At 33.8% G+C, this 60,948-nt stretch overlaps 1 protein-coding gene across 2 annotated transcripts; it reads left to right on the forward strand.

The window, feature by feature from the left end:
* The first annotated feature begins 4,526 nt into the window (after nucleotides 1–4,526).
* Nucleotides 4,527–60,364, forward strand: Rrp15 (ribosomal RNA processing 15 homolog). 2 transcript variants are annotated; one of them, XM_078022835.1, is made up of 6 exons: nucleotides 4,527–5,058; nucleotides 18,802–19,064; nucleotides 21,420–21,517; nucleotides 24,136–24,337; nucleotides 43,435–43,503; nucleotides 51,702–51,896. In XM_078022835.1, exons 1-5 carry the CDS (start codon nucleotides 4,914–4,916, stop codon nucleotides 43,477–43,479), a joined length of 753 nt encoding a protein of 250 aa, XP_077878961.1. In that variant the 5' UTR covers nucleotides 4,527–4,913; the 3' UTR covers nucleotides 43,480–43,503; nucleotides 51,702–51,896. The 2 variants fall into 2 exon arrangements, with proteins under 2 accessions (XP_077878961.1, XP_005335015.2); XM_005334958.5 differs by lacking the exon at nucleotides 43,435–43,503 and having other exon boundaries at nucleotides 4,545–5,058; nucleotides 51,702–60,364.
* Nucleotides 60,365–60,948: the final 584 nt, after the last annotated feature.

Here is a 60,948-nt window from a genome sequence, read left to right on the forward strand (position 1 = left end):
TCCAGAGTTCTTTCTTCCCTCTGGTCCTCTGTACTGCCAACTCTAATTGTCTTATTCTCTCCTGACTCTCAGCTATTCCTTTCAACTTGGAAATTCTTCCAGGCTTAGGTTAGGTTACCTTTCCTTGTGCTGTGGTCTGGAAATTCTCTCAAAGCTATATGGTAGGGTAATTATGGACTCAACTGGCTTGTTTTGCTATCTCTCAGTGATCTTTACCTTCCATAATCTAAAGTCCAGTGTTTTAAAACCTGTTTTTGTATATATATTTTGTCTATTTTTGGTTGTTTTGGGTGGAAAGGTAAATTTAGTACTGTTACTCCATCTCTCTCTCTCTCTCTCTCTCTCTCTCTCTCTCTCTCTCTCTCTCTCTCTCTCTGTGTGTGTGTGTGTGTGTGTGTTTGTTGGTACTAGGGATTGAACCTGAGACACTCTGCCACCAAGCCTCATCCCTGCTTTTTTTTTTTTTTTTTTTTTAAATCTTGAGACAGGTTCTCACTAAGCTGCAGATGCTGGCCTCAAGCTTGTGATTCTCCTGAGCCATCTTCCTGGGTAGCTGGGATCATAGGTGTGTTCCAGCATGCCCAGTGTGTTACTTCATCTCAACCAGATGTGGAAGTCCCACAAACTTTTTATGAAATCATTTTAATTCCAACATTTCTCTTATATTCTTTCACATTCTACTTACCTTTTAATTTGAGTTATGTTCTCAGGTATGTAGTTCTTAGTTTTCAAGTAATTAAATCTACCAATTAATATTTTAAAAATCACCACCACTGATTTTAGAGATGTAAAATTGTTTCTATGATCCAGATAATGTAGATATTCACTTATTTTTCTTACAGTTTGTCTCATATTTAGTTCTAAAATTCCTTTTAAGCTACAATGTGAGATTTTAATTTCTTTCTCTCCCCAAGTCGTCACTTTTACTAAAATAATATTTGCATAACATATCCATTTACATGTAATGCCTCTTTATGTATTTTAAGAGTTCACATATTCTAGGATTCAGTCAATTTCCATTTTTTATCTATCCATGTTAACTATTATAATTTTAGAATACATTCAAATAGCTGAATAGGCAAACTTTGCCTCCATATTATTTATTAAAATATTATTCTTTACTTATCTTGAACCTTGGAACTTTTTTGTCAAGACTTGCTCTCTGCTCCTTCCTTCCCAAAATTAACTCCAGTAGAATTTTGGTTGGAATACACAAACATCTTTAGATTATTTGATTTGTCCTTCAGGAATATGGTACATCAATTAATTTTTAAAATGCTTTCATTTCATTTTCATCTCGTTATGGTGCCAAATCTACTACATTGTTTAGAATTCCCTTTCTTCTAAGGCCACAGTGGAGTTTAACATTAGCAACAATCTTATCTTTGGGGAAATTTACCTCACTGGTGTTTGGGAACTTAGCATTTGTTCTATGCATAACTCTACTCTAGTCCCTCTTTCTTGTTCCTTCTCAAATAGGAGCTCTGGCATTTCCTGCGGTCTCGAGATCTCTGCTTTTTCTTTTCTCTCCTTCCTCTCTATGGACAGAACTCCAAGAACAATCATGTCACCAGAATCTGTTTTCAGAGCCCCTGTCTAACCAGCCTTGAATTCAGACTTTCCCAGAAGAGCATCCCCCACTCTGGAAACATTGTGCAGTTCTCTCTCCCTGATGCTTTCCATTTCCATTTGCTTAGACCTTCTAATGCATTCACACATTCAAACTGCAACAAATAGCGCGTTCAGAAAAAAATATATTTTATCAGTTATTTTTGGGATTTTTACAGAGAACTCTCATCTTAATCTCCATCACCCTTCAAAAAATGAGTCACTCTATGTGGAATTTTCTAACAGTGCTGTAAGCAGGGTGGGAAGTTGTGGTAATATTTTCTTCACAACACCCATGCTAGTTTTGCATTAATCAAGACCGACAAGGAGACAAAACCTGCTTAGTAGTTTGAATAGGCAGGTTAATATAAAATATTATTAGCTTTAATGTAGTAACAATGTGTTGGCTGCTAAGAAGGAAACTAAACTATAAATAGAGTAATAGCAAACATAAGAAACAGCAAATTAACCCCCTCCCCGTATAGAAATTAATGCTAAAGGAAGTGGCCCATCCTTGTACCCACAGTTGAGATTCAGATCTTGTGGTTCACTGGAGGAGTGGCTGTTGTGCGGCCCTGTCAAAACTTGTTGAAAATCCTCCTTCTGGGCTGGGGATGTGGCTCAAGCGGTAGCGCACTCGCCTGGCATGCATGCGGCCCAGGTTCGATCCTCAGCACCACATACCAACAAAGATGTTGTGTCTGCCGAGAACTAAAAAATAAATATTAAAAATTCTCTCTCTCTCTCTCTCTCTCTCTCCTCTCTCACTCTCTCTTTAAAAAAAAAAAAAAAAAAAAGAAAATCCTCCTTCTAGAACTTTCTGGAAATCAGTGCTCTTTAAGGTACTGGGGAAAGCTGTGGATGTGCAGCCTCATTTTGCAATGGAACTGTATAAGGAGGGTTGCTGGGGGAAGCTACTGGCTCCTGAGTGCTGCTGACCACTGGGCATTGCAGGAGACAGATGCTGGAGAAGTCATCTGAGCTGCTGGAGTCTCCTGCTAGAGAGGAGCCAGCAGAGAGAAGCACACTGGAACCTTCTTTTTACAATATCACTCTAGTGCCCTCTACTGACAAAGCTTAACATTTGGCTGGTGGGTAGAGAAAAAGTATTTAAAGAGCCCAGCTATATTTTCGCCAAGCAGCCAAAAAGGGTGAATTTGGAGCTGAGAGGTAATAAGCTGATAACTAGCATAGGTTTTCATCATAAGATTCTCATAAAAGCATCTAAGCATCTTCAGTAATTTCCATCACAGAGTATGCACTCTATTTGAATCTTGTCACTTATTTTGGATCATTGTAAGGGCCAGGATGTGTTTTCTAATTAATAAATACAAGTGCTTAATAGAAATTTTTATTGCCTATTTTTTTATTATGCATTTTCTAGGACATTCTAAGTAGGCAGGTTAGCTTAATGGTTGAACCGACTTCAAAGCAGAGGGCTGAGATTTAAATATGATTCTGCTGCTTACTGGCTGTGTGTCCTTGAACAGTTATGTATTCTTACCTGAGGCTCAGTTTCTTCATCTATAAAATGGGAACAATAATAGCTCACTGACTTATTGTGAAGATTAAATTAATACAGGTATCTTCCACTTAACAGTAGTAATCCATTTCTGAAAAATCAGATTTCTGGGTTAAAAACCTGGAGCATATTTTATATTATTTTAAAAAGGAGAACTTTGAATATGTAATAAATCAACCTCACTCACCATAATCTCCTAAGCAGCAACTAAACTCAGCAAAATTACTTACAAATTACTCTATTGAGATGTAAAATCACTTCCTGATGGCAAATATTAGCATATTAATTCAGGAACTCTATGTTTCATATTCAGTAACATCTTTTTCATTGTACTATATATATATATATATTGTCTTTCACTCTCTACAATTTTATTCAGTGCTTTCTCAACTGTGTTTGGAACTTGTATAACACTAGGCAAAGCAACAGCTAAATATGAAAGACTGCAGGAAGTAGGTTCGGCATCAGGCAGAGCAAAGGAAAGCATCACACTAAGCAGGATGGCAGAGCTTCTCAGTATGAGCAATATCCTCTAAGATACACCCTTCTGTTGACAGTAATTGCAGTTCTCAGATTTATTCTATAATCTGATCTCTTACCATCTATATTTGAAATGGCATTTTTCCTGCACTTTTTTTTTTTCAAAAATTTTAGAAGTAACTATTTGGAATGCCATTTCCTCCAGATTGTATTTTTTTAATATTGAGTTTTTAGGATGTAAATACATATTTCCTATATAAAAATCCATCAAAATATGTCAAAATGAAGAGTCATACTTCCTTTGTCTCTTTCCTCCCTTCCTTCCCTCACAGAAATTTTGTATATTAAAAATCAAAAATTTATTTGAAAAACATTTAGGGAAAAACATTAGAACATATTTGGCCTGTAAAACAAATGTAAACGTTTGCTTTATTGTCTGATTTCATTAACCCTGTATTTTTGACATTCATTCATCCCCGCCCCCCCCCCAATTATATATATTTTGAGCTACTACTACAGGGCAAGTCCCCATTGCTAGCCTTGGGATTACAACATTGAATGGGATGGTTCCTATCTTCAAGGGAAAAATAGGTGCAGTTGTGAGGTGCTGCATAGAAGGCAGGTGGGGCTGAGAGCGCGGGAGGCAGAAGGCGAGAAAACTAGCCTGAGAGGATGGCGGGGGGGGGGGTGCTGAGATGCGCGCGCAGCAAGCCCTTCAGGTTGGTGGGAGACGGGTGCAGCTGAGTCCCCTAACACCTGGTAGCCCGCGGAAATGAGGTTCTATTCAGTTTGCAGTTGGAAGCCACTTGAAAGGTTAACCTGAAGACTATCTGATAAAGTTTCTCGCTTGTCGTGCTGAGAATCTGGTGGCTGGGGTGGGGGTGGGGAATATTACATCTGATTACCGACCCGCGAAAGGGACGTTCAGTGGACACACGGGGACCGCTGTGCAGCACCCCAAATTTACATTAAACGAGGCAGCAGATGAAGGAAGCGGCCAGGGGAATGGAAATGAAAGGGGACGGGGTGGAGCTGCCGCCGGGCCGGGCAGGGCAGTGGACCAGTCCAGGGCAAACTGCCAGAGAGTCAGCCGAGACCGTACATCCATTGATTTTTGTTTAGGAACCGACTTCATTTTAAGTTCTGGAAATTCAGACGTCTCTCTACCTATATTATGAGACCCAACCCTGGAATTTTGTGCAGAACCACCGCTTCCGGAACCTTGTGTTACCGGAACTAGGCGCGTAAGTTCCCTTCATTGCCACCCGACGCAACTCTTAAGTCACGCTTCCGGTGAGGGAAAATGGCCGCGGCCGTGCAAAACTCACGTGTGAGTGCGGGGAAAAAGCTGAAAAATTCCTTAAAGAAAAAAAAGAAGATGAAAATGGTAGCCAGGGCTGTGACAGCGAAGCTGGAAGATGAGGGCAAAGACGCTTCCGACAGTGAAGGTAATGTATTAAGGCGGAGCTTCGGCGTCTGACAGGAAACACTAGGCTCAGTTCCCGGGAAGCCCGATGTCAGTGTGCTTGCTGGAAGCCGCCAGGGTTTCATCACGGCGTGACATGGGTTGGAAGAGTTTGGCGCAGTGAGAAGGCTTGCTCTAATCTGTAATTTTGAGTATTGTTTACTAATTTTTTTTTAGTATCACTTATATTAAAGGTGGTGAAACTGCTGCAGTTACTGAGAAATTTAACAAAGGGTGAAAGAAGGGAGATATTTGAAATTACCTGAGTGGAATAAATTTCAGAGAGCGAGAAGCAAGAAGCCAGAAAGAAGAGGAAGAAGGATGTATTCTTGACTATTGTGCATTAGGTGAATGCTGCTGTTTCGGAGTTAAGGACTCAAATAGAGAATGAAAGAAGAGTTTGTGGTACACGTGGGTTAAATAAAAGTAGCATTTGATAGCAATGTCTCAGAGACGCTTGATCATGAAAAGAAGGTAGGATTTATTTTGACCTTCAACCATGATGTGTCCTTGTAGGTTACAGGGAATTGCACACTGTCCTGACTTATGCTGAACAGTTAATGCTTGTTTGTACTAGAGGATACAAACAAAACTAACAGCTATTTTAAATAATGTATGTCTAATAATGTCATTTATTTGCTTAAGATGACCTAGTTGCCTCCCATCTCAGAGTAACATCCAGAATCTTTTTACTGTATCATCTGGCTGAGGTTCTTTCTGTCACTCTGCTACTCACTAACTATTTACCTAGACAAACTGGTATTCTTGGTTTGTTTATCACATCAGATGTGCTCCCGCATCAGGCTTTCTGCACTTGGTGGTTTTACTGCCTAAATACTCTACAGATACTTGTGTGTCTCTCAACTCATTTGTTTAATCTCTGATTCATTGCTTTATAAAAGACTCTTGACCCTAACCTTGTTTCTAATGCATCATCTCCATTCTTTTGTTTCCTTACCTTTGCTTTTTTATTTACTACCCTATCCCCCCCTTCTTTTCCCCTCAGCAATTTTAAAACCATCAGACATATTTGTGGTGTATCTCTCCAAACTGGAATGTGAATTCCATAAAATTATAGACTGATCTGTTCCCATCGCCTAGAACAGTGCCTTTTGCATAGTGTGTCTATCATAAGTATTTAAGAAAATGAATGAATCTGGACATCAGGACCAAGAAGAAACTGTCATGCTATTGCAGTCACTAGGTAATTAAGAGTCTTTATACCCTGTCAAGGGAGTTAAGGAGAACAATTTGATACTATTTGAACTCAAAGACTGGTTCAAATATTGTCCAGGAAACAAATACTATTACGTTTGGAACAAAACGTTAAGTACTGTTTTTTAAATTTGGGTGGAAATTGGACTATTGTATACAAGTAATAGATAATTCCAAGTGGGAACTGTTATTCTCAGTACATTATTATAATACTAATTCGGTTCTAAGGTTCTCTTGCTGTTATTTTGTACATCATGAGTTAAAGAAGGTGTCCTGCTAGTATGGAAACCTAATTATCCAGTTCAGTTCAATGAGCAATTGTGGTCTGTTATGTACTCCTCTAGGTGTTGAGGATACAAAGGTTGAATAAATTGTGTCTTAGAATTGCAATTTCAGGGAAGACAGCTATTAAACACATTGTAATACAATGTGTTATTAATTTGTTACGATATAGTATTATTTAATTTAATAATAAGAATTATTAGAATGAAGTTATCCAAACCATGATCCAATTAAAAAATGTTAAGGATGGAAACAGAGAAGTCCATATTCTGTAGAACCCAATCTAGGCATCAAGTTTTTTTATTATACCTTTTATTCATAGTATGTTTATTATCTTTTAACATGTATCTGTCCTTGTAGATGCACATTTTCCAAATGATGATGTATGTTTTGTTTATCTTTATTTTCAAGGGGTCTTTCTTAAATATTTTGGTTATTAGTAAATTTTTGTGTTGAATAAAATGCAAAAGTGACATTTCATCTAGGTTTTCTGAAGATAAATTATTTTCTAGGCTTGGACAATTATAAAAGAAAAATTTTCTCAGACATTAGGAGAAGCCCATGCATTGTCATTGTCATTCATCCTTGTTTGTTTTTGTTTTTTTCCTTTCTGGTACTGGAGATCAAAACTAGGGCGCTTTACCACTAAACTACATCTCCAGCCCTTTTCATTTTTTATTTTGAGTCTTGATAAATTGCCCAGGCTGGCTTCAAATTTGTAATCTTTCTGCCTCAGTCTCCTGAGTTGGTGGGATCACAGGCATATGCCATCATAGCTGGCTGGTGTGCAGTCTCTTAAAATTTATTGTCTTGTGTTGAACAAAGTGAATTATTTATTTGTTGTGGCTTCAGCTGTTTGGAAAAGTAACTAGAGGTGAAACTGGAACAGAGATTAAAGTAAGATTGTAAAGGACCTTGTGTGATATATGGAGATTATATTTTTAAGTGACAGGGAGCTTTTGAGAACTTTTAAGTTAAGAGAGTGACAGACATTTATAAATATTACTGCTGTCTGTATGGTGACTGCTGTAGAGTGTAGAGTGTCTGTATGGTGACTGCTGTAGAGTGCCTGAACAATCAGGCAATTACATAACTCCCTGTTGGGGCCTTTACTGGGACAGGATAGTGAAGATAGAAAAGGCCCTACTTGAAATGTTTCTTTCATTTTTTCAATTTTCATTTTTTTCAATTTTCATTTTTTTCAATTTTTCATTTTTTTCAATTTTCCAACTACCAACTTAAACATAAACTCAAAGCACCGTTAATTTTGAGTATACTGTACTATTAGAGAATTAGATAATAATATTTTTTTTTGAGTTTTCCTTTGTTAGATACTGTTCTGACTTATATGTCACTTCAGTTAATACCAACAATAACCCTATAAGGTAGATAACTAATGTCCTCATTTTGTAATATAAGAAACCAATGCACAGAGAGGGTTGTATTTTGCTCATTGAATATATAAATTGACAAGCAAGTTGATAAATGGCAAAACTGTTATTGAAGTTGGTCTCTAGATTCTGCACTCTGGGCCACTACGCTGGTGTGGTTGAAGAATCAGGAATATAAAAATGATCAAAAAAAGCTATTTGGAAAGTGAAAGGGATAGGGTCATAATGTCTGAAGAAAGAAATGACTGGGAGCAAGGAGTCCTTGATACTGGGACAAGCTTTTTCCCCCACTCAAGGATGTTCCATCACTAAGGGTATTTTTTGAGGTCAGATTTCTATAGCATTCTTTGTAAAGTTTATAGCCATTGTTTCCCTCAGTCCACTCTTCTATTATCTATCATTCTCTTCCTCCCCTGAAACCCATATATTGTTTCTAGAAACAAATTCCCAAGTTTGCTAAGTTGTATAAGAGGCACCTGTGTTTGTACTAATTCCTATTGTAGGTTAAGCATCCCTATTTGGAGACTCTGAAATGTGAAATGTGAAATGCTCCAAAATCTGAAATTTTTTGATTGTTGATGTGATACCACAAGTGGACAATTCCACAGCCGATCTCCTGTGACTAAAAATAGTATATACAGTTATACTCAGGTTATGTATTTAAGGTGTATATGGAACATAAATGAATTTCTTGTTTAGATTTGGGTCCCATTCCCAAGATATGTTATTATACGTATGTAAATATTCCAAAATTCAAAAGTTTGAAGCACTTCTGATCCCCACCGTTTTGGATAATGAATACTCAACCTGTATCTGCTTCAGTTTTTTAAAATCTGTAAATGAGGGGGATTATGATGTCTGTCTTAAGGATTGTTGTGAAGTAAATTGAGTTCATCTATGTAATAATTCAATATTGGGCCCATGGTACTTAATCATAAATAGTAGTATTAATGAATTTCCTTTCTGATTCAACAAGACTGTTTAGTTTCATCTCTTTATTGCCAGATATGCTTTCCAGCCTGTAATAACAGTGGTGTTTATAAACTGGAAGTTTCTCCAGAATAGTGGTTTGAATTTTCTTTAGTAACCCTAAGAGGCAGTGAATGCATTTCTGTTTTATAGAAGATATTTATGGCTGCAAGATGTTATCTGTCATTTCTCTCTTGCTCCATAATTTAATCATTTGATCTTACTTTGGGGTAATATTCCAGATTAATGATGATTATTTTGACAACTATTAATTGCCTCTGCTTAGTTGTTCCATACATATTTGCAGAACTGAATTCATGATTTCCCTTCCCAAGGCTGATTATATTTTTGAGAATGACATCACTATCTACTCCCTGCCCAAGGTAGAAACAAGTATCATCCTTTACTCTTTCCTTTGTTTCCACATTTGTTTGATTTAATTCAAATATTTCTTGTCACCAACTTAATTCTTGCCTATATCTCTTTTGTTTAGGTTAGTACTAACAGTTAATATCTGAGTGCCCTGTTGATAGCTGCACTTTCTGCAGTCGTGTCCTCTGGTCGTTGTTTCTTAAATTACCAATGATGAAGGACCATTTTTATTTTATTATTTTTTAAAAATTTCCAGTCTGACATGGATAGATATCTTTAAAAATAAATAAAATGACCAAGAAAAATGAGCACATATTTGGATATTGTGGAAATGTCAAATTGCCCAGTGTTCCTAAATACTTACTCTCAGTTTGTGAATTCATAGTCACTTTTCACTATTTGATAATGGTCTATCAACTCATAGCACACACTAAATTAGTGAATACTGAAGATTGCTTTTAGGAGAAATAAAAAGTAATAAAAGATAAGTTCTGCCTGAATAAAACTTATTTAGCATGTGTATTTTTTTTCTGTAAGGTATACCATAGTCTTCTTGGGCTTATGAAAGCCAGAAAGCATAATTGGGGGCATTTAAAGTAGTGAGGTCACTAAGAAAAATGCACAGAAATGTGAAAAACATAACACCAAATAGTCTGGAAAGGACATCTTTTCACTGTATGAAAGCTGAAATAAGAAGATAGAATGTTGCCTTGGCTGAGTGTGTGAATATAGGCAGACTGAAAATTCTTACCACTCTGAGCATGTTTGTGGATGACTGTGAAAGTTCCATGAGTGTTGATTTTGAGTTTACAAATAAATTTTATCAAGTGGGTGAATTTGCAAATAGAAAGTGCATGTATGACAATTGGCTGTGTCTCCTTATGAACTGCCAGTAGTTTGCATAACCAGCCTATGTGGTGTGATCAATGCTTGCTTCTCAGAGCTTCCATCTTACCATTTCCTAGTTTTACTGCATTCTGAGCTCCTAGTTTCTTGCCCAGCATGACCTTTTCCCTTCCTAGTACGCTGTGCGGCTAGCATACTTTTTAAAACTTCACTTTCTCTTAGTCTTTTCTGAATTCTTTACGTTTCAATATATTTCTTTCCATCTAGTTTCCCTTTCAGAATTTAGACTTTCTTTTTGATAGAGATAAATAATAATAAAGAGCCCTTTAATAAATTTAGGGATGTAGGACTATTGGTTAATTGTGTACATTCTTCTTTGGTTTAACTCAGTTTGCTGTGTAATGTAAGAAATTCCTTTTTGTAAAATCATGTCTCTGGAAAGGTGCACCTTGGAAATGATTTGTCTAGTTCAGACAGTTGTATACTTTGGTAGAACTAAGTTATCAAAAGTTTTCAGATGGTGGTACTGAAAAACTATAAAGTCTCAGACCTCAGATTCACAAGGAATCAGTATACAAATTATAGGCATATTATTAGGAATAGTTTTATTAGGAAACTGAATCAGTTTGAATTTTAACTGGTGCATAAAATCATAGGGATGTGCATTATATTTATATTTGAAGTAACTTCTGTAGCAATGTGCTGCCTATATTTAACAGGATACATTATTATTTTTTTATTTTTTGTTTTAATTTCTTTTCACATGTTACATAAGAAAGGTAGAAAAATGTGCTTACGTGAGTGTAAAACTTTTAAAAATATTATGTGTTGTAGAAAATTCCGAAACTCTGTGAGGACAGGAACCTTGTCAATTTTGTTGGAAGTTTTATCTCAGTTTGACAGAAAGCCTCATGCATGGTATAGTACTTTGAGTACTATACATTTAATCATGTGCAAAATCAAAAGCTTATCAATGCCATTTTTTTTACACTCCTCTTAAAAACCATTTTATCACTGAGGTTAAAATTAACTGAAGTTGTATATAATATAAATTTGAGATAGCAAAATGATATAGGTTGAAATTTGGTATAATACTTTGCCTTGAGATTTGAATGGTAAAATTGCAGGCAGTCATGAAGCAGACATGTGTGCAACTATAGTCAGCATCTTAAGTAAAATGTGTCAGGCAGCATAGAGGGGAGGATGATACCCCTATTTGAGTTATCCCTGAACTGTGTAAATAACAATGATGACATGAAGTATTACAAAGGGGAGGAAGGTAGTCTCTACTTCTTGAGTTATCCTTGAATATTTATTGAATTGATAGATTGTAGGTTTTGATTCAGTCCTAACTAGATTTCTTAAGCTTCTGATAATGCTGGGAAAGCTTCTGTATTCAGTAAATCAACCAAGATAAAGAGAGTGTTGGTTGCTATCCAGTGCCAGGATCTGATTGACCTGGCCTGACAGTAGAAAAGTGGGGCAGATGGTAATTTTAGGTTTTCTGGCCAAAAAACCTGAATTGTTATAGTCACACATGTGAAGAGTGGCTATTTACTTCTAACACAGGACTTGATAACAGTCTAGTTTAGAATGTTGTAAGAGATATGCCTTCATTTTTTATGAACTACAAACTATATATAAGATATAATAACCTAGCAGATAAATGTGCTTTTCATCAAACCGTAGCTTATAACCTCCTTCATCTTTTAAGTTACCTAAAATAGCAAAGAAACATGCCTAAGAAATGAAGTATATCATACATAACCCTACTTGAGTGGTTTAGCAATTTATAGGACACACTCAGGAAACAGACAATTTCCAGGCTCTATCTGCTTTGGCTTCTCCAAATAGTTCATGTAATTTCATCTGACAGTGCTATTCCATGGTAGCACTTTATTTTTGGTTATTTTTATGGAAACTTGGGTTGCCTTTTTTTCCCAAAGGTAATTGTTTTTTAAAAATTTTTAATACATCAGTTTTTAATATTCTAAGTTGAATAATAATTGGCAGGAAAGACCCTGTGGCATGGGCAGAAGGAATGATTTACAATAGAATAGGGAGTAGTAGTTTTACACAGCTTTTAATAACTAGGGGTATGTTTATATTTATGTAAAATATCAGAATAGGGAATGGAATGGACTCTTATGATTAACTGAGGCTGTTAGAAATTTCTTTCTAATTCAAGCTTTATTAAATGATGTTTAAAAAATGCTATTTGCTGCATTTGTTCAGTACATTTTATTCTGAATTGACTCTTTCATTCTAAGCCTTTTAGTGTTTCAGAAATCTAATACCCTAATACTCTACCCTGTTAGCTTTGTGACTTAGGGCATGTTTTTTAAACTATTCATCTACATAAATAGAATAATAAAATCAACTTATATAGAAGTGTTGTGAAATGCATAAAAATGTTTTAGATAGTAGTTAGCCCTAAACGTGTTAGCTAGTTTGTATTTGTATCAGTATTTTACAGTACTTTAAAAAGTTGTGTGACAGAGATGTTGGCCACTTGTGAAACAAAGTAAAAGGTAGCTAGCATGTGGGATTACCTGGCACATAGAGACTATAACCAAAACCTTAAGCAGAATAATGCCATTCTAATTAATTTTCAGCGTTCTTTTTTAAGCCTTTTCTATTCCTTCATTGTTCTCTCCCCTGGGTTATCATTATCTTGTCCTCTGGTAATTTATTGTCATTTATTTAGCAGGCATAAATTTAGTTACCATTTATTTAGTTACCAGGTCTGGGCTAAGCACTTTGTACATGTATCTCATTTATCATTGCAACAACCAGTAAGGTGGATGTGATTTTTATTTCCATTTTAGTAATAAAGAAACGAAGGCACCAGGATTTACTTAATGTTTTCAAGGTTATTCTGTCAGAAAATAATGGCATCAGGACATAATGCTACACCTGTCTAATTCAGTGATAGGAGTTTAACCCTTAACGCCATAACTGTTTAGTCATGGAAAGCTTCTTATTCAGTAATTTACATATATTGTAAAGATCTCAGACATTAGAGGTATTCTTTCATTTTTCCTACATAGCCTTATAAAAAATTTCAATGTGTATTTATGTGTGTTTGTGTATGATGTGTAATCCATACATAAATGTTGTTTACAGAGAACTAGACTTTTTTTTAAGAACTTCATATTTATTAGCTCATTTAATTATCAGACACACACACATACTCAAAATAGTAAAGTAGGTCCTGTTTTATTCTTTCTTTTCTTTTTTTTAACAGATGTAATACTAAGGCAGAGAACTTAATGTGAAAAAAGTCACGTTTGTGTCTGGAGTTGAGACTGAACCCATCAGCCTGACTTCTGTGTCCTTAACTACGAAAGGGCTCATCTCAGTCAAATTTTTATGAGGAACTTAGTTGATTTAGGGTAAATTCCAAAGACATGAAGTAAGTTAAATTTATTCAGTAGGCTTAATACTCCCAGGTGGTATTTGCATTTTAAAGAATAACTTTCTTGGTCTGGGGTTATAACTCAGTGGTAGAGCACTTGCCTCCAACATGTGAGGCTCTGGGTTTGATCCTCAACACCACATAAAAATAAATAAAATAAATAAACATAATTGTGTCCATCTTAAAATAAATCTTTTAAAAAAAGAATAATTTTATAACCTAAAGGAGAAACTTTAAAAGTAAGGACCAAAGGAAGTGTTGGGGAAAAAAGCCACTAGCAGTTTGGCCTTTTATTGGAAGCACATATCTGAAGCATGAAGCTTTTATACTACTAGGTTTTAATTTTGGGATTAATATGTATTATATTTCTGGAAAATACAAAGTCTGATATATTTATCATTTTATTTCATCTTCCATAATATTCCTATGCTTTCGGACATGCTGATCTCTCCTGCCTGGAATGCCAAAAGTAATATGATTTCTATGATAATTTTTATTTTCATATAAAGCATTGGTTCTAAGCTCAGTGACCTTGCCTCCTCCCTTGATTAGTCAACCTGGATTATAGAACCTTAATTCTTTCACTCCTCCCTTCTGTTGTCATCCAAATTTCTTGTTTTGCCTTTTAAGAAACAACTTGATCATCTTTGTCAGACTCCCTAAGCCATCTTTCCAAACCTCTCACCCTTTCTTCATCCTTTTTTTTTTCCTCTGTCTTCTTAAAAACAAACAAACAAAAACAAAAAACACACAGATTTCCCAGGGAGAGAAACCTAGATTCAGATTTTTTAAAAAATTGTTTTAAATCTTTATTTTATTTTATTTTTAAATTTTTATTTATATATGCTACTGAGGATTGGATGCAGTGCCTCACACAGGTGTGGTAAGCACTCTGCCACTGAGCTATAACCCCTTCTCCTAGATTTAGATTTATCATTTACTTTTCCTTCCTTGCCCATCTTTCATGGCTGCTCAATAAATGTTGAGGAGACTATGAATCCTCTTAAAACTTTTCCCCTTTTTAAAGGCTAAGGAAAATGGCTGACTTTTCTGCTAGCAGCTAACCATATCTGGGAATTAGGGACAGATGGCAAGTTTGAAAGGGACTGGAGGTTTGAGAGGAAAGGCAACAGGAGACGAAAAATACCTTATGTCTAACTCAGTACCTCAGAGATATAACCCTGCTCTCTATCCAGTATGTTAGCCACTAGCCAGCCATATGTGGCTACTTAAATGTAAATTAATTCAAATTACTCAAAATAGACAATTCAGCTCCTCTGTCATTCTAGACATGTTTGAAGTATTCAGTAGCCTCTTGTGGTTGGTGGCTCCAGGGTAGCTCTGGTGTAGATAGAATATTGCCATGATCAGAAATTTTTGTCATTACTTCCAATACACATCCTCTCTAGCCCTTACTTAATTTCTAGACTTTTAAAATAGAATGCAGAAATAATGTTTAGGAAAACAGACAAAAGGAGTTCAAAGGATTTTTCACTTGTTTGGTGATTTCTATCTGTGCCCCTAAGATGCCTGGATAAACTTTTGCTGTTAAAAATTGGTTAGTGGAAAATTAGAAGAATTTCATTTTAGTAGAATACAGTAAAGTTTTAAGAACCAGTTTTACTTTCTGATTCACATAATGGTAATTTTTGGTATCCTAGAAGTAAATCCTGTTTATAGTATACTGGGAGACCAAATTTGGCTTTTTTCATTTATTTATACGTAATCGTTTCTAGTGACAGTAAATGTCATACTAAAGGCCTCTGAGCTAGAGCTTTAAAAATAAATAAATAGATAAAATAAAAACCATGACTTTTACAAATTCTTCTTTTCCTCTTCTTCTTCTTCTTTTTTTTTTTTGTGGTGCTGGGATTGAACCCAGGCCTTGTCATGCGTGGCAAGCACTCTACCAACTGAGCTGTATCCCCAACCCCGACTTTTGCAAATTTTTAAAAAATAATTTTTAATTCGTAGGGTGAGTATAGCTTATGTAATATGGTGTCATAAAACTTTTCATGGATTTATTGTGAGTATAATATGCATATGTGGTTTAGCTGGGTAAGAAGTACATCAGACAATTAAGACAGGGTTTCAGAGTGGTGAATTGGAGTGGCTTACATAATCAAAGCATTTGGGCTACGTTTTAGTGCCATTAAAAAGTGTGAAGTTTGCTGCAGTTTGTATGTAAGTACATCAGGATGAAACACTAGATGTCACTGTTGTAGTTGATGTTTTATCAGGAGTTGGAAAAGATCTTTCTGCTTTTGATCATTCAGATAGTTTTCATTGACATAAACTTTTAAATATTTGTGTCTCTTTACAGTTAGATACATGCTTACTAGAGAAAGCATTTTTTTCAAAGAATTATTTTGTTATTTGAGTTTGGTGCTGCTAACTGAGGACTAAAGTATATGTAATATTAACATTTATTTTTCAACTAGCTATTTTCTCTGAACTGTGTTTCACAATGTTCTGGTCCTAGGAGATGTTTCCTGGGGAAAAATTGTGTGGCCCTACAGTCTGGCATATAATATATGAGTATATTTTAATTGGATTGGATAAAATGCTACCAGCTTCTGTTTGGAAACATTCATTTATATATTATAAATGAATGTTTCCAAACATTCATTTATAATATATATAATTAGAATATACATATATTCTAATATTGTAATATTAGAATATATGTATATTCTAATATTGTAATATTAGAATATATGTATATTCTAATATTGTAATGTTAGAATATGTATATTCTTATATTGTAATGTTAGAATATACATATTCTAATATTACATATATTTGGATGTCAAACTTAGACTCACTGTCTAAATTTCTTAAATTGACGTAACTGTAATGTATAGAAAAACTTCAAATTAAATAAACAAGTTTCTGTTTTAAAAATATAATTTCTCTTCATTAAGAAATGCACAGCTCCATCATAGTAATAAAATTATAAAATGTTTCTTGCTTTTAACATTTCTTTCAATATTTTTCCATACCATAAACCCTTTATGTTTTAAGATCATGTATTTAAACAATGTAAAATATTGTTTTTTTTGTTTAACTCTTAATTTTATGTTATATTCAGTTAATTTTTTTAAAATTCATTTTTACTCATTCTTGAAGTTCATTTTGGATGTGTTTTTATTTGCTATTTTCTTATATGGCCAATTTTAATTTGAAATGTGTTAATACTCAATTTTATATCCATTTTGTGAATTCTCAGCACTTAAAAAGTAAAGGTATGAATATCTTGTCTGTAAGGCTTGAGACCAGAAGTATGTCAGAGTTTTATAGAGTTTGGAATATTTGCATAGTCTTTACTGGTTGAGCAACCCTAATCCAAAAATACAAAATTTTAAATACTTCAAAATCTAAAACCTTTTGAGAACATGTGCACAAAAAAATTCCAAAATATTTTGTATATGGATTTTTGAATTAGGAATGCAGAGTTTGTGTTATACAAAAGTCATACCCAAATTGAAATATTATAATTACAGTTCTAAAGAAGAGTTGTCGCTGATTCACATCTTAAAGTAAATAGATAAGAGGGTGACACTCTGAAATTAATAGTCTACCTCTTTGATTATGCAATAAGCTGATATTAAAATGGTGAATATATTTAAAGGTAGAATATGCACGTTTTGTTGCATAGAGAAGAAACTAAAGCTTGAGATTGAAGAACAGGTAGTTTTTAAGTACCAGTATAATAAGCCAGTAGATGTTTCAGAAGGTAGAAGCAGAGGTTGTGGTTACCATGCTTAGCTTTGGTAGAGATAAAGGGGCCCAGAGCAGTCTCACTGGTGTGTCAGAGCTATAGTTTGCTTTTTAGTCCTGTATATTTGAATGAAGTTTCTGAGTTGGATAGGAGGACATCAGAATTTGATTAAATAGGGAGCAGCATGAAACTTGTTATTCCTACGCCTTTTCCTTTCAGTTTTATCTTAATTTTTATTTTAATGTATAGAAGTTACTGTTTACAATAAGATTACCAGTATTGTTAATTCCTAATATTGTTATTTAGTAGAGATGTTTTGATAGGAAAAAAGTTTTAGGTAATGGCATTTTTTGAAATAATCTCTGAGATTCAACTAGTCTGGAGTCAACCATAAAAAGCACATTTGTTACCCAGACATAACTACTAGTGACAACTATTTGTAAATCACGAAGTTTTCTTGTTTGTTAATTTTTCAGCTGCCTTTATTAGCTCTTCTTTTGCTTATTAAGAAGAATTCCAAGTTACTAAATTGTTGGTTGATTTTCTGTTTTGTAGTCTTTCCTATATTCCATGGGTTTCTAAAGAATAAAACAAAAGCTCTCCAGAGGGCCCTGGAGAATATAATTGTACTCACACTGTGCTGACTGCTTGTGCTGCCTTTGTTAAAGTACATTTCATCTTAGAAGTGGAGAAAGGCTGCTAAGTTTAAAATATGCAGAGTTGCTGAGCAAGTTGATTTTTCTAGCAGAGCCACCGACTGTTGTTGCTTCTGCCAGTCCCCTAACCCTAGCCATTTGAATCTTACATGATGAACTAATATGCTGGTAACGTTTATATACTTGATTAGATAGGTTTGGCATGATGAAATTAATAGTACACTTACAACTTTGTATTTTTAATTCAGAACTTGATATTTTTATTCAGTTACTAATGCAATTGGATCTTTGGTATCTTGGTCACATCATTAGACAATTTTTTTCAAAAGTGTTAAAAACAAGTTTTATAATGTTATATCCAAATTCTTTAAAATGATATGAATCTGGACTTTAGTATTTATCTACATACAGATTCAGAATTTTAAATACTGTACCAGTTTTCTTAATATATTAAATTTGTGGTGTTATTTATTTTTAACATAATCTTTATTATTCTCTTTTAGTAGTTTGGAGGCATAGCTAAGGTTCATGTACTTGAGTACATCCTGCTCTGGCCTGATAATAATAAAGTGTCAGAGGCTGTTGGATGTTGGATTTGTTATTGCTACCTGGATCCTGGATCTTGAAGCCACCGTGACTTCACTCTCTGTGACTGGGCTAGGTGTTTGGGACTGATAGCATTTGGATATAAGTACCTGCTGTTCCCCGCTATTACTGCAGCTTTGGCAATCAGAACTAAGTCCCTTATAAGCGTAGAGGCAGGTGAAGCTTTATGAAGGGCCCAAGGAGTCTGGTCATGATCTTGGCAACCTCTGCTTATGTTTCTAAAATTTAATATTTTTTTTTTTACTGTTAGGAAGCTATGAATCAGAAAAGGATCATATGTCTGATGATGAAGCAATAGAAGCTGACAATGAGGATGATGTTGAACCCTGTGACAAAGAAGATGAAAATGCTGCAGAATCAAGTGCTGGGACTAATGTGGGCTGGGCAGATGCCATGGCTAAAATCCTTAACAAAAAAACTCCTAAAAGTAAACCCACCATTCTCATCAAAAACAAAGAGCTGGAAAAAGAAAAAGAGAAGTTAAAGCAAGAAAGACTAGAGAAAAGAAAACAGGTATGTCTTACCAGTTGTCTTATAAATTAAATAACTGTCTAATCTAGTTCTTATCTGTACCATATCGTTCCTTGCAGTGTGTATACAATTAATATTCTAGTTTTTAACTTGCTTTTTATGTGGGTATGGATACTCAAGGTTATTTTTAGAAACTTAGTTTCATTACTCCATTGAGCATGTTCACTTTTTTTTTAATACCTTTTTTATTTTGTTTATTTTTATGTGGTACTGAGGATCGAACCCAGGACCTCACTCTACCACTGAGCCACAACTCCAGCCCTGAGCATGTTCACTTTTTAATCATCTAAACCAAGCCATAAAAATATAAAGTCTGAAAATTTATCATTTTAAAATTAAGCATTTATATATGCAGTGACTCCAGGGTCTAAATATTTTATAAATTTTAGCCATCCTTATGCTGATATCATTAGGTTCTGAACTAATAGAAACATATTAGTCTTTTGCTAAAAATATTTTATAATATGAATCTGAAAATTTCACAGTCTTGGTTGGTTGAATTCTGAAAAGTGAATATTTCACTGTTAGATAAACTTGAATTTATTATGCTTTGGCTAAACCACTGATGATAGAAGTTATACAAAGTTATTAAAGACCAAAAGTTGGACATAAATTTGCTGTTCTATACTATTAAAAAGAAACAGTGGTAGTTTTTATATCCCTGGTACTTGTATCCATGTATAAAATATTTGATTACTGAAATAAGTATTATTTTCTAATGAAATAAAAATAATTTTGTATAATTGTTTTGGAAGTATAGGAGTACTGACTTCCAAGAAGAACTTTCTAGGTAGAAATGAACAAAAAACAAATTTTGAATTGGTGTGTATGTCCTTTTATGTTTGACATCCCCTCACCTTGCTTCAAGATGAATGTTTTCTTTGTTCTTATTGCTGGTTGCTCTGTGTGAAGGCTATATAGAAGTGAACTTTTCAAGCATTGCTCTTTAAAACAACTCACAATGTGGGTTCTTATATTAATTCAGTAGTTTCATTATAATTGAGCATACATTTGTCTCTAAATTTTACAAATAGCTCAATAGCTTTTTAACTAGCAATTTCAATATTTGTTTATTCTCTGGCAAAATCTAGAAGAAGCTTTAATGATATCAGAATCTTTAATCATCTCTAGTCTCAAAGTTCTATTGAGGTGGAGAACAGAATATTGAAGCCAAGAAGAATGAATTTATGACTACTCTAAGTCACAGCTTTGAGTGCTAGGGATGGTACTGTGTCCACATAATGCATGGACAAACACTTGATACCAGAAACACAGCATAGCATCTACAGTGCTCTTTGAAAAGCATTTTTATAGTGGAGTCTATATAAATTATCACAAATATTTTTTCTTGTTTATCCGATAGTGAGTTTCATGACTATTAGATGTATTGTCTGATTTTGAGAAGAATATTTTTTTAGAAAAGAAAAAGGTGGATCTTTATAGTGAGAGTAGGAATTTGGTTAACTGTTAGACATTTTCTTTATTATAAAATAAGAGATAAAGTGAGAAAAGGAAGAAATAAAAGGAAATATTTTTTCCACTTTATTACTGATATGAATGCTTTTGATGCTTGGTAGATTTTAGGTGATTAGTTCTTACCAGCGTATTTGTTCTTTGGTTAAATGTTGGACTGAGAAAGAGACTTGATTAGTATCCTGAGACCAGTATACTACTGAAAGACCATTTTGAACTAGATCATGTTGTGTGTAGGACTTTCTTACTTCTCAACCCCTCTTCTATTTTTGCATAATAGCAGAGAATCAAATTGCTATAGTTTGTAACTGATGGGCCATGTCTGGCATGAATATTAGTCAATGTGCTGCAAGAGGAGAAACAAATATAAATTATTTTGTACAGAGAATAGTAGTCACTAAATGAATATCTATGTAAATATGATATTCTTTAAAAAGCTGAAATACATTTTTATTCTGTCAAAGAATTCACTTTCTGAAAGTAAAGAGAAACAGTGCTTAAATTTGAAGTTAGTATGGAGTCTTCCTTTCGCTTCCCTCTGATGATCTGTTGATGGCAGATCAGGCATGTGGCTCTTTTACACACTACCTTGTACGGCCTGGCTGAACATACTGGCAGTGCTCCAGACCCCTGCTGTCAGGAAACCTGACAGAAACTCACTTTATGCCTCTCACATGACATGCTGAGTGCTAACCACAGTTTCTTTGAGCTGAACCCCTAAACTTGTGGTTTTTTAAAAGTCTCTATGACAACCTAAGCCAGAATGATTTATTACCTTTGTCCTTTCACAGAGTATCATATCAAAGTTTGCTGCACTTTCAAAAATGCTTAATATTCTTTCACATAACAATATTTATAACACAGCTTGATAAGAAGCGGGAGTGGGAAATGATGTGCAGAGTAAAGCCAGATGTCGTCAGAGACAAAGAAACAGAGAGAAATCTTCAGAGAATTGCAACGAGGTAAGACAAAGTTTTTGCCCTTTAAAAATAAGTAGACTAAAATTTTGATCAGACTTGATTCTTAAGCTCTGCCTTCTCAAGCCAAGTGATATTTATCTAAGTCTCCTGTTAAACACTAAATTCAACCAAAGATTTTGGAGATCTTTTAAAAGCAGGAATATAATGTGTTAAGTGTATATTTAGTATGAACCTATTTCAGATCATCTTGTTTTTGTAGTCATGAGAACAGTGTACAACATTAAGAAGTAAAACTTCTTAAGGCATTTCTGTTATGATGGTTATCTAAATTTATGATAATTGATAATTATTTTTGTTATTTTGCCTTATATTTATGGGACAGTACATTGCAAATGATGGCAGTTTCATGCTATTGTTACACTCTACTTTTTTTTTTATTATGGGCACCAAATATTTGGTGACCTCCCTGTTCAAAGGTAAATGGGATATGGTGGCTGTGGGTGGTCCTTACCCTCTTAAGTATAGAATTTATAGTCTTTTTGAGAATAGAGGCACGTACTGTGTGTTGGGAACATTCATAGGCGATTGTCTAGGTTAGATGGGAAGGCTTCACAGAGAAGATAACATTTGGATTGGTACTTAAAGAATGTACTTAGTGACTTATTTTAAAATCTTAGTTACCCACATTATTTCTGGTCATTTTTTGATCTATTGAGGTGTTACATAGTGAAATGGCTATGTATAGTGATTTAGGGCATGGGTGATAGGATCAGACTGTTAGGTTCAAATTTCATTATTTGTACTTGCTCTGTGTACTTGGGCATACCATACTGCTTCAGTATATCTGTTAAAAGAGGCTAATTTACCCAGCGTATAGAGTTTTTTTCTGAGAATTAAATGTAAGAATAAATATAAATAACTAAGAGAAATTAGGGTCATCCTATGAGAGTGAATGCTTCCTTAAATTTGTACCAAGCACTTCTTTTGTTTCACCCTGGTCATGGCCCTGCTGAAGGAGATAGCATTTGACTCTCTTTTTTAAAGATAATCAGCTAGACTATTAAATTTTTGAGCTGCTGGTAAAAGGCAAGAGAATTTTGGGTTAGGGACAAAAGACTTCATTACTCATGATAAAAGCAGTAGCCAGAGCTTCACATTCTCACTTGTTCCCTTTGTCCTACAGGGACAGTGCAGGTGCATAGATGGCTGCCTGTACATATACTGCATTGCATTAAAGGAGAGCAACACTGTGCTAGGGAATCTATTGCTCTTATAATGATTATTAATTAGCTGTTTATGTGGAGGGACGTTACTTCAACTGTCAAGGTCGTTTTTTTTTTTATTATTTGTTCACAACATTACAAAGCTCTTGACATATCATATTTCATACATTAGATTGAAGTGGTTACGAACTCCCAATTTTACCCCAAATGCAGATTGCAGAATCATGTCGGTTACACATCCACATCAAGGTCATTTACTTCAAACACAACCCTGAGAAATGTCCTGGGTAAAGAGCAGTCAGGGCCTTTCACTCTTGACAAACTCTGCAAGAAAGTGCAGAGATGCTTGAGCCCATGGCAGATTGCCTCTTCTAAGAATTACTATCGAAAGAGAGTGAATAGATTATAGAATTTCAGAACTGGAATGGGTCTTAATGGTCTAAATCATTGCTGTCCAGTAGAAATATAATGTGAACCACATGTATAATGTAAAATTTTCCTCAGCCTTATTGAAAAAAGTAAAACAAAATATATATAAAAAGTAAAACAATAATATATAACCCAATATATTCAATATATAACCCAGTATATTCAAAATATTTCAACATGTAATTGGTGTAAAATGGTTATTTATGAGATTTTGAATTTCTTTTTCATGTTGAGTCATAGAATTCTGGAATGTATTTTACATTTACACAATGCATCAGTTCAGATCAGTCATCTTTCAAATGCTCAATAATCACATGTGGATTGTGCTTCTGTATAGGACACTGTTTTTAATCTTCAGAATTCATCTTTGAATGAACTTTCAAACTTTTAAAATAAATATCTTTAAAAGTGGGATGGGGGGGGGAGGTGCTGAGGATTATACCTAGGGCCTCATATATTCTACCCAAGCACTCTACCACTGAGCTGTGCTCCTAGCTCTAAACATAGGATTTAAAATTAATTTTATAATACAAGAGTTGCAGATAATGTAGTTGAATAAACAGGTATGTTTTTAATATATAGATGAAATTATGATGCAGCAAGTCTTTTCTAGAATCACATGCTTAAAGACTGTGCTCTTTTATTCCACCATAAATGCCTTCACCTATTGTGTATGTTTTGAGAAATAAGCTTTTGTTTTAAAAGTAACTTGTTTCTTATTGTACAACAGTTGACTTAGAAAAACCAAAGCTGTGAAAAATAAAAATCCTATACAATTTATATATATTTATTCTCTAGTCAGAAATTTATATTTGTTAACGGAAATGTATGTTTGTTTTTCAGATGTATTTAACCATTCATTTATTTATTTATTTTTTCATTGAGTGCCTAATAAGTACTTGCCCCCTTTTTTAGGCAGTGAAATATACTGTTTCTTCTTCGTAGAGTTTGTATTCTAGTGTAATTGTTATTTAACTACATTGTTCTGGTCACAATTATATTCTTCAGGGGTGTGGTGCAGTTATTTAATGCTGTTCAGAAACATCAAAAGAATGTTGATGAAAAGATTAAAGAAGCAGGAGGCTCTATTAGAAAGCGCACTAAGTTGATATCATCTGTTTCCAAGAAAGATTTTATTAGTGTTCTAAGAGGAATGGATGGGAGTACAAATGAAAAAAGTTCATCTGGGAAGAACTCAAAAGCCAAACAGGTAAGACATTTATACAAGATTCAGTGCATCACTTTTTTGTTTTTAAATAAAGAAGTTAGAAATGGGAAAACAGATAAACACACATAGACACAATAGAATCAGTTTCTTTTAGATTTTATTAAAATTCTTACATGTATATGGCTCAGTTTGAAAGTTTGGATTCTTTAGCTTCTCGAAGATTTACTCCTTATGGAACTTACCTATTATAGGTCTCATCCCTGCCGTTTGAACTCAGAAGGGAAATAGATTCATGTAAATTGGTTAGAGATGGAGATTGCATCTCTTCTATCTGAAATCCATTTTTGCTTCAGAATGTATAACCTAGGTGAGGATGACAACTTCTATTTGTGACTTTTATTCACAGATTAATTATGATGGTGTATAACTTCTAAAATAGGAAGAGTCAGAGTTGTAGGAAATAATGGTAGAAAGTCCCTTCTATTGAGGTAGCTTTGGTAATTCCCATCCTATTCAGAGATTAAGATTATAAATGTTTTCCATGATTTGGCTTGATAAAGTTTGCTTTTCCAACCCTTTGACCTATGGACCTCAGTAGTTCTCCTTTTAATTTCCTAGATAAAAGGTTCTGAAATTTGCTTTGATCTCATGAAGGCTAATTTAAAAAAAAATTAAAGCAAAGTACTTCTATTTATTTGATGGCTTGATTTATATGGCCACCAATATGTACTTTATTCAATTGGAGTAAGAATTTCTGTCATGAATGTTTTTGCATGTATGTGTTTTAGAAAAACAGATGACCTTGGCAAGAAAAATATTTAGAAATTTTATGCCAGCCTAGGGTTGAAGTATTTTCAGGTTCTTTGATTAAATGTTGTCATTTCTCCTAGTTTATTTTTTACTTTTTATTTTTTGATTAATACATAATTATGCATGTTTATGAGGTTCAGAGTGATGTTTTGAGTCATGTTCATTGGGTTATGATCAAGTCAGTAATTTACATGTTTATCACCTTAAACCTTTTATCATATTTTTAGTGAGTACATTCAGAGTCCTCTCTCTTGTTTTGCTTTTAAAGCAAAAATTTATATTTGAGATCATTGTGCCATGGAACACTAGAATTTATACCTCCTGTCTAATTGTACTGTTGTACCTATTGACCAATCTTTCCCCATATCCCTCTTATTTGCCCTGGTCTCTGATACGTACACTCTACTTTCAGCTTCTATGAAATCAACTTTTTAAGATTCCTCATGAGTGGGATCATGTGTGTTTATTTTTCTTTGACATGAAGTTATGTGAAATAACTCCATGGCTACCCATGTTGTAACCAGTGACAGGATTTAAAAAGATTACTAATATATTAGAATTATACACGATAGTGGGTTTCATTGTAGCATGTATTTGTATATGCATATACCATTTGGTCAATTTCATTCCCTGTCACCTCTCCCATCCTCTCCCCATACTTTTCCCTCCTCCTTCCCTTGGTTCCCTTTTTTCCTACCAGTTTCCCTCCTATTTTCATGAGATTCTCCTTATCGTCTCTCCATTTCCTATCCAGCTTCCACATATGAGAGAAAACGTAAGACCCTTGACTTTCTGAATCTGGGTTATCCACATAATGTAATGCCGTCAAGTTTCATCCATTTTCCTGCAAATAACATATTTTTGTTCTTCACGACTGAAAAAAACTCCATTGTATATACCACATTTCCTTTATTCATTTATCTGTTAAGAACACTGGGGCTGGATCCATAATTTAAGTATTGCAAGTTGTGCTATTATAAACATGTATACAAATATCACAGTTGCATGCTGACTCTAATTCTTTATGGCTGAGTAATATTCCATAGTTTGTTTATTCATTTATCTGTTAATAAACATTCAGATTGATTCCATATCCTGGTGTTTTGACTAGTGTTGCAGTAAACATAGGAGTGCAGGTATTTTCTTCAAACATACTGATTTTATTTCCTATAGGTATATACTCCGTACTGGGATTGCTTGAATTGTATGGTAGCTTTTTGAGGAACACTATACTATTAGAATGCCTTTTACCAAAAATATATAAAATAAATGCTAATGAGGATGCAGAGAAAGGGGAACTCTTACATCCTGTTGGTGGGAAAGTAAATTATTATAGACATTATGAAAGACTTTTTGTATGGTTTTAATTTTGATTAAATGTTTCTTATCTCTCTCTCTCTTGATATCAAAGGACCTAAATTGTATACTTATGTAAAATGGCTCTCATTAGTGCTATTACTTCAAAGTGTCTGTTAGAAGTAATTTTATAAACACATGGATGCTATATGTAGGGAATTATTGTAAAGATTTGAAAAAGATTTAGTATTGGGAAAACAGAAAGTAAGAACTTTTTTTTCCAGTTGGTGTCAAAATAACTTTTTCTGAAAGCATTTACCTTTCCTTTGGAATTATTTTATGAATTATGAAAATAAATGAAGTGTCCTTTCTAATGGTTTATTACTTTTTCATTCTACCATTTGTTCTTGTTCTTGACCTTTTTTCCTACTTCAGTGATGTCAGGCATAGTATTTTGGAATAAGGTAAAAAATTACTTGAGATTGAAACCAAAGTGACTTTGTTCTTAACTTAGGTTTAGAACTACCTACCCTAGGGGCTGGGGTTGTGACTCAATAGTAGAGCATTTGCTTAGTGCATATGAGGATTCAGTCCTCAGCACCACATAAAAATCTGTCTACAACTAAAAATAAATAAATAAATAAATAAAAATAAATTGAAAGAAAAAAGAGTGACCCCACCCTACCAATGAATGCCCTGGCACACTTCTTTCTTTTAAAAATATTTGTTGTCATTTTGATTTTTTAGTTATGGAAAGACACTCAAAAAAGTTATGTTTGAGTTGGCATCTGAATAACTGAAAAAGGATTGTCATGAGAGTGATTGTTGATATAAAAATACTAAGTGCCTATTTGTATAGGTGGTGTCCTTATGTCTTTTAAAGTCTTTCAGTTAAGACTAAGTAAATAAGTAAGCAAGGTCAACTTGACAGTGAACAAATTCTACATAAGGATGTCTAGATTATGTCATACTATGCTACTTGAAAGAGGTGGGATCTTTAGGTAGTTGAAGAGAAGGGAGAAAGGCAAAGGTGGGGATTCTGTCTGGAACCTACTGGACCCCCCCAGAGCAATATACTCTTTATTTGGAGATATAATGGTAGTTCTCTGTGTACTTTATTGAGGAATCTCCACACCATTTTCCCCGATGGCTAATTTTCATTTCTACCAAAAGTGTTTGGAGGTTTCCTCTTTCTTCATATCCTCACCATCATTTGTTCGTTTTCTTTTTGAAATAGCCGTTGTAATGGGATCTAATGGAGAGGTGGGGAAATGACTCATTGATTTTGATTAGTATTTCCCTGAAAAGTAGTGATATTGAGCAATTTACATACATTTTGGCCATTTGTGTAACTTTTGAGAAATGTATGTTCATATAGACTATTTGTCCATTTTTAAATCAATTATTTTTATCTTACTGAGTTCCTTAGGTAGTCTGGATGTTAGTGCCTCATCAAGATAAAGTTTTTTTATATATATATATATATTTTTTTTCCCCCATTCTGTGGGGTGTCTCTTCACTCTGTTGGTTGTTTCCTTTCCAGTGCAGAAGATTTTCAGTTTGATATAATTCCATGTATCAATTTTTGTTCTTGTTTGTACTTTTGAGGCCATATCCAAAAATCTTTGCCCAGATCAATGTCCTGAAACATTTAGCATTTTTTTTTAGTAGTTACAGAGTTTCAGGTCTTACATTTAGATCTGATTCATTTTGAGTTGATTTTGAATATGGGAAGAGATAGGGTTTTAGTTTCATTTCTTCTGCATATGGATATTTAGTTTTCCTGGCACAGATTATTGAAGAGACCGTCCTTTTCAAAGGTGCCATAAACATACATTGGAGAAAAGATAGCCTCTTCAAAAAATGGTGCTGGCGGGGCTGGGGATGTGGCTCAAGCGGTAGCGCGCTGACCTGGCATGCGTGCGGCCTGGGTTCGATCCTCAGCACCACATACAAACAAAGATGTTGTGTCCACCGAGAACTACAAAATAAATATTAAAAAATTCTCTCTCTCTCTCTCTCTCCCCCCCCCTCACTCTATCTTTAAAAAAAAAAATGGTGCTGGAAAAACTGGATATCCATATGTAGCAAAATAAAATTAAACCCTTATTTCTCACCCTGCACAAAACTCAACTTAACGTAGGTCAAGGACCTGGGCATTAGAATGGAGACCCTGCACGTATTAGAAGAAAATATAGGCCCAACTCTTAGGTTGGCTTAGGAACTGAATTTCTCAAGAAGACCCTTAAAGCAGAAGAAGTAAAGTCAAGAATCAATAAATGGATGGGGCTGGGGATATAGCCCAATTGGAAGAGTGCTTGCCTCACTTGCACAAGGCTCTGGGTTTAATCCCCAGCACCTCTGCTTCACCCCAAAAAGAATAAATGGAATGGCATCAAATTAAAAAGCTTCTTCACAGCAAAGGAAACAATCAAGAATGTGATGAAAGAGCTAAGAGAATGGGTGAAAATCTTTGCCACATGCATCTCAGATAGAACATTAATTTCCAGGAACTCAAAATACTTAATATCAAAAAATCAAACACTCCAATAAACAAATGGGCAGTGGAACCGAACAGACTTCACAAAAGAAGAAATACACATGATCAACAAACATGAAAAAATGTTTCAACATTTAACAATTAGAGAAATGCAAATTAAGACTATATTGAGATTTCATCTCACTCCAGTCAGAATGGCAGTTATCAAGAATACAAGTAACAATAAATGTTAGTGAGGATGTGGGAAAGAAGGTAAATTAATACGTTGCTTGTGGTATTGCAAATTGGTGCATCCACTTTGGAAAGCAGTATGGAGATTCTTTAGGAAACTTGGGACCACCTTTTGACCTAGCTATCCCATTCCTCTGTATATTCAGTGGACTTAAAATCTGCATACTATAGTGATGCAGCCACATCAATGTTCATAGCAACTCAATTCACAGTAGCTAAGCTACGGAACCAACCTAGGTGCCCTTCAACAGATAAATGGATAAAGAAAATGTGGTATATATGAACACAATGGAATATTACTCAACCATGAAGAAGGATGAAGTTACGGCATTTGCTGGTAAGTGAGTGGAACTATCATGCTAAGTGAAATAAGCCAGTCCTCAAAAACAAAGACCAAATAAATGTTCTGATATGTGGATACTAACACACAATAAGAGGGAAGGGGTAGAATAGAAGTTCATTGGTTTAGACAAGGAGAATGAAGGGAAGTGGGACAGGGATAGGAATGGGAAAGACAGTAAAGTAGAATGAATTGGATGTAACTTTCCTGTGTCCATATATGAATACACAACTAGTGTAATTGTATGTCATGTACAACCACAAGAATGGGAAGTTATACTCCGTGTGTGTGTGTGTGTGTGTGTGTATATACATATATATATATATATATATAAATATGTCAAAATATACTCAAATGTCATTTGTATCTAAATAGAACAAAAAATAAATAGACTGAACTTTTTTGACGCTTCAGCTAAGAATTGGTTGACTATAGATATGTGGACATATGTCTGATATATTTTTGTTCCATATATCTTTGTGTTTTTATGCCAGAACTATGCTATACTACTCTATCTTTGTAGTATGTTTGGAAGTCAGGTATTTTAATACCTCCAGCTTTGTTTTTTCTGGTCAGGATTGCTTTGACTGTTTAAAATCTTTTGTTACATGCAAAAAGGCATTTTTAGGATGCCTTTTCTGTTTCTTTAAAGAATGTTGTTGGTATTTTGATAGAGATTGTAGTGAATCTGTAAATATCTTTGGGTAGCAGGATAGCACAGACATTTCTAACAAATTCTTCCAGTCCGTAAACATGAATGTCTGTCTATTGTGTGAGACTATCCTCTTCAGGTTTTTTCATGTATACCCTATAACCTTGCTTTTTAGAATTTATCTCCTTGGTTAAATTTAAACTTATTCCTAGGTATTTTTTACTTTTTGTAGCTATTGTAATTGGAATTACTTTTATCAAGATATTTTTAATTTGGTCTAGGTGGCTTAAACATTGTTACCCTTAGATTTTTTCATCTATTCCTCATTTTAATATACACAATGGTTATTTGTGGAGTAAAGTACTTAGGAACTCATATGTTAGAAAGTTTTCTTTAGGTTCAAAAGTAGTATAGTTTTTTTAAAAGAACTCTTTTAGGGAAAGGCTTTTAGAAGACTTATCTATATTTATTTGGTCCTGGGGATTAAACTCAGGGACACTTAACCACTGAGCCATATCCCCAGCCCTATTTATATTTTATTTAGCGCCAGGGTCACTAAGTTGCTTGGAGCCTCATTAAGTTGCCGAGGCTGGCTTTGAACTCAAGATCCTCTTGCCTCGGCCTCCTGAGCCACTGGGATTACAGGTTTGCACCACCATAACTGGCTGACTTAAAAGTATTTTTAAAGATGTAAAACTGATAAATTTAAGTCATGAATTGCTTTATTTCTTAAAGCTGAGTCAGGTAGTGCTAGGTAAAACAAAAAGGTTCATTTCAGAAGAGATAATAGCTAATATTTATAAATAAGAAAGCCTTCAACTAGGGCTTAGGATATTTCTTGTAAGTAAGTCGTTGTCTGTAAAAATTAGCTGTTTACATATTTTATTTATTGGTAACAATTGTAGATCTGCTATCTTTATCACATTAGACTAGATAATTGGTACAGGAGATGTATAAGACTTTAATAACTATAAACATATTATGCCTTTTATGTTCACAAATTTAACAATCACATTTTTCTTTTCCTTTTCCTTTTTTAAAAAAATCTGGTGTTGCCATGCTTATGTGTAAGAGAAAGTCATTCATTGGTGAAGTCACTACCCAATATGTACTTCTCAATAATTCTCATTTTTTTGTTTCTTAACCATTTTATAATGTCACAATAAATCTTGTTATATATTAGTGATATTCTATATTATTTATATTTATGTGATATGGGACTAGAGGAAGGGAATACTGGAAAGGAGTAATTTGAATTGGAGTGAGAAAGCCTAAGAATGATTTCTAGTCCCAAAATAGAAATTTTGGATAAAAGGTTGAAATTTGGTTAAAGTTTGATTATGTAGAATGAATCAGCCTTCCAATAATTCATTTAGAAACAAGAAAAGGAACCCTTTGCAAAATTGTTTAATAAAGATTCTGAGTAGTTTTCTTGAAGTTAGAAGTCTTAAAGGTAGAAAAATTGTGATGTGAGGATGTTCATAGGAAGTATGATTCACAAGAGTAGTGTGCTTCAGAAAATAACTTTTGATTTTAAAATCCCATGAAAACAACATGTTGAAGGGGGAACAACCTACTGGTTCTCTAGTTTTTGTACAGCTGTCCCTCAGTATTTATGAGGATTGGTTCCAGGATCCCTGTTTATATAAAAATTCCTTATATATAATATCATAGTATTTTAATATGATTTATATCCTCCTGTATACTTTAAATAACCCATAGATTACTTATAATATCTAACATAATGTAAATGCTGTGTAAGTCGTGTTATAATACATCGCTCAGGGAATAATGATAAGAAAAAAATGTTTATACATGTTAGGTACAGATGCAGTTTTGTTTTTAAAAATATTTTCAATCCACTATTGGTGGAACTCACAGATAGAGAGGGCTAACTGTAATTTTTTAAAATTTCTTCTTCCATGTAGTTGGATATATAGGGTGTTAGCTAATGAGTGGTATTGGAAACAAATATTCAGAATAAAAAAGCTGGAATCAGATAATGTGTTTTATATATTCTGTTATTGAATCTGTGCTTTATTTCTTGGGGTGTCTTGTGGGGCCAGTTTCATTAGGTAAGAGCTGTAATTAGATTTGATTATTTTTAAGGAAAAGAAAGCTGAAGATTTAATTGTTTTTTAGGAAAAAAAAGAGCTGGAACTATGGAAAGATGGTTTCAGAAGAGGCTACTGCTATATTCACAGCCGGAGGGAGACCTGAAGGAAGGTTTTGAGGAAATGGAGTGGGATTGATGGTGTACCGAAGAGTTGGATTGGAGAGGAATGTTGGAGATCTAGATTGACTTGATTTTTAACTAATATGATCTTGAGGTATTAAAGGAAGGAATTGGGATTGTGAGATTTACAATTTGAGAGACTCAGATATGTAACCACTTTCACCAAAATTGAGAATTTTGGTGAAAGATGGAGCATGTTTGAGAGTGTATACAGTTGGAGGCAATGTCTGCTCCAGGTTGTGATCAGAAATGAAAAGGATGGCAATAAAGGTCAGATTAAAAGCAAGGGTGTTGAGAAAAGAGTGTAGGAGAACAGCATGGCCACAAGGGAGTAGACAAAAGGATGGTGTCAGAATCTGAAGAGTATTTTTCAGTAGGATCCCTGCATCTTTAAGGACAGTTAGCCTGTTTACCAAGTTAGGGGAGATGAATGGTATATTTTAGTCCCCCCAACACACAATTAAATTTAAAAGTTTTTAGGCTTAGAGAATTAATTTTCAGTTACTTGAAGGAAATTCCCTTACCTAGAACCTGTAATCAATCCCATATGAATCAAATAAGTGCCACAGCAGTCATACCAATATGTGGCAAGTCATATTGATTGATAACCTTAATATTGACCCTGAGTAATTAAAAAAACAAGTTGTGTTAGGACACTGTGTAAGGAAGCAACAAAAACTTAACATTTGGTCTAAAAAAGATTTTCATTAAATGAAGCTTAACTTTTAAATAAATATATTTGTTCCCCTATTCAGAATATGCACCTATTCAGAGGGATTTGTTGTCTCGGTATATTAAAATACTCAAAAATTTATTAATATAGAGGCATTCGTGTTTTTCCTTGACCTTCATAGTTGTAATTATTCCTTTTGCTTTCTTTGAAAGCTGACTAAACTCCTGTTAGATTTCATGGAATTTCATGCTCTTTTTATAAAGGCAAGACAGAAGCAAATGTGATGCATCTTAAATCTGAGTCTCAAAGGAAAATATGTTGGCTGCTGGTAGGAAAGAAGTTACTATATGCTACTTGAACTCTTGAATTACAGACTTTCTTTAAGGTTTTCATTTATCTGAAATTACTACAATAATTTTGTTGTAAGGGAAAATGCTAGCTAGAGTCTATAAGAAATCTTCATGGTTAACAGGACAACAAATTTCTGTAAGATCCCTAGAAAAAAAATGAATAGAAGAGGCTTGATATTTATTTATTTGTTCTGATTTTGTGTATGAGCTCTTCAAATGCCAAATGTGGTTAAGTTAAGGTGCTCAGTTTCTCCTACATTTCTCTTAAATGGTAGCCTTTTAAGTTCTTCATAGAGGTGAAGGCTTAGTGGTGGGAAGGTTTTTGAAACACCTTATTAACTTATTAACCTTATTTTGAAATACCTTATTAACTTTTCAGTGTCTCATGACCCAGACTCTGAATTGCTGTGTATTTTTAAAACCATGGATTTCTCTTAGATCCATTGAAATCTTTCTCCTAAAGAATTGGAAGCCTAGAAATGGAAAGACTTTACTTATACTTGTCTTTAGGTTGTCCCCCAACACTTTTCAGGACATAGGTTCCTTGCATATTTATGAGTGCTGAAGGCAGAGAAGGGGGTGGAGCAAGATACTTACTGTCCTTAAATTGCCCCTGTTTTGCAGGGCAGCAGTGTTTTACTCTCACATAAAAACTGCTCTTACTGGAATGTGTGGAATCCTAACTTTGTAAATAATTCAGCTTAATGTTTGTTTACTGAAAATGCCTAAATAGATAAGTTTAGACAAAAGTGAGACTCCCAAGTTTGAAATGAGAATGAATAGGATTGTACACATTGTTCTTGATGGGAACAGTTTAAAGTCAGTTTCTCATTGTATTCACTTCTTTTTAAAAATATGCTGTTTAGTTTTAATGTGGAGTAGTTTCTGATTTGAACAGTAGTTTACCAAAGGGAACTTATTTTTGGCAATATGCTACATGCAGCATTTGACATGGGAAAAATAAGGGTGTAAGTGAAGTCTAAGAAATAGCTGTATGGAGCTTCTGTAAAAAATCTTTAGTTAATAATGGTGCTGTACATTTTTTGGCCCTATATGAAGAAGTGCTGTCAAGTAGCTGCCTTTGTAGGATTTTCATTAGTGGGATTAGGGCTTTAAAAAAAAAGAAAAAAAAAAGAGTCCTGCACAAGTGAGTTTTATACTGCATGTTCTTACCTATGGTGAATTTTTAAAATCAAAAGAATATTGATTTTATATTGTTTATATTGTTTGCTAAAAGCCAACATTTTTTTTAGTAATAGGCAAGTGCTTTGTAAATGCTTTTAGTTACTATTTGCATTGAATATCACTAGAATAAGCTCCATATATTTAGGGCTTATTTTTTTTAACCTAACAATTTGTAGACAAAAATAAATTCTGAAGTTGGAAACCAATTTTTAAAGTGAACTCTTACTACTTTCATCTGAATTATTGGATAATGTAAAAGATCTAAAATAATTTAATAAAAATTTAGATTTGGCATGTCCTTACTCATTTTACATGTGTTCGGTCTATTAATGCATAATTCTTAGAAAATAATGAAACTAGATTTGGGGGAACTAGAAATTTGTCCCATTTTCTCTTGTTCCCCATTTCCAGGCTATGGTTAAATTAGCTATATTACATGTGAGATTTTACTGATCAAGTCAGTGTAGTTTTAAAGTGAATGCTTTCATTCTACTTGAGAGTTCTCATCCTTATAAATAGTTTGTAGAGCATCATTAAAAAATAACAGATTTCCTAATTTGGGGATCCTGAGGAAACAGGATGATCTGGGACAATAGCAAATAAGGACAATGGGTAAAGGGGCTGGGAGGGCGCTTTTAAGTGTTTACCTTGTGCTAGATACTATGCAAGATGCTTTATCATAATTATCAGTTGTAGAGGTAGTAGAAGTCCCATTTTAGAGTAGAGCAAACCAAAGTTAAAATGGTTAGTAACTTATCCCACATTACATCCATAGTATTTTGTGGATTCAGATTCAGTCTATAAGACTCTAATATTCTGTTGTAGCCATTAGTGTCTGCTGCTTAGAAAGATCTGAGGTACTTAATGTAAAGAGAATCAGTACAGAAAACTCACCCTACTCTTACTCAGGTAGGCTAGCACCATAAGGAGCCACAGTGTCACTTGCCAGGACTAGGGTAGTAAAGGGAGATAGCTTGCAGTCTGTTTCTTTCTTTCTTTCTTTTTTTTTTTCCCTAGTTCTCTCATCTCCTTCATTTTATGAACAATATAATGGAGCTTGATAACATTTTATAATCTTAATTTCTCAAAACTGTTACATGTAAGATTATTATAGTAAGAAATTTCAGAATTAACAAAACTTATGATCCTAATTTAGAAAATTCTTTCTGAATTCACTCTTAAAATTGGCTTTTCTAGGGGCTGGGGATGTGGCTCAAGTGGTAGCACGCTCGCCTGGCATGCGTGCGGCCCGGGTTCGATCCTCAGCACCACATACCAATAAAGATGTTGTGTCCGCCGAGAACTAAAAAATAAATATTAAAAATTAAAAAAAAATTGGCTTTTCTAGTACTTTATTGAGGAATTAAAACTTACTAGAAATTAACTGCATCTTGTGTTTAATAAATCATTTTATGCCTAGTACAAATTTTAGAATTCTCTTTATTTAGCTCCTTCATGAATTTTTTTTGAGAGAGAATTTTTAATATTTATTTTTTAGTTATTGGCGGACACAACATCTTTGTTTGTATATGGTGCTGAGGATCGAACCCGGGCTGCACACATGCCAGGCGAGCATGCTACCGCTTGAGCCATATCCCCAGCCCCTTCATGAATATTTTTAAACAAAATTTTAAAAGAGTAGTAGTATGAATATCTGTATTTCTATTATCTAGGTTTGTTTACCCTTGTTTGTTTTTTGTTTTACATAGCTATCTGTCTTTCCATTTAGGTTTTATTTGGGCTAATTAATTGAAGGCAGTACCCACATGCATGCCAAAGATCTTCTCCTTTTAAAAATAAAAGTTTATTGAGATATAATTCACATACTATATAATTCATAAGGTTTTTATAAATGTGAGAATCAGATTCTAGGCAAGGTCCACCCACACATTGTACTGGTTTTATCTTATTTTTTATATATTCTAGACCAGTCCTTTTCAGTTTTAAGAAGACTGATTTTTTTAAGGCGAAAAGCCAGTTGTCTTGAAGAATGAATAATGCATGTAGGGTTTAAATTTATCTCATAGTTTCACTATAATGTCTTTTAACTTGGACTTGATGGAATTTAGATTAAACTTTTTTTGGCATAATTATTTTATAGGTGTGGATAATTATTTCATATAAATACTGGATATTGCAGCATATCCGGAGACATTATCAAAATGTCCAATATTACAGATGCTGTTTTGTCCCTTGGTCAAAATGATAACAATAAATCAAAGTGTCCCCAACAGTTATAAGTACTTCTTCGGATGAATACCTTGGCAAGAGCAAGTGTCCTTTTCACCATCCATCTTTTTGACTTTTAGCATCAATTATTGGTCCTTGCTAAAACACTTGACCCTTTGGAGGATACAGAATGGTAATTTCTCGTTTTCTAATTTATTGGCTAGCATTGGTGAGGGAATGAATGAGAGTTTCAAAAAATGGGAGTTAATGTTTCTTTTCCTTTCTATTTCTATTTTCCAGAGTAAGGAGTTGGTTTTCAAGTCACCTCCAGTGCTGGCAAGAGAACCTTCCTTCCTTTGCCCTTTTGTCAGTCTAAACCTTTAAAATGGACATAGGGACGTTATTCATTTAATGTTATAATCAATTACAATCATTACGCTTGTTGATGCTTAAGTTTGCAAAAGTGGCTGTAGGCACACATGTAAACTGGTCTGGGCATGAGTCCAGTTTCCTTTTTTTTAATATTTATTTTTTAGTTTTTTAGGTGGATACAATATCTTTATTTTATTTTTATGTGGTGCTGAGAATTGAACCCAATGCCTCACGCATGCCAGGTGAGCATGCTACCACTTGAGCCATAACCCCAGCCCCCCTGACTCCAGTTTTCTTTGAGGGCTTCATTGTTTTTGGCACAAGATGTCCTGGACAAAACCTTGTACTTTCTGTATCCTAGACCTAAAATTATGCTTTTCTCAAGGATCCTTGGTGGGAGCAGTCTATTAACTTTGAAATCTTTTGTTCAGTAAATAGAACTTAGTTTTGTTTAATTAGCATTTCGTGGTATAAGAAGTACTTTTACATGTCTTCATTTAAGCTTTTTAATGAATTTGTGATATTAAGACATTGGTATCTATTTTCCAGATTAATTCACAGCTCTGCCAATTTATGTTTATAAATTTAGATTTTAATTTAGGTACTGTGTAATAAAATAGCAAGGATGTGCTTTAAGAGATTAACTTGCAGAATGTATTCTAAATATTTCTAATTTCTAATTCACTGTGAAATGTATTGAGCGCACTTGTCAAAAGTCTCCTTGGAATGTTATATTTGGCTTTTTGGGCAGTTCAGTAAACTTTAACTTATTAGCAATTCTTAAGAGAATGGAAACAATGAGGAAACTCCGAATCAAACTAATGTTTCCTGTAACTCAGTTCTATGAACCATATGTATGAAGAGCAAGTTGAAAAAGAAACCACCAAACAGAATCATTTTGAATAAGGACTTATGTGTTGAGTACATGGTAAAACCAATGGCAGAAAATTAAAACAAAAATAATTCAGTGGATTAAAAAATAAATTGACAAAGCATGTTTTTCAGAAGCAAAAAAACGTTTTTAGAAAAAGAGAATTAAATTTTCTTAGAGAATTATATACTTTAATATATGCTTGGACTATAATTAAAGGTGGTATAATTTCAGCATTTTCTTTTTTTCACCTCTAGGATATTCTACTACATGTTTTTTTTTTCAATTTTTTTTTTAGATATTGATGGACCTTTATTTTATTCATTTATACGTGGTGCTAAGAATTGAACCCAGTGCTTCACACGTGTTAGGCAAGCACTCTACCATTGAGCCACAACCCCAGCCCTACTACATGGTTTTCTGATTTACTTAGATCTTACAGATTACCCATTTGAATCTGCAAACTATACAGAAATATGGAAACTACATAAATAGTTAACACAAATTAAGCCCAAGTAAACTTATTGAAATGTCTTAGAAAAGGTTAACATAAACAAATTAATACAGGGAAAGGCAAAAATGGTTTTAGAGAAATCAGTTGTTGTTTAATTGCATTGGTCTTTGAGAAACAGAGAAAAATTGAGTTTCTGTTGATATGGGGTCTTTCATATAGTCTTGATCTGTAGATTCTTTCTTGGAACTATTTTACAATCTAAGAGGGAATTTTTTCAATCCTTTATGACCAGTGTCTTGCATCATTTAAAAAAAAGACTTTCATCTGTGTTGATTTCTACTAGAATATCTTTTTCTAATGTAAAAGAGTACCCATGTAGGCTTCATTTTACAGGAAGAATTTTCAAATAGACTTTAATCAATCAACAGGTAGATTACTAAGTACACTTGAAAATATCTTATTAAAGATTTTTAAAACAAAGGTAATTCAGTTGAATTAACCAGTGCTAAGACTTCAAATTTAGGTGAAATTAAATTGAACATTCTTCTTAGGGAAAGCAATGAAATAAGCTAATTCTGGTTGCTGAATATAAGGTGTGATTTACTATTTGTTTATTTATTTATTTAGGTTTTAATTGAATTTTCCTCCATCAAAATGGAATGAGGTGTTAAGCTCTTTAATTATTTGGTGTTACCAATGAATAATTCCAAACCTCTTTTTTTCAGTATTCTTTTTAATAGGTGCCAATATATCCTCATATTTTGAAATTGAAACAGATTAACATTTTTAAAGGTTGTCTTCATCATCAAAAACTCACTGCATCTGTATGATCTTGATTAAAACCAGGCCAAGGGGAGTACAGTTTTATTTCTTTTATCACATGGGTTTTCTTACATTCTTACATTTAATCAGTTTTACTTTTCAGAGTCCATGTAAACACAAATATTATCTTGTTGATTGTTTTAGGTCATTGAAATCATTGCTGCCTTGCAACAACACTGAAAAACATCAGTTGATTGATTTTGATTATTGTAGTCTATACTTAGATAATAGCACAAAGCTATAGTTTGGATTTGAAATATTCCCCAGAGGCCTACATGTAAAAAGACTGGTCCAGTGCAGTTAGGAAGTGGTGGGGCTTAGCTGGAAGAAGTTAGGTCATTGGGTATGTGCCCTAGAACGAAATGTTTCCAGCCCCCTTTTTTCTCACTTTCTTTGTCTCCCTGCTGCCAGGAGGTGAGCAGTTTCTTCCCACATGGGCTCCCTGCATGATATTGTCTTGCCAAGGGTCTAATAACAACAAAGCCAACTGACTGGGTTGAAACCTCTAAATCCATTAACCAAAGTAAACCTTTCCTCCTCATAATTGTTTATCTTATATATTTTATCACAGTAATGAAAAGCTGATGTATACAGTTTCCATCTAAGGGTAGTACATACCTATTTGTAACGTGTATAATATGGCTAACTATATTTAACATTATATTTAACCCAGGTTAACAAGTTTCCCATTTCTTTTGAGTTCTGAACCTCCAGAATTTCCTGATTTATGTTGTTGGACTTGATGGATTGAGATTCCAATTTAGAATTCTCTTGATTTTTATTCCTGTTGTAAAAATGATACATCAAATTAATGCTACTTTTAGAAAAAGGGGTCGGGAGGGAGGAAGGACAGGAAACGGGGTGGAAAATCATGCTATATGTGTTTTAAAACGTACCCTAGAGAATTTCACCTTTATATGCACAAAATACCAATCAAAAGTAAATAAATATAAGAAAGATGAGTAGAGGAAAGAAAATGTGAGATAGAGGTGGCAAAGGGTAGGAGAATGGGGATTGAAATTGAATTCTGTGAATGTATGATTTTGTCAAAATGAACCCAGCTTACTATGTGTAACTATAATGCTCTAAAAAACAAACAAAAAAACCAAATTGATACTACTTACATGTTACAAATGAAGTCAAATCCCCTTTATTGTCATGTCTTAACATTTAATAACATTTATTCAGTGATCACCTTAAGCAAGCTTTTCCAAAGAAAGTCATATGTAGAGTTGGCCTGACACTTTCTCCTGTTATTTTATTAATCTTGGTCTACCTTTTCTTTGTAGTTGTGCTAAGTATTATGCTCAATAGTAGATCTTGTTTATATAGTGAATCGAAATTAGTAAATCCAATGGATAATATAATTTACTCAAGTTGCAACTTCTATAGAAATCATCTTAAACATATTCAGACATTTTTTGTGTAGATTTATATTAATTCTCTGTAGGTAATATAGTACAAGAGGTGATAAAGAAATATGTTGTTTTATCATTGATTCAGTTTTGGAACAGTGTTGAACTATGAGAAGAACTATGATTCTTTGGAATCAGATTGTTCTGGTTTTGAGTACTGACTCAGCCATTTATTAATATTAGTGTAGAGTTGAATACATTACTTCTTTTTTTTCTCCTCTTTTGTTTATTTATATATGGCAGCAGAATGCATTATAGTACCTACTACACATATAGAGCACAACTTTTCATATCTCTGGTGTATACAAAGTATGTTCACACCAATTCATGTCTTCATACATGTACTTTGGATAATAATGACCATCACATTGCACCATCATTTCTAATCCCATGCCCCTTTCTTCCTCTGCCCTATCTAGAGTTTGTCTGTTCCTCCAATGTTCCCTTTCCCTATCCCACTATGAATCAGCCTTCTTATATCAGCTATTCTGGGTCTCTTATTTTTCCAGATGAATTTCATGATTTTTTTTTATTTCTATGAGGAATGTCATTGGGATTTTAATCGGAATTGCATTAAATCTTTATGTTGCTTTTGGAAGTAAGGTCATTTTGATAATATTAATTCTGCCTATTCAAGAGCAAGGTAGATCTTTCCATCTTCTAAGGTGTTCTTTGACTTCTTTCTTTAGGGTTCTGTAATTTTCATTATCTAGATCTTTTACCTCTTTTGTTAGGTTGATTCCCAAGTATTTTATTTTTTTTTTTTTTTGAGGCTATTGTAAGTGGGACAGTTTTCTTCATTTCCCTTTCTGAGGATTTGTCACTGATATACAGAAATGCCTTTGATTTTGGAGTGTTGATTTTATATCCTGCTACTTGCTGAATTAATTTACTAGTTGTAGAAGTTTTCTGGTGGAGCTTTTAGGGTCTTCTAGATATAGAATTATATCATCAGCAAATAGTGCCAATTTGAGTTCTTCTTTTTCTATGTGTATCCCTTTAATCTATTTTGTCTAATTGCTCAGGCTAATGTTTCAAGAACTATGTTAAATAGAAGTGGTGAAAGAGGGCATCCTTGTCTCCTTCCATTTTTTAGAAGGAATGCCTTCAATTTTTCTCCATTTAGAATGATCTTAGCCTGCGGCTTAGCAAAGTTAGCCTTTATGATATTGAGATAGGTTCCTGTTATCCCTAATTTTTCTAGTGTTTTGAACATAAAGGGGTGCTGTATTTTGTCACATGTTTTTTTCTATGTCTGTTGAGATGATCATATGATTCTTATCTTTAAGTCTATTGATGTTCAACATATGGAAATCTACATTTGTAGATTTCCATATGTTGAACCAACCTTACATCCCTGGGATGAATCCCACTTGATTGTGGTATGTGATATTTTTTATATGTTTCAGAATTTTTGCATCTATGTTCATTAGAGATACTGATCTGAAGTTTTAATTCTTTGATGTGTCTTTGCCTGGATTTGAAATCAGGGTGATATTGACCTCATAGAATGAATTTGGAAGTGCTCCTTCATTTTCTATTTCCTGACATAAATTGGAGAATATTGGTATTAGTTCTTTAAAGGTCTTGTAGAGTTTGGCTTTGTATCCATCCGGTCCTGTGCTTTCCTTGGTTGGTAGACTTTTGATGGCATCTTCTGTTTCGTCACTGGAAATTGATCTGTTTAAATTGTGTATGTCATCCTGATTCAATTTGGGCAAATCATATGACTCTAGAAATTTGTCAATACCTTTTATATTTTCTATTTTATTGGAGTACAAGTTTTTAAAATAATTTCTAATTATCTTCTGTATTTCTGTAGTATCTATTGTGATATTTCCTTTTTCATCACGTATATTAGTGATTTGAGTTTTCTCTCTCCGTTAGCATTTCTCTCTCCTTTGTTGCCTAAGGGTTTGTCAATTTTATTTATTTTTTCAAAGAATCAACTTTTCTGTCAGTTTTTTAAATTGTTTCTTTTGTTTCAATTTCCTTGACTCAGCTCTGATTTTAATTATTTCCTGTCTTCTACTGCATTTGGTGTTGATTTGTTGTTCTTTTCCTAGGGCTTTGAGATGTAATGTTAAGTCATTTATTTGTTGACTTTTTCTTCTTTTAAGGAATGAACTTTCCTCTTAGAACTGCTTTCATAGTGTCCTAGGGATTCCGATATATTGTATCTGCATTCTCATTCACCTCTAAAATTTTTTAAATTTCCTCCTTGTTGTCTTCTCCAACCCATTATTCATTCAGTAGCATATTATTTAGTCTTCGTGTGTTGGAGTGGATTTTATTTCTTATTGTATTGTTGATTTCTAATCTCATTACATTATGATCTGATAGAATGCAGGGTAGTAGCTCTACTTTTTTATATTTGCTAAGAGTTGCTTTGTGGCATAGTATACAGTCTATTTTAGAAAAGGATCCATGTGCTGCTGAGAAGATAGTGTATTCTCTCATTGAAGGATGAAATATTCTAAATATGTCAGTTAAGTCTAAGTTATTGATTATATTATTGAGTTTCATAGTCTCTTTGTTCAGCTTTTGTTTGGAAGATCTAGTTATGAAAAAGATGTGTTAAAGTCACCCAAAATTGTTATGTTGTGGTCTACTTGATTCTTGAACTTCAGAAGAGTTTGTTTGATGAACATAGATGCTCCATTGTTTGGGGCATATATATTTATAATTGTTTAGTCTTGTTGGTGTATGGTTCCCTTGATCAGTATTGCAGTGTCCTTCTTTATCCTTTTTGATTGACTTTAGTTTGAAGTCTACTTTATTTCAACTGAGGATGGAAACTCCTGCTAACTCCTGCTTTCTTCTGCAGTCCATGTGAGTATGATTTTTTCTAACCTTTCACATTCAGTCTGTGGATTTCTTTTCCTATGAGATGTGTCTCTTGGAGACAGCACATTGTTGGGTCTTTTTTTTTTTTTTTTCCCCCATCCAATCTGCTAGTCTGTGTCTTGTGATTGGTGAGTTTAGGTCATTGACATTCAGGGTTATTATTGAGATACGATTTGTATTCCCAGCCATTTGTGTTTATTTTTGCTATTTAACGTGACTTGGTTTCTTGTCTGATTAGATTTTTCTTTTTAGTATAATCCTTCCCTCTGCTGATTTTCATCATTGTTTTTCATTTCCTCCTCATGGAATATTTTGCTGAGGATGTTCTGTAGTGCAGTCTTTCTAGTTGTAAATTCTTTTAACTTTTGTTTATCGTGGAAGGTTTTTATTTCATCATCAAATCTAATGCTTAGTTTTGCTGGATATAAGATTCTTGGTTGATATCCATTTTCTTTTTGTTTTGTCAGTTTTTTAAATACCTTTGTATATGTTGTTCCACGATCTCCTGGCTTTGAGGGTTTGGGTTGAAAAGTCTGCTGAGATACGAATTGGTCTCCCCCTCTGTGTGATCTGATTCCTCTCTCTTGCGGCTTTTAAGATTCTGTCCTTATTCATTATAATGTACCTTGGTGTAGATCTGTTGTTTCTTTGTACATTTGGTGTTCTGTAAGCCTCTTGTATTTGATTTTCCAATTCATTCTTCTTGCTTGGGAAATTTTCTGATATTATCTCATTGAAGAGATTGTGTATTCCTTTGGTTTGAAACTCTGTGCCTTCCTGTATCCTAATAACTCTTAGATTTGGTCTTTTGATGATTTCTCATAATTCTTGGTTGTTCTATTCATGGTTTCTTACTCTTCACTGTGTGATCAGCTTTATTTTCGAGTTTATATACTTTGTCTTCATTATATGACTTTCTTTATTCCAAGTGATCTAGTCTTTGGTTATGCTTTCTATTGAGTTTTTTATTTTATTTATTGTATTCTTCATTTCGTGGATTTCTGAGTGTTTTTTTTTTTTTTCTTTTCAGAGTCTCTCTCTCGGAGTAATCTTTTGCTACCTGTATTTGTTCTCTTATCTCATTGTTGGAGTGATCAATTTTTGCCTGTATTTGCTCATTTAGGTCATTCTTTAATTCACAGGTCATTTTAATCATGAACCTTCTGAACTCCTTCTTTGACATTTTGTCAACTTTGCTGTCCATGGGTTCTGTTATTATAGTGTCCTGGTTTGTTTGGGTTACTGTTCTTCCTTGTTTTTTCATGTTGTCTATGTGTCTTCCTTTCTTGTAGTGTGAATCTGAGGTATTAACAGTTTCTTCACTATATTCTTGTAGTACCCGTGCAGATTGTCTGTACCTTAAGGTGATGTTTCCCTTCCAAACCCTGTTGGTGTCCCTCAGTGTATGCTACTGCATTTAAATATGGTGACTGCAATAGCCAAAGTAGCTCGAGGTAATAGTTAAGGTGCCCCAAGATGGAAGCAATGTCTTACAGAGATGGGACTAAAAGGATGGGCTTCACACTCCCTTTGTCATGTCTGCTCTAAAATGCAGCTGCTTGTAGGCCCTGTCTGTTGTCAAAAGTTAGGGGCTATCCTATGCGGAAGGCTATGGTGATGACCGCAATGTCCCAAGATGGAAGTGAGTTAGGCTTAGGCTCCCAAGTTGTGTGTAGGGGGTGTGGTGAACTGGGACCTACCCTGGACCTGGGTACTGTGCAAGTTGGTGTGGTCAGATCTGGGCCAAGGCTAGGCTCAGGTGGGTGCCTGTTGGAGGGGTGGACCCGGGCCTTCTGTGAGCCTGGGTCCCACACGGCTGGTGTGGATGGATCTGGACCAGGGGGCTTGACCTCCCATGGTAGTCGCTGGCCGGAAGAGGCGGTCCTGTGCCAGAGGCTAGGCGGTGGCAGGTGTCTGCCCCTCAGGGCATACTGTGAGCCTGGGTCCTGCACAGGCTGGTGTGGGCTGTCTCTGAATATGTTACTTCTTTGTATCTTACATGAGAATAATAATTGCCATATGACTAGGACTTGTAAGAGAATTATAAATAAAATAATATTAGGTACATGCCATATATAGTATAATTCAGATTTTGTTACCTTTTTCATAGAAGACTAAGAAAGTACAGTACAATCAATATGGTTAAAAAAAATAGTAGGATTTCTTGGGAGTTTTTTTGGGGTGGATGGGGATGGGAGCATATCTTAGAGGAGATTTGGGAAACTTGAGATTGTAGAAATTATCTAGCTATACTTTTTTCCTTTTGTTTTTAGCCACTCCCTTATTGCAATTTGTTGAGGGTCAGCCCTTGACACATTTATTAAAAAAAAAAAAGACAAATAAATTGATGCTTTACTTATTCATATAATCTTAATAGCAACTTTTTGCCTCCGCCCCAAAAAAGGTTATTTTTTTAAAAAGCTGTTTTCTGCCTGATTCTGCCACTCGGTGCAGCTGCTACCCCCAGGAGAAACCACTACTTACTTTTAAATCTAGACCTGTTGGTATTTATACTTTTCTCTATTCCAAACTAACGTGTATGTGGTCATATCTGTGGAGTCATTGATTTCAAGTATTATTTATTGAATTCCTATATTATGTTGGGCAAAGATTTAGTTCTCTTACACAGTCTGTCTCCTTGCCCCTGTCCTCTCAATATAATTAGTTTTTAATTATTTGTTAAATTGGTTTCAAATATTCATTATTATTTCTGTGTATTATTTATCACTGAACGTTGTAATGTTTCTATTTTTTCTTGAAATTAATTTTTTTAATTTTGCTTGATTTTTTTTATGTTTAATTTTCTTAGTATGCTTTCCAAATCAAATTCCTCAGGTAATGCATCTATTGTAATTATTTTCTCTGAGACAGTCTTTCTCCTAGAAGCCTCTATTCTTCTTTGGATGATTGTTCTCTTGGTTTACTCCACAGTTGTCATTCTGGGATAAACTTCCTGTGATATTTTGAATTTCTTCAGATTGATTTCCCTTTCTTAATTTTTATATCTTCTTTTCTCTGTTTACATGAATGTTTTTGTTAAATCATCTCCCAGTGGTTTTGTCAAGTTACAGTGATGATACAACAGCCTATGGTTTTCAGCATCCCTTCCCTTGAAGTCAACACAAGTGCAGGTTGCTCTTTATGCCTGATACATAACTATCATTCTGAGGTTTCTCTTCAGTGTGATCCTGGAGATTCCCTTCCCTTTCTTGTGTGGGATCTTTATTTTTCTAAGTTATTGTCCTTTGGTACTCCCATCTTTTTATAGTGAACATCCTCAGTTTTCCTGAGAAGCTATATTTAAATTAAATTTGGATTGGAGGGGGCTCTTGTTTGCAGTTACTGCGATTTTACCGTAACATTTTAATAATAGTGTGTCTTGAGTATTGAATTTCAAATTGGAGATTATTTTCTTTTGGCATTTCCAAAACATTTGTGTATGGCATTTTTGCTTTTAGAGCAGCTATTGAAAACTTTGAATGTATTCTGATTCCTGATCAATTTTTATGTATGTGACTTCTTTGTTTTCTTTCTAGAAGTTTATAGGATATTTCTCATTGTCCTAAGGTTTTATGATGATGTCTTTAATATGGCTCTTTTTATTTTGTGTGTTGGGTATTCCAGGGCTCTTTTCAATTTAGAAGAGTTTGTTCTTCATTATGGGAATTTTTTATTCATTCCTTCATTTCCTCCCATTCATTTTTGCTCTTTTGTAGAACTCCCATTATTTGTATATTGAACCTCATTGATTGGTCCTCTAGTTATATTACTCCATGTTTTATTATTTTTCTTTTCACTTTGTTTTGTGAAGAATTCCTCACCTCCGTCTTATCACTGTTGTGCCAAGTTTTTTATTTCTGCCATAGTGTTTTTAATTTCAAGCTCTTTGTTATTCTCTTAATATTTATTTTAAAATAATAATTGCTCTTGTTTTATGGATGCAATATATTCTCCTAAGTCTTTGAGAATATTAATGATATTTTCTTTTAAATGTTCTTTTTCAAATTGTTTTCCCTACATATTGGTTTTCTGTTTTTGCATTTTTTGTTGCTTTCTAGCTTCTTCAATGATAATAATACTTAGTTAGTTGTCCATGATTAGTTAGAACCAGTAGTCCTAAAAATGCAATTAGAAGCTGTGAGCATGTGGATATTGTCCACTTTAAACTTCACTGTAGAATTCTCAGGATGAACATTTTATTGGTGACTAGACAGATTTTCTATAGAATACTACTGTTCTTTACCGGGAGGAAAAAGGTCTGCCTGTCTGCATTTTGGGAGCTCATTGTTACAAGGGAGCTGGAATAAATTTTGGGGGTGAGTGTGTGATCTGATCCCATTTTCAATATTGTGCCTATACTATGATTTGTGCTTTGCCATCATATCTCCAGGTGGTTAGTTTTCTGCCAGGTTAGTGTGAGAAATACCTAGAGACCAAGTCAAAGCACAGCTTTTACTCAGTTATCTTTATTTTGGTCCCTCCACTCCAATCCTTACTTCCAGAAGTGCCAGTTACTGTTTTGCAGATTCTTTAGTGTAAATAGGGGTGATTGTCAGCTTTACATTTACCATCTTAAGAGTCACCTTACTTGCATTTGTGTGTGTGTGTGGGGGGGGGTGCTGGGGATTGAACCTAGGGCCTTGTGTATGCAAAGCAAGCACTCTACCAACTGAGCTATATCCCCAGCCCCGACCTTTCTTGCATTTATTGAGTTTCTTGTAGTTTATCTAATTCCCCTCCTTCTCCTTTTTTGGGGGACAGGTGAGGGAATGTGCTGGAAATAGAATTCAGGACCTCTCACATGCTAGACAAGTGCTCTCCCATGGAGCTGCATCCTCATCCCTGGTTCATCTCCTTAAATTGTGTTGCTGTTCTCTCTTCTGATCTTGTACTTGTTGATACCAGTGGAATGTCTAGTTGGGGGTCAAGGTTTTTGGCATCTTGAACATCCGGAAGAAACAGCATAGATTTAGTGATAAGTGAAAGTAACACTACATAAAGTAGGGCAGCATGGGTCCAGAGTGTGGCTCAAGACTCTGATGTCTGGGTAAGTCTTGTCTTACAGACTGGCCTGTGCCTCAATCCCCTCTCTGCAGGGACCTGATCAAAGTCCCATTTGTTTCCATGGTTACTTTATTTTTGCCTAATTAGAATACCGAACCTGTGGCAGGAGTTGTGTTGGAAGTTGTCTTGGTAATGGAACTTACCCTAAACAGGGACTCATCTCCCTGCTTTATACTCCAGCTGGCATTTTCTTATACTTCTGCTTCTGCCACCTTGATGTCCCAAAACTTATACCTCATTGTGCTTTATACCTTTGAAACAGGTTGCTTTTCTTTAGTTTTTCTGTTTACTGAAGTTGAGCAAGCCTACTTATTTATGTTCAAACTGTCATCTCAAGATGACTCTTTTTCCTTGCTGTATATTTTTTTAGCAGATGTATACGTTAAAAATTGAAATTGTCTGTTTAAAAAGTTTTCTTTCTTGAGTTGCCATGTTGACAGATGTTATATAGAATATCTGTTATTAAGACATGGTAATCTATACTTGTTTTTAGTAAATTTTATGTTGTCTATTTTTTTCTCCAATTTGTTGCTTCACAGTGTAAAAACACTACTGTAACGATACCTTGAGTTATGGCCCTACTTAAGGCATACAGAGCTGAGTCTAATACTTATATCCAAAATCTAATGTTGTGTTTCCCAAAATCTTTCTCTTTTGGCCATAAATGTATTTGGTCTTAAAGCAATGAATGGAAACTGTCACTAAGAAATATTTCTCTTTTTATAGACTGGTTATTCTTAGGCTTTATCATATATCAGAATTGTTGGATATCTTGAAGAAAGAGATCTCTGTACCCAATCCCCTTGGGTTTCTGATTCAGTAGGTCTGGAATGAAGCTTGCGATTTGGAACTTCTAACAGGTTTCCAAGTGATACTGGTGATCACACTTTAAAAATCACTGATATACACTATTAATTTCCTGAACTGCAAAAAAACAAGAACATTGCCAAGATCCTCCTGTGAAGATCTACTGAATTGTTACATTTCATATTGATCTTTGAGAAAAACTTTAGGTTTATTCTGTTATTTCTCTCATTGCTTAAACTATATGAATGTTTACAGGAATGGCCTTCTGAGACATGTGAGACAGTTTGTCTCACCATTTTAATTATTCCTTTCCTTGGGGCTAGTATTTTTCTTTTTGAACTACTTGTTTTTTTTAAATATTTTTATTTTATTTTTATGTGGTGCTGAGAATCAAACCCAGTGCCTCATGCATGCTAGGCGAGTACACTACCACTTGAGCCACATCTCCAGCCCATGAACTACTTGTTTAAAGTTTTATCTGACATCTTCCCTCCATCTCTTCCCTTTCTTATTAATTCTTTTGTTTTCTATAGCTTTTCTGGTGCTAGAAGAGTAACTTAGTGTCCATTAGAGGTTTGCTCTTAGAGGGAGCCCTCATGTAGAAGTGTTGCATTTATACCAGTCATGTGAGCTCTTGATTGATAACATGTTGATAGCATGTTGGGTATAGTTGTCCAGACTTGGAGACTTAAAACATTGAGATTGGGCATATTCATATGTAAACACAGATATCAAAGTCAGGACAAGTCTTTGCTGGTGAGAAATTTTGGATATGGCTATACATTTTTAAGAATTTAATTGGAAGCTTTGAATTGTTAATTTGACAGGATAGGTCTTATAATTGTTGGTTATAAGTAGATCTCGACTGGAACAGCTCTTTCTCTTATTTGATGAGAAACTTGGCAAAGAAAATGGCATAAATTAGAGAAAATGGCCTTTTATCCAGTGAAATAGTTTCATCAAAGAGAAGCAGAATTTCAGTTTTACGAATATAGATTTGATTTTATAGAAATAAGTGATGGACAGGTATATTAAAATATTCCAGAAGGAGAGTTCTAAGTTACCTTTCTACTTTATTGTTCTCCTACCAGTGTGGCAGGAGAAATACTAGTACCATTTTTTTGTTGATTTTTATAGTAGCACTGATTTTGTTTATGTTGGTTAAGTTTCAGTATAAAGTGGGCTGATACTTGACATACAAAGTCAATTCTAAAACTTTACTCATCCAGTCTTTGGGTTTTATTTAGGCACAAGCTCTACTTTATTGCTTGACCCTAGGAATATAGGAGTGAGCTAGTAGGACATTTTTAATCTCTTGTAATCTAATAGATGTCTTTAATATCTTCTCTTGAAAATTGCTTCTTGCATGATTAATAACCCCTGTAAAGATAACAACATTATTTTCTAGCAAAAATTCATGTATAATTAAGACTTAGAATTTTCTTTCATACTTAAATTTTTCCAAAATTGTGTGTTTTTATAAATGAGATTTGCAGACTGTTAGCTCTGTGAAGACAGGGATTTTGCTTTGATCATTACTGTATTTCTGACATGAAGAACAGTGCTAGATAACACAGTTCTTAATATTTGTGAAAAGAATGAAAAATTTTATAGCTTAGAGTGCTGCCTATATTGTAATACTTAATACCACAAGGTGGTACTGTTGTACCATGAAATGAAGGCCTGTAATTCCTAGGCTCTCTTATGTATTACTAAATTCTACCACTAAATAAAATGGATGATTACTTACATGTTTATTGCCTACTTCAGTTATTTATAGTTGTAGCGTGTGATTCGTCTTTCATTACATGGTAGGGTCAGGGAGTGACATTATTTCCTAAATAAAGAATAATTGGTTCAAATTTTTATAAAATGTTAAGTGAAATAGCAATCATAAAAATGTAGCATAGTACTGAGATTAGATTACTTTTTTTACCTTTATTTTGGGCAAAAGTGTTTCTTAAATATCTGTTTATATTGAAATAATCTGCCAAGAATTTTTAATAAATTATCACTGAAGGTTAAATAAGTTTGCTTTTGTTTTCAAAAGATTTTAAAAATTGATACCAAACTTGGATTTGACAATATTGTTGTCTCCACTCCAAAAAATTTTACTTTGCTTCCATTTTTCTTTTTGGGATATGTCATTTTATTAATATATAGTTGTTTGTTATATTTTTATATATACCTATATAACTGTATTGTAAAACTAAAGTCAATTTGTGAATTATCTTGGTTTCACTTCTATTGTAGAACCAATTATTAATGATTGAATTGATTTCTGACTATTTTGGTTCTCTGATTTTCCTTAGACTGAAATCAAATCAGAAGATGGCCCAGGTTGGACAATTCTGCGTGATGATTTCATGATGGGTGCGTCTATGAAAGACTGGGACAAGGAAAGCGATGGGCCAGATAACAGCAGACCAGGATCTACAAGTGACTCTGACACATAAAGCAGTCTATAGGAAGCAATATTTGCAATAATTTAATTTTTTCTAGAAAAATACTTTATCCTGTGACAACTGGGGAATTATAAGGATAGCATTTGGAAGGTGGGGGTCCCAAAGAATTTTAGCAGCTTTGGTGTTTCCTCTTTTCACATAAATTTTGTTAAAATTATATTTTCAACTTCACATAATTTAAAGCATTTTTCCTCAAAACATTTGTTAAAGAGAAATATTATTTCTATTTGACCACCATTTTTCTGGGATCATTACATATGTACACATATTGATCATGTCTATTGGTATATTGTTTTAATATCACCAGTGTTTGTAGAAATGTATTATCAATTCATAATTAAAATTAATGCTTTAAAGTTCATAATCCTGCCTTCTAATTCATACATCTGTGTAGTTCAGGGGAATAATTTGTGACACCTTGTTTTGTTCAGCTGTTGAGGAAAAAGAAACCTATGCTGTATTTAAAATTATAGTATTTCTGACATGGGTTGTTGTTTGTATTTAGATAAGCTGGAATGTGCAATTTAAGATACACCTGATTGCCACTTTTTACCTCCTTTTGTATACTGAATAATATAAAGACATTTTTAAGTGTTAGATTACTTTTGCATGAGAATACTGAGGTGGAAATTCTTATGTATTTTTTTAATAATTAAACATAATTTGTTAGGAAGCTTATTGGACATGTTTTAGTGTCTCTATCTGTCTCTCTCCTTTTTCTCTCTCTTTGCCTTGAACAATTTAGTTAGTATAAATTCTTTCATGGACTACTTGTGAGTAGTCAGAGAAGAATCAGAAAACAAGTAATCTGCATCAGATACTGCATCTAATTTGAGACTTGGCTCCGTATCACCTTGAAGGTAATTACATTGGATGACTTTCATATCTGGTTGTTAAAATGAGAAAAGTAAAACTGTTTATTAATTATCATTTCTGTGAAACTTGGCCCAAGATCTAAAGTTTGTAAGAGAATTTGATAAATCTGATCTATTCCTTTCTGAAAAGGATCCATCCCTTTCCTCAGTTTTCCATCGTAAAAATAGTTTCCTCCTCTCCCCACAATTGTACACACTTGCATAAATTTATATATTCAAGGACAATCCTATACCAATCACAATGGGCAAGAGTAGAGATGTTTATATTTTCAAACAAGTATTATATGACTAAAGTTAAGTTAGCTCATGGCTTGGTATTTGTTATCATAAAGGAAAGTATACACTGATGGTTAAAATAGCAAAGCTCAAAATGCAGTTTTGAGTTTATCTTGACTTTTAAACTTTAGTGTCTTATTAAATCATAGAGCTCCCATTTTGTTATTTTAATATAAGTAAATATGAACCAAAAATTCTTAGTAGTAATGTAGGAATGCTTAATATCCCAATATAACTTAACACAGAATAAATATTTCAATATACTCTACAGTTAATTTTGAAAAAAAAAATAGTGCAACACTTGTAAATTTCTGTTCCCAGAACTAGAGATTATACTATATTGTCTTTCATTAAACTTGTTTTTAGGTCATACTGAATTTTTTTCAAAAATTTTTCTGAATAGCACATTCAAGTGATAAAAATGGTAAATAGCTTTTCTTTACTAATTGCTTTAAAACATACATGCTTATAATCCTTTGTTTAATTTAGAAAAATCGAACAAGGTTTTCAAATTGGAAGTAATAAGAATATTTTCAGATTTTCTTCATTTCAATTTGAAAATAAAATTGAGGTGCTTGGTTAAGGGGGGAAGTTTCTTGTTAGAAGGCTATAAAAAATTTATATAGATGAAATGTCTTCTGTATGTTAATATTTCTGCATATTGGCTATAAATATTTAAGCAAAAATCACTGTATAAATATGAATCTAAAGATGGGCATGTTTAGAAACCAAGTGTGAACTATAGATGGATGTTTTAAATAGTCTAGCTCCCTACTCATATTACTTTGTATTACAACCTTTAAATTCTTCTGGCATCAGTTAGATGAAGAATTCTGTGTCTGTTAATCTTTCTACATTATCTTTGAATTCTGTAAAGTAGGGAAAGAGAAAGAACTGTAATCCCATCCTACCTCTCCTTCATTTATCTAAACATAACAATATTAGGATTTTATTTTGGGTAACTAGAGTAATATAGTAAAGAAATTACTTTTCTCTATTTAGAAAGAGCTATGCAAAATAGAAGCCAATAATTTAAAGGTATTATTACCTGGTCTGAATATTTAGATGAGTGGGGTTAATATTTACACTGGTTACGGTTTCTAAGCATTGAAATTTGAAAATCAAAAGTGGTACTTGTTTAGGACTGAAAATAACTTAGAATCATTGTAGGTTAGCACTTTAGGGTGGAAGTTCAGAACATGAAATTGGAGTACTTACTTTATTTTCAGGGTACCTAGAATTCTTCATGGCTCAATAATTATTTCACCGATTCCAAAATATTCCTTTAAAACTCTTAGACGGAATAGTTCAGAAGCTTACCTTCAGTACTAGGAGCCTAATATGACTCATTAAAAGGTTCTGGAAGGCTTGAGGGCAAGTCCGAGTTCTTTAAAATATTTTGTCTTTTAAAACATGGGTGAAGAAAGAGGTGTATAAGTTTGGGAAACCTCTTAGGGCTTTTTAATCAATGTGTTATGCAAATATAAATATACTTTTTATTCAGTGGCCACCAACTAAACTAATCCTGTATCTCTGCTCGTCTTCAGGCTGCATGAGTACTACAGAACTTTATTATAAAGCCATTGGATTATGGTTTATAGATGACTAAAGATGTTCTATTGAAATGTAAATGCAGAGAAGGTATAAAGTTGAAGTGTGAACAGAAACATGAACAAACTGAAAGCATGAATTTTGTTGCCCAAGAGTTAAAGGAATTATAAAATCTAAGAAGGTGCTTAAAATAGATTCTTCAAGAAGCATACTACTGTAGAAAAGATTGTAGATCAAATAAATAAGCTGGTACTTTTGCATCTTTTGGTTAATTTTTTTCTTTTAATATGTATATAAACAGCAAATTGTGCATTTTTAACTTAGATGAGAATTAATTTAGTTGCTGTTATTTCTTGTGTTAAGGGTCTTAATAGAATTTGAAAGGTCCTCGACATAGCATTGACTGAATACCCATTGTGAGAACTGCACTAAAACTTCCTTTCTCAAATTCATGTATTAGGATTGGTATGACTTTATGTGTGATAGATATAGAGGCTGTCAAGACTTGAGGACGAAGACTATTTGAGGTGAATTGGCAGTAGAGAAAAATTTTGGAAATAGGAGAGAGAACTTACTTTGTACCTACAAAAAGCTCTCTTATTCATTCCCCAAGAAAACAGGAATCTGAATTGTAGCCAGTAGGATAGATGAATCTTACTGACTACTGCAGCGGAGGTAGGCCTGGTAAATTTTTTTACCTGGTGAGATTTTTCTGAAATTTTATTTTAATATATTAGTCAAGGGGACCTCTATATAGATTAAGGAGAAGAATGATATTTGAGGTGAAGAATAAGATATTTAGAATTGTGACTGGTATTTTAACAAAATGCTAAGTTCTAATGAATCTAATCAGAACTATGTAGATGGAAGATATATTTTAACTACTTATAATTATAAATTTTTTAAAGAGTGTTTTCTAAGTTAGAGAGCCACCTTACTATTTTTCATCCAGTCTACTAAACATATTTTAGTAAGTTGGAATTTAGGACTTTATATCTAGATCAGTGGTGAACCTTTTATCTTATCCTACTTTTTTAAGAAAAATTATGTCCAATATCACTTGACCCCTTCCCCTCTCTGGAGCAGGAATATATAGATTTCTGTTAATGTTCTTTTACTTTAAACTAAATAAGATAAGCAAGGATATATACTAGAAAAGTCAGCATAATTCCTTATAATTTGAGTCACTAGGTCATTCCTGTCCAACAGTACTCTTCTGTGCTGATGGAAATATTTTGTCCATACTAATAGGTAATCACTAGCTCAAGTGGCCATTTCATTTAGTTATATAGCAGAACTAAATCTTTAATTTTACTTAATTACTTTAAATTTTAAAAGCTCCATGTGTCTAATAGGTCTATTACAGCTATAAAGAGAATAGTCAGAGTATATATTTTAGTCTAATAAAAGGACAGTAGATTTTGGAATCATAAATTTATCTTGAACTTTTTCTGTAAAATTTTATGGATATATTTATCCAAATAAATATTGGTAAATACTGATATAATTTCATTGGTTGAATTTTTCATTTCTTTTTTGACTATTTTATAAGAGACAAATTGCTTTATAATTAAATGGTATCCTGGATAACTGTTTGTCCTTATAAGTAGGCTATTCTTGGTAACAAATAGCATCTGATCCGCCCGCCCCCCCCCCAACCCAGTACCAGGGATTGAACCCAGGGGCACTTAACCAGTGATCCACATCCCCAGCCCATTTTATTTTGAGACAGGGTTTCAGCAGTTGCTTAGGGGCTCTATAAGTTGTTGAAGCTGGCTTTGAACTTGCGATCCTCCTGCCTCAAGCCTCCCAAGTCACTGGGATTAGCGTCTGATTTTTAACATTACTGTTTGAAGTTTTTTATAATTAGCACACCAAACTTAAGATCTTATTACTATACCCCAAGAGTTTAGATTTATGATGTATTGAAAAGGATGTATTGAGCACTGCTGGAGCAACAGGTGCCAGACACCATTCTAGTTTTGAATTCCCATGATTTGCACTCATATCTGGGTGCTCACTTATTTAGCAGGTTTTCTGAGAAACTGCTTTAAATTGTAGGACCCTCTTAAGTCTCCCAGTCTATTCTAGTATACTGTCCACATATTGCCAGAACAATTGTAGGTTGCAGATTTGCAGGGTTGGGGGGGATAGAAAACAAAGAACCAATGAATGTTATTAGCATAGCCAGTTTAAGATGATGAGGTGTTAACCACATTTGTATAAATAACAGTTTCTCTAACCCCTGAATCATTATCCTGCATTTTAATGCACTTGGTTCATAAACATCAAAGCAAGAACACCACATTTGTATGGGGTCAGGACCAACTGGGGCCCAGAATGGAGAGACAGCTGAGAGCTGTGTGCATGTGCGTGGGTGGCCTTGCAGCTGTTGATTCACCCTCAGGCTACTAGACAGTTGCCTCTTTGCTCCTGCAGAACCAGACTTCAGTCTTAGGTAAAAATGTTTCCCCTCCCTTGGAAAGGACATAAACAATGAGTTGACATCAGTTCTGAAAACATCAAGGAGGCAGCCAGACACAGCAGTTAGTCTGAAATACTGAGCAGTACCAAGCATAACATCAGGGCTGTTTCTGACACAATAATATTTGTCTTTGTACAATAACACTGGATTCTCTTAAGTGTATTATAAATATAAAAGCCCATCATTCACAAAGTTCAGTGTGATTTTATCCTTTGCAAATGGCACCAATGTGAGGAATAACTTTATTGCATGAGTAATAACTGCCATATCTTGGTTGTCTCTAGATGCTGAGATATACTTCTTAACAATAAATGAAATTATATTTACATTTTAGGAAATACCAGTATTTATTGTTACATGAGGGCATAATTTTGGAATAAACTAAGTTCAGAAGTCAGTTTGGACTCTTATTAGCTATGTGTTCTATCACAAATCTCTTAAATTCTGAAACTGGCATGTAAATCAGGTATCATTAATGTATGCACAATGCCTGTGTAGCACAGTACCTGATGTGTGATAAGCCTTCAAGAAGTGTTCTCTATTTTTCATTTGGAGGTTTAGATGCTATGCTTCTAGATTTGACATTCTTTCTTCGGTACATAATTATAAATAAATAAAGCCCCCCCCCAATAAAAATATAAGGTCTAACATATACTGGATACTTAACTGAGGTCTAGGAATGTTCCTGGAATCCCTCTCAAGAATTCTTAAGATTCCGGTTATATACAATACTATGTGAACAATATTGTAGAATTTTTCTTAATCATCAGAAATTTTAAACATCCTCCAAGTAACATGAAGACATTTATGTAAACTATACAACTTCAACTTTTATGCTACCATTTAAGTGTCACTGTGAAGACATGAAAACATGTCACTCATATGCTAGTTAAATGTAAACATTATGAATAGTCTTAAGTAAAAAATTTAAGTGCTCCAAATATATTAAATGAATATAGAATGTATAGTATTTTTTTAAGAACATGATTTTAAGCCAGGCTTGGTGGTGCATCCCTGTAATTCCAGCTACACTGGAGTCTGAGGTGGGAGGATTGCAGATAATTAGGCGGATTCAAAATAAAAAGGCCCAGGGATGTATCCCAGTTGTTGAAGGTTTTGCCTGGCATGGGTGAGGCACTAGTTCCAATTTTCAGTACCACAAAAAAGAAGAATGTAGTTTTAATAGTCTGAAAAGGCTCACATTGAGTAAAATAATCCTGACATTTATGAGATTCTAAAACATGTTTTTTTGCCTACTTACTCTGTTCTAAAACCCAAACTCTAAATAATGTTTAAACACTTTTAGGGTTCAGGGAGAGGTATATGCATTAGATGAATATTAAGAGTCTTGTTGGCTAGAATCCTGGATTATTTTTTAAATTTTACTAATTATGCTGCAGTGAACAATGAACATAAAAAATTTTACTCTCATTTTCACCTGTTTGTCTTCTTTTTTTTTTTTTAATGGAAACCTATTTTCTTGTTTTACTTTAGTGCATCTTTATCTATGGTTTTACCTTCTGCAATTTCAGTTACCCATGGGTACTCATGATATGAAAATATATGGAAAATTCCACAAATATAAAGTTCATATGTCTTAATTTTATGCCATTCTGTAGTATGATAAGTTGTTGGACAGTTCTGCCTGAGATATGAATCATCCCTTTGTCCACTGTGTCCACACTGTATATACTACCCATCCATTAGTAGCCATCTTGGTTATCAGATTTGACTGTTGTGGTATTGCAGTACTTATATTCAAAACTCTTATTTAATAATGCTCTAACGTGCAGGAGTTGATGTTGACAATTTGGATATTGCCAAAAAGAAGCTGTAAAGTGTTTTCTTTAAATAAAAAGGTGAATGTTCTCAAGTTAATAAGAGAAAAAAAATACTGAGTTGCTAAGATCTGCATAAAATATACTCTCAAAGCATTTTGAGAGCAATCACATTCATATAACATTCCAGTATATTGTTATTCTGTATTGTTATCATTAATGTCTGCCTGATTTATAACAATGAAACTTTATCATAAGTGTATATAGACAGGAATAAACATACTATACAGGGTTGGGTACTGTCCACAGTTTTAGGGGCCTACTCTATTTTTTAAATGTTGCCGTGAAAAATTTATATCTTAATTATCTGGATATGGCAGAAATGGACCTACTAGTATGACTAGAGTGCTGTCCAATCTTTTGTCTATTGGGAATTTACTGTGTATTGATATTGTTCTTTGTAGTACTAAGATAACAATATATTGTCCGTGCCCTGTGTTTGTTAGTGGAATTAAATGACTTACGATGCAAGCGACTGATTTTTTTTTTTTGCTATTATGAATTTAAATATTCACATTATGCTTTATACATGAGAACTAGATTTTAGCTTAGAAGGTTATTTTCTTGGAGATAATAGATAACCAAAACTTTGTAATTAAGGATGACCTATTGCTTCGGATTTACAATGTTTTCTAAAAATACCTGTTTTACGATATTTATGAAAAATTATAATTTTTATGTGCACTAACAGTAAATCAATAGAATATATTCTTGAGGTGGAAGTGTTATATATGTGACAATTTTTTAAAGGATTTTATAGCAGACAAGTAGTAGGTGATTGTTTAATAAGCTGTGATGAAAATAATAAGTAAATAAGCATGTTGGTTTTCTTGAAATGTAAAATTAAAAGACATACCACTGTTCTCCTCTAGGTGGCATGGTCTAGACTGTCACTGAAACAACTGATAATTTTTTTTTTCCCCACTATAAACTAGTGGCCAGTTTTTAAACAATTGGTATAATTGTGGTGTTGATCAATTGTTACAACTGGTCAGATAACCATATTGATGTTAGGACAGTCTCTTCTTTAATGATCTTAATTGACTTAAAATTATAAAACAAATACCTTAAAGAAATAAATATTAAACCCAAATCATTTTTCTATGATGCTGGAGTCATTTGGGGTCACAGTGACACTCCCATTTTTTAATTTATTCCTTTAGTTTGTGTAAATATCATGCCATTTGCTAGAAACTATAGATGCTTTTATACCCAAAAGAACATATAAAGATGTAACTGAAATAATCTAAAGAGAAACCACAAATGTTAGGAATCTTGATCCCCCCAAATTTTCAGGTTAATAGGAAACAACCTTTTCAATTACAAGATTGACTTTCCAGGCATCTCTGATTTTGTGAAGGCCGTTACTGTTTATTAATGGAAAAAATCAACATGTAAAAAGTCAGTATTATGTTATCCATCAGCACATAATACTTCTTGTGTTTTGTATTGAAACTAAAATAAAAAGGGGCAAAACACCTTCTACTTGTGAGATTCCTTAGTCTCTTATTTGCTTTCCAAAATTTAAAAATTTATTTCTCAGGCTCCACACAGAATACGTGAAACAGCTGTTTATCTGGAATCATCATTTTATTTATCCTCTTCTTCCTTTCTGCATGGCAGATTGGCTTTTATGGGTCTCAAAGAATCTTGACCAAGCACCTGTTGGAGACTTCATTTTTGTGATGGTGCAAGTTATATATCAGTGTTAAATTTGTACAGGTAAGCAATTTTAAAGTGTAGCTGTAGTGAAATTTTAGAATTTGCTGCAGGGGCAAAGCAGAAAGACTTGGAAATATGTAAAATACAGTATCACCATTGTATTAAAAAAGGTGAGAGTCTGACCAGTTTATTCTTACAGGTTCAGATTTTAAAGTGGCTTCATATTATAGTGATTACCTGGGGCAGTCTTGTTTTACCCCTGTTGTCTTAATGTATTTATGAAAGGCATCCTCTTCATGCCTACAAGTTCTTATGTTTGTATTATTGCTCTAGTTCTACAGACTTTGTTTCAAACTTTCTTTTATAAGACTTGAAATAATTATCAGCATGTGTGATCAAGAGTGTCA

The sequence above is a fragment of the Ictidomys tridecemlineatus genome, chromosome 10, assembly GCF_052094955.1.
Source record: "Ictidomys tridecemlineatus isolate mIctTri1 chromosome 10, mIctTri1.hap1, whole genome shotgun sequence".
In the NCBI taxonomy this organism is placed as follows: domain Eukaryota; kingdom Metazoa; phylum Chordata; class Mammalia; order Rodentia; family Sciuridae; genus Ictidomys; species Ictidomys tridecemlineatus.

What these genes read in the sequence shown, in the direction of transcription:
- Rrp15 (XM_005334958.5), top strand. Translation starts at nt 4,914, where the DNA reads ATGGCCGCGGCCGTGCAAAACTCACGTGTGAGTGCGGGGAAAAAGCTG. An exon ending in AGACGCTTCCGACAGTGAAG is followed by an intron (nt 5,059 to 18,801) that starts GTAATGTATTAA and finishes TTTTACTGTTAG; the next exon opens with GAAGCTATGAATCAGAAAAG. An exon ending in GACTAGAGAAAAGAAAACAG is followed by an intron (nt 19,065 to 21,419) that starts GTATGTCTTACC and finishes TTTATAACACAG; the next exon opens with CTTGATAAGAAGCGGGAGTG.